We start from the raw sequence: 72,089 nt of genomic DNA, 5'->3' as shown, positions 1-72,089 counted from the left end.
AACTTTGTCTAACTTTACCTGTTGTGGGTCATAAGTAGTTACATGTTAATCCTTGACTCATTTAACTAAAAATCATTTCCTGACTTTTACATGGAAATCGTTTACAAACTTAAAATTTAGGATTTGATAAAGCAATTTGTTCTTTGAAGTTTTTACAAACGGCTCTTTTTTCCCAATCAGTAAGTTCTTTACTGTAATCATACAGTTCTGAAGACTGCCGGTAGCCTAAAATTCATGCTCAAATTGGAACTACTGGGAATCTGAGATCATGCTGTGTTGGATATTACTTGAACTATTGTAGTTGGAATTTACTTGAACTATTGCTCTTTACTTGTTTTTGCGTTTGACTGCTGTGCTTAATTCTAGGATTTATTTTCAACTGAGTCATTGAGTGCTAAGGGTGGATCTAGCTAATAACGTTCAGGAGAAATTTCGAATCTCAGAACACTATTACGACTTCCCTCTTTTGAAAGAGATAAAATATATATTATATTAGAAGTCTGTTGTAATAAAACAAAAACGTCACGTATGGACAACATCTCATGGACCTTGCAAATATATGGTCAACAAAGTTACGTTTGTGTTTGGAAAGCGATCACTCTCGTTTGGATCAGCTAGCTAGAACTTGATGCTTAATTCAAGGCTTGTGTCAATATGTCCGAGATTTCTGCTTTGTAATCCTAGGTTATTACAAATGTTGCAATTGTCCCGTCCAGTCACTTTAAGACAACCGCTTAGCGTAATGTAAGCTATTTTGACTTGATTGGAAGTGTGAATACGACAGAGATAACATGGATGAGCTACGCGCATGCGCATCTGCCCAGCGCATCCAAAGTGTTCAATTGTCGCTAAGTTTGCAGATTTGAGATAATCAACGCTTCAATCCATTGCAATGTAATCCGTGTTTTCCTTTAAACATGATTCTTATCAATCATTTGGCTAATATTAGCTGATATTACAATTTCCAATATTTACTGCCAACGTCTACAGGTTCAGGTCACCTGCTGTTTTCGTTGTTTTTGTGTTCACTTGAATTTAATATCAGAGTTAAGCTTGTACCTGGCTGTGTTCCGAAATTTTTTACGCTCTCCAATCTATTTTCATAAGAACCTTTGGTGTGTCATTTTGGAAATACAGTATTTGCCTAGCTTTGGTACATAAGGATAGTTTTACCTTGTGTAACAAATGGAGTTTATGTGTAGCGACATGTCTGTTCTATTGACTTTATACCAATGGAATTTATTTCGATAATTGACCCTTGCATTCTAATTGCTAAATCTGATTGCAGTGTTGACTCAACTGGGGGAAAAGTTAAAATTATTAACACGGTACAAAGATGGAAGACGTTTTCCCTATTTTGATGTTAATTTTACGTGTGTTTGATCAATGTAAAACATATAGATTGCTATCTTGCCTTTCACTTCGCATCGCTTTGTATCGTGATGTGACCGTATGACAAAGTTGTAAAATTTGTTGATTTAAAATCATCTAATCGCTGCTCTATAGCAATTCTTATCGCCAATGTTGACTTGGTAATTTTTTAGCCTCCGGCGGTTATTCGCTATTCAGCATGGGCTCTGTAAATGCATGGTCTTTTTATGGTTGTAATGATGTAAAACAGCGATGGTTTGTTAAAGTTGTTTGCAGTTTGCCTGAACAATATCATGCTGATCCACATTGCTGAAGGACGTTTAAACTTGCGCAGAGAAATTGCTGTAGCCAAAGCTGTTCGAAATTTCGTTTTGACACAATTTTTTTGTCGGAATTGCGTTTCGTTGGACGATTAGGCTAACGTTACTTTGTAAAGAAGGTGGTTTCTTTTTCTTTTCTAAATAAAGTTTATTTGGAGCATGTCTAGCTAAACTCTAAGGCTACCATGAAATAAAATTTATTCAAGTCATATTTTACTTTCTGATGTTTTGGACCTTTTATAGTGCTTCATCTTCATGGCTAAAAGCTGAAATTCACTGACTCTAACTTTTTATGCAATCCTTTTTCATCTTAGAGGTCTTAAAGATTGTGCCCTCCTAAATCCCTCAGTTTACCATTTACCAAGAAAAAAATTGCATAGTAATCATTTGGGTTAAATTGAGCACAGCAGTTTATTTTTTTGTTTTTGAAAGTTGATGCTGGTATTGACAGAGTAGCATTGTTTGATCTCATTCTCGGTGATGTCTACCGAAGATAGCTGTAACAAACGAGTTTTCCTAACCTACACAATTGGATAAAAAGGAGGGCGTTTTTTCTGGTGGGGCATGAACCTGCGTAAAATTGTATTCTGAAAACTGCTCCCAGAATTTGTTGCTATTCGCTTGATTGCGAAAATCAACTTCCTGGGCTCACCATGAGAAGATTAACCACATGCCATCATCAAACAGAACTGCACGTTTTTTATCGCTTCACCCTTCGTGGACCTGCTGGATATGGGATTGCTGAGATGCAATATTGGCTGCAAAAGATGGCGGTTTGAATTGTTGCTTCCCAACCACAATCCACATCCTTTTCAAAAGATTTCGTAATAAAAACTATACCAAACTGTGGAATTCCAACCTAGTAAAGCTTCCAGTTGAAAAAACTGTTGTAACTGCCACAAACATAAACATTTTATAAGAAGTTCCAATAATCTTTGTGTTGCTCGAGCAAATGTGACTTTATTCTATCTGGATTTCCTTTTTAGCTTTTCTAAAGCTCAAACTGGTTTTGTAGTTACATCATAGATTGATCCGAAAAGTGAACAATAAAAGCGACATTTACTTAGTATTATTGACCTTATTATATGTGTAAAGTGATTGACAGCGTTAAAACATTTAGAATTCAGAGTTGGAAACGAAGTATTATGATCATCACAATAGCGTATATTTTTTTATTATTTTAATTACAACTAAATTTATGCTACGAAACCGTTTATTAAGTAACTTCAAAACATACGCCGACCGAGAAGAGTTTATGGTTGACACTGCTAAATTATTAATTGATACAATTTTATAAGTACATGGGTGTTAACTCTGATCTGCCTAACCAGCATTGAGAAGTGTTAGACGTGATGTCATGTTATATTTTGATGTAAAGTTTAATAAAGCCTGGGGTGATGCGTCGAGGATTATGAGAATATAAAAATACATGCAAGATACCGTATGTGTGAAAAGTGTAGTGATAAAACTAATTGAACGCCATCTTTCCGTTTTCTTTGTCTTTGACTAATCTGTTTAGCTTAACTTCCATACAACGTAAATATGAAAACCTTGTGACATCACTTAGGTGTTGCGTATCATTGTAGATACCGGGTCACTGATTGTTGGGCGCCATTGTTAGTGCTTAGCTCACCACAGTTGTGATGCTGTCATATAAATATGACAACAAAACAATACAAACTTATCAACAATGTCAAGGTCTCAAGTGGCCGTGGTGTCTTACATTTTTGTGACGTTAAAAGTCGATTTGTTTACGTTTTGTGTTTGTTAACGTGAAACAGTACGTTTATACCGTTTGTGCTGCACGCAAACGCCACACTCTGGTTCATTCCCAGAAATTTCTCAGTTTCTAAATGCAACTAACCATGTAACTAATTCGCTCGTATGAATCATTATAACTCCACGCAATCTTTTTATGGATGTTTTATCACACCAATAACACTTTCCAAACAAAAGCGATAAAACAACAAAAGTAAAAATTATATAAATACCAGATTATGCTAACACTTAAATTGTAGACTCGTGAAAGACCTCTAACGTATGTGTCAATTCTACTTGATGCAAAACGAAGACCCCACTTTGCGCTTACATGACGTCTTCACCCACAACTCTGAATGACGGAATAATAAATCACAAATCTTCATAATAAAGAATCGTCTTACCTGCTGGCAAACTCAATATAATTCCTACTATGTTTGGGGCGTTGATTTTGGAAACATGCATCAGTATGAAAATATATTTGATTCCTGGTATTGCTAAGTATTGCATTTCACCTATGGCTCGTTGAAAAATTGTCCAGGCAAGAAATATTATTTTGTCGTAAGGAGTTCCTTAAGTTAAATGATAATTCTGCATTAGACCCGGAAAGTCAGAAAGGTCTTCCGATTAGTTTACAATATGAGTTTAAAACATTATTGTGATTGTGAAAAGAAATCTACAATTTTTGTTTATTGTTGGGATTTGCTTTTTAAACTGCAAACGAGTTCCGCTTGGCTTTGTGAGATTAATCTGTGGTTGTATCCGCTCTAACGTGATTATTTGTTTTTGTCTTTCGAGATTGCCGTTGTGGAACATTAAAGAAACAAGAATACATAGAAAAAAAAGTAGATTGCTATCTTTTGCCAAACTGCTCCATCGTTGCAAAATCTGCTCTTGCTACGGCAGTAGTTTGGCCACTCTCTCTGTATCTGGTAACTTGAGCTAACCGAGAAGGATTTTTTTTTAGCCATGGCGTCATTTTCTATTATTTTCATTGGGCGATAAGAATTGGCGACGAAACATCTGTTTGAAGAAAAAGTGGAAATATTTCATCCGTGGCAGTGAGATTGAGCTCAACTTACTCTCTTTTTAATAGCTTTTTTTTGTCCAATGACGTTACACAGAAAAAGCAACCGCAAATTTGACACGCTTCACATAAGCTTAATTTTAGTTGCAAGCCTGGTTTATGCCTTTGTGGCAAAGCAAACTTTTTGTTTAAACACAAAGCACAGAATATTTGGCGACAACTTCTTGAGCATGTCAGATTTTATCAATACTTTGATATTGCTAAGCTTTTCAATTTGATTCGTTCTTATTTTGATTTGGCTAAACAATTTAAATTGACTGTGCTTGAAAATCTAACTTTTTTCTTTGCCAAAAACGCACTGGTTGATAATTTCCAACTGAAGCACTAACGCACCGGTTTTATCAATGACAATATCAACAAACAATTTAAACAATTTGGTTTTTCCTTTTGTCGTCCTTCGCTTTACAATCGAGATTGTCACGTTTTTTTAGCTGTATAAACTCCACATTATTTTGAAATCAGCACCTTGCCAGATCAGATTAATAATTGCGCTATTTGATAGCAAGTAGATCGTATAATCCTTCATAATTTGACTCGACCGAAGAATTAAAACTATACCTTGTGGATTTTATTTCGTTGTTTCTGATGTGGCAATTATGATGCGAATTAAAGCCGCAAAATCCGGCCGATGCACACCTCGAACAATGCTGAAGACAGCAATTAACCTTGTGCCTGACAATTAATTTGTCGGTGGTGCAGCTCGTGAGACGTTATCGCGGTCACAAGATGTGAAGATTGTTCGTGCATCCGCTTTGGTTTGTGCGTTGGTGGATGAGTTTTTAAATTGACTAGCTGCTGTTAGAACATGTCAGCCGTCAGTTTCAGGTGCATCATGCATTTGTAAAGTAGGCATTCCACCGATTGGTTTTGCATAACACCTTGGCCAATAAAAAGTTAAATTTCGGTTAGCTGATGATTTCAATAATTTGCGTTTTCTCAAACTTAAAAATCCTTGGCATCATTTTGCTTGTTTCAGTTTGCTAGAGCAGACCTGTCTTGCGCTGGAAAAGCTAGACATGTGACCTGTTGAGGCACTTCGTTAGTTTTCTTGCTCCTAAGAAGGCCAATTCTCAAAATTACAACGATCTAACGTATATAATTACAACGTTTCTAAGTGCGTTGTTGTGGTTATTGATAAAGTTGAAACGTTGTTTCGCATCTTTGCCCCATTTCTACGGCAAAAAGCGGAGTCTGGAACTACACAAGCCTATTCCATACCGATCACAACTTCCTTGCGTTTGTTGCAAACATTGGTCTCGAAGTACTTTGAATGATTTTTTTGGCGCTAACTTTATGCGATACGTGTAAATAGGACGATTCCTCTACCTTTTTTCTAACTGCTCGGCTTTCTGACTTGCAACTTATCTAGAGACGTAGACGTCGCTATTACATTGCGATTATAGAGAGACGTCCACGCTAGAGACTACAGACATCAGCTGCTGCTTGCACCAAAATGAAGCTGACGTAATTGTTTGTTATTAACAAAACCACAATTTAGTAAACACTCACGAACATACAAGTAAAACATTCGTTTTCCAAAGAAATATTGTAAAGCGCAAGTTATTCGGCTTTGATCAAAATTACACACAAACAAATGAAATCGCACAAGGTGTGGATGAAGACCAGCACAAAAGAATCACTTGAAAAATCGGAAATAAATTTTTTTTCTTGCACAAAACATAATAACGCGAACCCGGTTAACAAAATCAATAAATTCTGAACTTAACATTTGTAAAAAGTTTATTGTTTTTGTTAGCTAAGGGTAATAATTTAGAACAGCACGCAGGCCTACTAAATGCATTTTTACCAACGACAAAACTATAAAGTAGGCAGCTTTTCAAGCTACAGTACACGCGAAACAAACAAGTTGAAGCTTAATTTTTAAAGCACTTGTTCAAAACGAGACTACGCTTAATTAAAAATCCTTTAAATGATTTGGAAATAAATAGTTTTTATAATAAAACAAAACATTTATAAAAATTGTATCATTTTCCAACTTCCGTTAACACAAACAATAGGAAAATGTTGTTGGCACTCACGATTAGAAACGGATATACTCTGATAAAAACATGCTTTAATTCAGCTTGTTCGCAGCTATCAACACTTGCTATAAAATGCAGGGGAAGTACTCCCAATATCATTGGCACTGGGTCAACTCAACTGTCTATGCATCATACGCCAGGAACCACATGATAGACTGCAGCGACTACAAATCAACTGAATAAGTTTAAAATTGTTCAACGCTCATTAATCACACAACAAAGGGGTTTTAAAACATACAGTGCGTTATTGCTGGGAAGAAAACATATCATCTGACAACGTGATGTGAGGCCAGCTTGATTTTTGGAGACTTGTTACTGCATATTGAGTGTTTAAAGGCGTCTGTGATGTGGAAGTGGGAAAGGGGTATTGGTTAGAATATGAATACTGGGGTAAATCGGCAGATTTGCTAAAATAATGAGCCTGTGCCCCGTGGTTATGTTGATATTGTTTGTAAGGGTGGTGGCGAGAATGCTGATTGGTGGGGAAAAACGGGAGGGAAAATCGCCTTTCCGCTGTATTGTGACTATTGGAACTGTCACTGATTTGATCAAAAGATCTTACGGAGTCAGAACAGTGTTGTCGGAAAGAAGAATCACTCTCTAACAAAGGATGGGGAAGTGATTCTTTGACTAAGCAGCCATCAAACCGTCCGTGCACATTTGAAAATGCTTGTTCATGTGCAATGTCTTGAGCTGGTGGTTGAGATCCTTCTGTGATGGTGCCACTTCCAACCTTTCGTATTCTGGCATCGAAAAATCCCTGACAATGTTGAGGTGTTTGGTTTGGTGGAGAACCGACTTCTGTTGGTCTCGGTGAAGCCAAACACGGAAACGGCTGCTCTGAGTTCAGTTTTTCATAAAACTGCTGATGTACAGGTGATTTTTGTTCAGTTTTTACTGGCACCTGCATTGATTGTGAAGTTTGATGATAGCCGCTTGAAAATGAAGCAAAATTTGTCGTTGCCGATGGCAAAGGATCGGATTGTGACGTAAATTTTGACGCCTCGTTTCTATATCTAAACTGGTTGGCTTGATTAAATTGGCTCCGTTGATCCAACTGGGCATTCGGAGAAGAACTACTTCCATGCATATTAGGATTGGCGGAAGATGCATCACGTTGTTCAAAACAAGGTGCATTTGAATATGAAACTCTTGGCTCGTTAGGAGAAGAATACACCTGGCCATGAATTGAAAAACTTGATGGACTCCTAGAAACTTCTGATTGATTTTTATAAGAATTGACATCAATTTGAGATGTAGTTGGCATGGCGCCCATACATGAGTACGAGTAAGCGTCTGAATCAACAGTGTTTCTTTCTGCAGAAGCATTTCCGTTTGGGCTGATTGAAGCTGAAGAGTGAGGAAGGTACTGCACAAACCCATTGACATCAAAACTTTTGTTTAGCATCTCAGCATCTGGAATCTTCATACAGTCGTATGAAAGTGTGCTGTGGGATGGTGCTTCTGCCATATTCATTGAATGAGTCTCTGGATGAGACGTGTTTGGTTCACTTTGTGTGGAAGCTTTGGATATGGCGTCGGTTCTCATTGCTTGAGGCGATGAAGGAACAATAGCATCAGTGGAGGTTTGATATCCGTCCATTCTTTGGTCATGCATTGGGTCAAATAGCATTGGTATTGCTTCTTGGTGCTGTATATGTCGTGAAGAGGCATTTATCGGCGAATGACAAACACCATCAGGAGAGATTCGGTGCAAGGATTGATTGTTAAGTTGTTGGTGATGATTTAACATTTGATTGACCATTACAGCTTGCGGTGGTCCGTTGGATTCTGTGGGCCTCGTGCTCATTTCTTCTTGCTTTCGACTCTTTCCGTTTTGTGGCTTTTGATTAATGCTTGCCTGACTGGATTCTGATGTACTGCTTGTAGTTTTACTCGCTTTTCTTCGACGTGGTTGGTATTTATAGTCTGGGTAGTCTTTCTTATGTTTAATTCTCAACCGCTCTGCTTCATCAATAAATGGCTTCTTCTCCCCTTCATTTAGCAACCTAAATAATATTGTTTTGACTTATTACATGGCTCACGCTGTATTGATATCAATTATTAATATTTTTTTAACGTTGCAATCACAAAAGCTGCATTCAAAGTGGTCACAAGCGAAAACTAAGCAATGTTTAATAAGTTATGTTAAAGCATCGATATTAACAACTCACTTCATTCAATCATTCAATCATTTTACTTCCATGTTTGAAAGCAATCATTCTTACCTCCACAGTTTTCCTAACGTTTTGCTCAATTCAGCATTGTGAAGATGAGGATATTGGTCTGCAAGTTTTCTTCTAGCAGCCTGTAAAGTAAACGTTGATTAGAGCAACTTGGCATACAGAAAATGCGTCGCTGTTATGTACACTTCAGCAATATGATGAAGTAGTAAATGTAAAAACAAGAGAATTATCTTTTGGGAATTGTTGCGCCAGACGAAACTACCAACAATTTGTACAGTAAACCCACCTGTGCCCAAACCATGAAAGCATTCATTGGACGTTTGACATGAGGTTTGCATTTTTGTGATCCGTTCATGCGGACTGGCATTGGTACTAAAGTCCAATCATATCCCTTAAGCACTTGGCTCACGGCATCTTTTATATCCTTTGACATATCTTCTGATTCTTTTTCTGAATTAGAATCTCTATCCGACAGACAATCATCATTTGAATTGGACGTTAAACTCGAGAGTTCACATCTCGAAGTGTTAGATTCGCTTAATAAGTCATCAAATGATGCTTCCTTATTATTTAATTGCTTATGTTCAAGCAAAGATGCCGCTGCTCTTGCTACAGCTACTGCTGACTTGACATTGCAAAAGCTGCTGAGATCACTAGGTGAGGATATAGACAAAATATCGGTTTCAGTAGATGAATTTTCGTCCGACATTTTGTCGAATATTTCACAGCTGGAAAATCCCTCATCTACTGGAATAATTTCATTTTCCTGTTTGTACGTGTTGCTGGGAATGCCGCAATGTAATTCTTCCGTTTGTGGTGGTAGCTTCAATGACCAGTTGTTTGCGCATACTGATGTAGCTGTTTGAGATGCCAAAATATTGACGACGCTTTGTTCACCGACCAAAGTCATTTCTTTGCTCATTACAATAAGAAACAAATGTGATACAAAATTCAAGCAAATGTAACCAAAACAGTTGATATCATTTACTTGCTCTTATCTCTAAACACAGAAGTTTACAATCAATGCTTTGGACAACTGACATTAGAAAGCTGTGTGACACACGGTTATCATCCATCGCCATTTCAGCTCAGGTGTTTAGTAGATTGCTATTACTGATCTGACTTTCTGGGATAACGTTCTGGCGGTATTTAAACTCCAGGCGGTTCAGTTCATGCGCAAAGGCGGGTCTTTTGGATGAGCGTGCACGTGTGCGGTGTGTGTGTGCGTTGTAACTTTCTATTTTGGCTCTCCAAGGTCCAACGCACGTACCATCAACTTCAAGGGACGGTTTCTAACACTCAAAAAAGTCGAAAAAAGGTTTATTTGTGAAAAAATAGCAAGTTGGCTGATGTCTGTTTTTAACTGTAACGTCATTCTCAATTGCATTACGTTGCTACTCTCACATCCGGCAGTGACCTTGACAGTTTTTTTGTGCTGCATAATCAAATGATCTTATCGCAATATTTGTCTTAATTTCAGAGTTGAAAAATCAAAATGCATGGGTGGTAAATATTTTTTATTTCTGTAAACATAAACAACTTTATTTGTCAAATCATTGCTGCATTACAAAAATGTGTTGCATGACTCCCTCGATGAGATCACGAAACTTTTCTTTCGCAGGGGTGCAGAAATCACAATCAATTTTTAAGTTATTTGGGTTAAAACTTTGTGCTTTCTTACTAGAAATACAGTCCGTAATCTAATCTAAAGCGATCATTATCGCTTGAAGTTATACACCAGTGCGACTGGTACAGACAATGATGTCACTACCAATACAAACTAACTTTTAACCGCATGCAACGGATTCAACGGATTCAGTAAACGCTGCAACGGATTCAACACAAGTATTGAGGTATTTTTCAAGTTATCAATCTTAAATAGTTGCTAGTTCCCTGATCATAAAAAAAACATTCTGCTTTCTGCAGGCTGTATTTATTTCCAATGTCCTAGGTTCAAAAGCGGTTCAACTTGTTAACGGAATTGCGTTCTTTTCACAGATGAATTGGAGCGCAGTAGAAGCAAAGATGTACCGGAAATTTTGTGTGACGTCTGAGGAAAGAATAAAATGATTTACGTCAGTAATGCCTATTGGATGCGGATTTTTTTTTATTGTTGCTACTTTTCCGTTGTCCGATTCGTTTCTTCAAAAAGTGAGCCCCTCTTGCGTTTGACACTTTGTTTTGTTTTAATGATTGTTTTGTTTACTAAATCCATTTGAGTTTTGTATTTTAGTCCGCTTTGCTGGTTTGCACTTGTAAAACTTTTACAATTTAACCTCTTACGAGAGCAAACTATTTTATGAAGCCCTGACATAAAACTGTTTTAGATGTGTTAAACTATCACTATTTTAAAAGGTGGTGAAATAAATAGCTATGCAAATATCTAATGTCTTAACCTAAGCATGGTTTGCACTGTGGATGTGAATCATGTGATGCTATGAATCCCTGGGTGCTATGTAATGTAGTTCAGCTTGGCTTTCAAAGAACGCAAAAAAAAATCAGCCAAAGAAGTTTTGTTTATTCGCATGAGCATTTGCTAAACTAAACAGAAGTTTTTCAGGGATCAATCGACAAAATCTAGAAGGTGTTTAAGTTTGAAAATGTTTTCTTTTTGTAAGTAAGCTGACTAGCTCCTGCCAATGAATAACCAAAGCTTTTGGGTTTAAAACGAAAAATTGTATTCTTTGGACTGCACTACAGTAGGCCTACACATTGCATTCAGAAAGTGTAAAATACACAGTCAATTAAAGAATGTCAAGTAGGCCTGAAATACGTATAAACCACGTGGCTCCTCTGCAGAAGTTTTGTGCATCTTTCGTTTTGTGTGTTGCCATGGACGCTTATTTGATATTACATATCGTTTCTTTGGTGCAAATGCGGTAAAGACATCGTTGTATGGTCTCAGCCTTATGATATCTCCAAGTAACCCCTAGTTGAAAATTAACACGAGTTCAATATATGTTGAAATTTGATGTCATGGAAAAATTTTGGCTAGTGGCGTGAAAGTTGCGTGGTCAAAGACTGCAACGTTTCGTGCCGCACTTCAACTATGAACGAGAGATAATTCGAGCAAATAAACTTTCGTCTAGTATCCAGCGGTAATTGGTATGTTGTGTGCATTGCGTATATGTTGTAAGCTCCGCACTCCCATTTCATTGGCATCGCTTTGCAAACAAAGCAGGGAAATCCGAAACGAGTGAAACCCTTCACTAAGAGTTTCCATTGAAAGGAAGCGATACTAAGACAAAGAATTGTGTCTCTTTCAAACAACTTCAGAGCAAACTTTTTTCTATCCAGAAACTTGCTCTGATTTTGTGTCATACGAATTGTGTTGCATCACATTAGCAATGAACACTTATGCAGAAAAACGGTTTTCCGACTGACTATCATCGGTGTGTACTCATATCGTGCCACAGTGAACCGGATCAAATCAGTGCCGCAATGAGATTGTTGTGGAATATGGTTAATGCGTCCACATTGGCACCGGTAGTTTCGTATGCGGTAAACGGTGGTGGCAATCAGTAGCAGATCTTGAAAAGACGTTGGTGTGGGTACCAGGGTTTTGTTGAAGTAAACATTGTAGGAGAAACTAAGCGATACTTAAAGTGAGCCATAAAGAAAAGAATAATTTTGGTAATAGAGTCTGTAGACGTGCGGGATTATGACAATTTGAGCTCACCTTTCTTGGTCGCTTTTTGAGTATGTTTCTGCTTTGAAATGCATCTATTTGAAGGCCAGTAGGCTACATCATCCGTGTGATGATAAAATGTTGGCAAAATTCTTATAAGCTGATTCTAATTCTTATTTTGTTAACGGAAGTTAAATTTAACACCAGCTTTTTTTTCTCCAATTCACTTTGGTATTGCATGGATCTTGGCTCAAATCTGGACCAGATCACTCGAAAGATTAAGAATCTTACCGATTTATAATGCTTCCTAATGTCTTTTTGTGTATGGTGTGGATGGTGTTTCAATATGAAATAGGTTTTTATGGTAGGAAAGTTGGGGTGTTTGCAACAGAACCTGCATTGTTGGGGAATTTGTTTCAGCTTCTCAAACAAACTAGAAGAAAAAATTTCCACCTGGTAGTACTTTGGTCAAATTAACACACACATGATGGACGGATGGTATGTGTTGTGTAGTGTTAAATGCATATTCCATTTAAGCATCGTGTTGTCATACACGTTCAAAAGGTGATTGTGACCCCCAAAACCCCATAACTACGCTGCTGAATTACTTGTATTTCTTACAATACAACAGCATGAATTTGCATAGTTGCGTGTAGGATATCCACCTTAGAACACCGTTTCGTTTATGATGAGTCATTATTTGAACACACTAAAACACAATATATCCCAATATGAAATCCAAAGTAGATGTAGCCTATCATGCGGGATTTTTGTAATGGAGAATGGTTTGTCAGACTTCATCTTAAGCAATTCACATTTACTGAGCGATTGATTGTATTTAACGTGGATGCATTAACCGAATACTGACTATTATGCTATGTGCTAACAATAGCGTCACAAAAGGTTTTGTTGACTTCGCAAGTTTCAAACTGGTGTACTTTCTTTAGTCCGAAAAGGAAAATCCAAGTTAGTTGAAATAAAACCTTAGCTTCTAACTGCAAGTTGCACCGGACATGTCAAAAGTTCTGGTTGGAAAGTAGGCTATAGGCTGGGTGCTTTAGGTTTTGCAATTCATCAGCAAATTTGTACTTTCCATTTGGCTGAGTTTGGTAAGATAATTAGATAACGTCTCTAGTTTATGTGATTAAATTCTGTGTTTTGTATGATGCAAATATCAATGCTGTATCATACTGATATCATTCGTCAAGCAAGTTTAATTGTCAAGCGTGTGTCGAAGATAGTAACCACAATAATGAATGGTCATTGTTTTACTCAGTTGCATTGAATTCAAAAAGATGAAAAACTAAACCATTGTAACGCTTGTTGCTACTCATAGATTAGACCTATAGTCTATATTTTGTTGTATGGCAAGTTATGAAATAATGATAAGAGCCAACCAACTAGTGTAACAGCCTCAGGGAACAATGCGCTGTACTTTATCTGAAGATTATTTAAACTGCTCGGTGGCGTTGGCGTATCTCTGATTGTATACCGATAAGTTTTTCATCGTTGTTCGTTACCAACTTGCTCCTGCACTGAAAATATCATACATGTTGAAGGTGATAGCGTATGCTTGTTTTTAATGCTCATTATTAATAAAATACTTTTGTTGATAACTTGATATCAACATTTGTAGAGTGGAATTTGTTTTGTAGTACCGTAATGTAAGCTTTGTTTTCAACTGCTTAGCCAAGTTAAGTCTTTTCTTGGTAAATCTGGTTGAAGATTAACTTACATTTTCTCCTCTCAGATCTAGAAAACATTGCTCGCACGACCGCAGCCGTAAATTTTTGGCATGAAAAAGTAATTTTCTGAAAGCCTTGCTATAGCAGCACAATTGCTTTATATCGCCGACTAATATTCCTTTGTTCAAGAGCTGTACATGTAAGCAGTAATCTTATAATCCCACCTAAACGGTGGAACAAGCTTTTTTTGAACGATTACGTTTTTGTGTAGAATTATGATGCTAAGCTGGTCTTATTATCTGCCGAGCAATCTCAGAGCGTTTGTGTCATGATGATAGTGACTTCACAATCACAATAACCGCATGCTCGACTTTCTTTGTTTTCTTACTCTAACTACCTCATTGCTTTCAAGTTGTGATTTCTTCACACTTTATTTTTAATTTCTTAGTCGCACTAATTAATCTGCCGCATGATGTGGAACGTGAGTAAGCTATGACGTAGTAGGCTTATTAGCTTTGCTTGTGTATGTTTTTCTTGTTTTGTATGTTCTTTAACCTTTTGTTACCGAATGCCGCTCAAAATAGGAAAAAAGTCATTGCATTTGTTTTAAATTTGTAGCTTAAATGATATCATACAGATTTCTGTATTGTGTCTGTAATTAGACATCATTGCATTGATAAATCGCAGTGATCGGCCAGTTCGAGATCTTCAGATCATTTGTCTGATCTTGTCTGTGGTCATGTCGATGGTTGTTTGATTCCGGTGTCGATTGCATCGAGATGACTGTTTGAGGTGAATCTTATGTCACGAATCTTTTTTTAGATACAGATCGAGTGACCGTGAATTTGCAATTTTGTCATTTTGTGACAGGAAGCTGCTACATCGAGGTGTTATTACTGTTTTACTTGTAAAATCCTGAAGCGTTTTGCCCTGGCTTAACGTTCTTTGCAGTTGAAACAACGTAGTCGAGACCGATTTGTTACTTTATTACTTCGAAAGCTGGATTTGGGGGATTAAACTTTTCAATATCTCACTCGTAGAGAGGAGGTAACAATGTGCCATTGGCTCCGCACGGTTTAATTTTCTGGTTCATTTCATGTGTGCTTTGTATTCTACAGTGTCTACCTTGCTGATGTAATAGACCTGATTTGGTTGGCTGAGCTGCCCAGGATCAAAAAAGGCATTTGCTCTCACGTTCCAAAACTGGAAACCTTAGCACGTGTAGTTTGTAATTTGTATTGAATTATAGCATTTGTGCAGATATAAATAGAACGGTGGAACATGACACGAGTTAGGGTTGTACTTTATTTTCAATGTATTGAGTATAATTTAGCATTTTTCGTGGTATTTAGTTCTTCAAATAAGCATCGTTTTGTTCAACTTGTTGTGGTTTCAACATTATGTTATTTTCACTACAAAATAGTTTTGTTTTCATTTATATAAATAACATTAATGATTGATTATTTAATTTTATTTTCAATGTCTGTTTCCTAGTTTAGTCCAAGACTTGTCATTAAAAGGCTTATTGAGGATGTTGTCCAAAATAAATAAGTTTAAACATAAACTTATTTTTTTAAATACTTATCCGGTCAAAATTCGCAAGCCAAATAATTCGCACATTCTAATTGCTATTCTCAGTAGAAATTCTACTAATGTAACTTATCGAGGCAGTCCTTGTGTCTTTTATTGCATTTTTTATGACTGCGAGCCACCCCACAAAAACGTATCGTGTTTCGTAAATTTACAAAAATCTTCGGAACGTAATTACAGTTTTCGTAAACAATTTTTGTAGTTCCAATGATAACACAGCACCACGGTAATTTTGTGCGTTTCAATATGATGTTTGAAAATATTATATATATTTTGTTTAAAGTAATTTGGTTTTTCTTTTATACTCGAAAAAATGATAAAATCATATAATAGCAAATGCAACAATAATCGGCAATAATGTCCATCTACAAGAGTATAATGCTTCAAGTTATCATTTTTTTATCAAACGTTTATTAGAGTGCTACGTAGTTTCTTTGTTTTATCATAAATGATGCTTATCTGGTGTGGAAGTCTCTGTCAATTTCTTAAAGAAACAGTGCTACCCTTTGACTTTTATGAAGATATGTGGTTACAGTAAAAGTAGCAGGAGCGGTATTATTTCAAGCTTATCTTAGTTTTTAAACTAACTACGTTTTTTTTTTTCTTTTCTTATAGGCCTACCCTTTTTGAGAAATTCTCTGAAAAATAAGTAAATATTTTAAAAAACAAAACAAATACTAGCTTATATCATTAGATTGTTATTTTTTGCTCACAATTTTTATTCATAAAGACTTGGTATTAACATCTACATAAATAAGTAATTACATCAAATGCAGCTACTATTCGCTAAAGACTTTTCAGGCTGTTTTACCTTTATTGGGTTCATCAAAAATTTCTCATTCAAATAGAAATCCTAATTAGAATGAAAAGATTGAAATAATGCTCATTCTACTTGAATAAGAAACTTCTTAAGATCCCAATAAGAATGAAACAGCCTGTTAATGTTTTTAATGAGTAGTAGTAGCATTTGATGTAATTCGCTCAGTTTGACTAGTATTTATTGTTGAATAAATAATTAGATCGCAAAAAGCAATTAGTTCTGTTGGGGTTTTTGGTACTAAACCAAGTGCTTTGTTCCATGGAGACCAACATCAGGCCTATACATCTTCAGCAATTTCAGTTAAAAAGATTGCAACATGTTAAGAAAAAAACTTTTTCACATTACAAAGCACATTATGATCTTCAGTTTTTTCAAGCTTGCAACACTTCACCGAACCTTCCATACTATCCTATGTATAGCCTATACCTGCCAAACGTAGCAATAGGCTCGTAAGTGTCGTAGTTATCCTTGCACTATGCAGTTGTGGTACTTGTTGCTTTTGCTTCTTTTGTACCTCTTTTGATGAGTGTAAATTTGTCAGTCATCGTAGTTTCCTAGCGTACTATTGCGTGTGATGGGATCAAATCCATTTCCATTCCCTTGCAACGCAAGTCAACCATGACAGTCGATTGTATAAAGCTTTTATAAATGCATTTATTTATTAGCTAAACATATTACTTGTCTAGCCTGCTGCATAAACGACCTTCTTTCCGGAAGCAAACTTCAAAGTCACCCTTCGTGTCCAGTCATGAATGAAGGCTATAAATAGCTAATATAGTTAACTCTTCGATTTAGTTGTAGTAAATTCGATTAAGCAGTTTGGGTGTCCCGACAAAACCGCATCTTCTCGTTCCAATAATTGACGTCATATTTGCTCTTTGGTTAGATAAAAATACACTTGAGGCAAAACTCAGTCACGCTCTACGCTTTCGCTTGTAGGCTACGTTGGCACTTAACTTATCCTTGATGGTTACACAATAAACAAGTAAAATCTTTGCTAAAATATTGATTTCAGCATGAAATCGTGCTCTGAATCGCCGAGGTCCCAAAAATTCATTTTCCTAAATCATTTTAAATTTGAAGCTTTGTACTAAAATCTACACGTTCTTGGAGCAGTAGGCTTTCTACTTCAAACTAATATTAAGGTGTCTACCTTATCATTAGCGTATGCATCAGAAACATGGCCACTCACACAGCAATAAAATAGACGACTGGAAGCAGTTTCAACAAACAAACAATCAGAGACGTATATTGAACATTAAGGCAAAACAGGTCATATAGCAAGATATCAGGACAATAGATGGACTAAAAAATTAACAACATGGACACCACGAGAAACCAAAAGAAAGAAAGGAAAACCAAAAGTAAGATGGAGGGACGACATTGACAAACAATGCAATACAACCAATTGGTACCAACTATAGCACATAATCATGTAAATTGGCACGAAAGGGGGAAGGCTTACGCTCTACAGTGGGCTCTCACAGGCTGAAAATGATGATGAAGGCAAATCGCAAGATGATAAATGAAATGTTATTCAAGCAACAGAGCATTTGAAGTTGCAAAGTAATGACCATTTAACAAGAACAAAGGGCAACAGGTGGGCCAACATAACCACAGAGTGGATACGTTTACTCTACAAGTTTAGTTTTGTACATGAATGCACAAACGCGCAGGTTACAATTGAAACTATGTGTGTAGTTCTCATCAGGGTAAAAGTTCCACAACAAAACAGAACAAGAAAAGTAAATTTTTTTATATTTGCCGGCTTTAACAATGCGTAATTTCCCTGACAATATCGGTTTCGTGACCTTTGGCTTATCTGGTTGAAATTTAGCCCAGTTTTTATACTCCAAATAAATTCCTAAAGCCGGTGATGTGATTTCATTTCAGTGTGCACTAGCCACAAAATGTTTTTACATTGTATACACACACTTTCAGGTGTATTGTGTAGGCTATGTGTAACGAGAGATACGATCTTTGCTAAGTACAAATTGTCATTCCTGTATTTATACCAGTTTAAATAGTAAAGCTTGCAATAATAACTGGTAGTGGTAAAGTCTTGCAATATTAGTGGCTTAGAAAATTTCAAGAACGTTCTTGCGAAAAGGCGTTAAAAACGATAAAACTGTTAAATATTGTAAAGAAGCATTCCACACAAATAGTTTTCCGAGGAACGATCGTAGCGTTCACCTTCGATTCTTCTGTTTACGTCACTGAGCCTGGGTGATAAATTGAAACCTTCCGACATCAAATAAAAGTATAGAATAGCAAAGGAAAGCACGAAGATTGACAACCAGTGAAACTTATTTGTGAATAAGGTGATTGAATAACCACAATGGTCTTAGTTACACAAAAAAAGCTTCGTTTGTTTAGCCAGCCAAACTATTTAACATACATGTCAATTCAAGAATTATTGCATCTACAATCCTCGGTAAAAATATCACAAGGTTTTTCTACAAAGGCAATTTACAAACTTGAGCAGGCGGAAAACTACAGAAGTGTCACTGGCTTGTCGTATGTTTGAGTTTAAACAAACGTCCTTATAATCGGACACCTCAAGACTTGACGGCTTGCGTCTGCAAATACTTCTTTGTGTACATTATACTTAATGATATTCAACAAAGTTTATCGAAACGTTCGTAAGAGAATCTTTGCTATGTTCACAGTATGAAGTAATGAAGTGCGTCCTGAGAAAAAGAATGGAGGTTAATAATGAATTTGAAAAATTATTGATATAACTTTTGTTTCACTTTAAATACGGTGCTTTAAAGTTTAAACTAGATATAATGTGATGTTTGAAATATTCCACACAAATAGTTTAGTTTGAAGGTTCAGCAAGTCTGAGAGCCAAGTCTGACGCGCTTAAAAATAAATTGAAAATATGCCATCGTTTCACATGAAATACAAAAAGTATTTGAACAATCAGCATGTCGTTATTGCTTTGACGTCATCGCAGCACGACCGCCGCAACCAACGGATCCTTGTTTACTGCTGCAATTAATGCAGCAACACTTGTAATCATTGTAGAATTTTTGCTTTAGGAATTTGCAGTACATAGCAAGTAACCAACCGAAACTTACTTGAGCAAATCAGACCTCTTGGAAGATATATAATTGATGTTAAACTATGTTATAATTGAGCATGTAATGTCTTTTTTTGATCAAACAAAAAAAAATACGTGAAATTTTAGTGAAGAAAGAATGCTCAACAGTGTGTTTTGCTTTCCAATTGAAGCTTACTTGATATATTTTGAAGAATTGTCGCATTTTGACAATCGAAATTTAATCCATTTCAAAATTATGCCTCTCTAAACTCAAGAGACTTGATTGGTTATCAGATCTTTACAACAACTTCTACTTTCGGTTGCCATACACACTCCAATGCTACCAGATGGTTGGCTTGCCTTCAGATTGAAATCTTTGTTAACATAAAAAAAAACACACCCTAACAAGGTTTTCAGTTTTCACCGACAATTTATCTGCAATATTACTTAATGTAGTATTTTCATCGGATACAACAACTACTTTGCTGCCTGTGGTATGTTGGGCAAGCCTTTAGGTTAATTTTGTTTATTTTCTTCTCTGTTAATAAAGTTAGAGGCATGTTTAATGCTCTTGAGGTATTAAAAAACTATCCTATCTAACATTCCGTTTCTCTTAACATCTCTGCTAATATCATCAAAGCAAGATGTTTTTTCCACGGTGATAACCCAGACAGCAAGTCAGTCATTTTTTAATTTGATTCAAAGTCTGCAGACATTGAATCGATGTAAAAAACGACTGATATGCTGTCTAGGAACTGTGGTAGCCCAACTGACCTACAGGCAAGCCCAGACTAAAACATAGTTGCAACCACTTTGCAATTACAAACTGGAATCGAGGATGATTATTTTTCCAACGCATATGCTTTACAGGCTAACATTGTTTGCAGTTTCGTTACATAAAAAAAATCAAGAACAACTAATAATAAAAATCTATTTTGCATCAGTTGGGTGCAGCAAAATACGAAAACCTTAGCAACTGATGACAAAAATGCACTTTGTATTGATTTAACCACCAGAGAAGATTTGTTGTTTGTCCACAAGCCATACCCAAACAAAAACACATCCAGTAAAATGTACATATTTAAATGTATTCCTTCCTGTCATTTCTTAAGTAGTGTAATATTTAAGAGCAAGAATTTGGTTGCAGGAAATGGGGGTTAAACCCGTAAGAAGAAACATGTGAAAGCACGGCCCCATTTTGCTTATGGTTTAGTTTAAAAATTCAAAGTTGTGATAGAAATGTGACCGATGAACACATTTTGTCACAACTTTGAATTTTTAAGCCTGTCTACCAGCCTGAAGCTGTGCCACTTTTTTTGTCGTATCCAGGCTTACGCCCAGTGGGTGAAGATTTAGATTAAGCAAGGAAGCCAATCTTTATGTTCACCTTCAGGCATGTATTGAGTGTCCTGTCAGAGGCAGAGCCCCATGCTCTCGGGCGATGTCGAACCCGCGATCTTTCAAGCGTCGAACCAGAGTTCTCACCATTCAGGTATCCAGCCGACCGTTACTGATTACATTATCAAGAAATGAAACAACTGGCATTTTAGTAGATTGATTTGTATTTTAATCACAACTTTAGTTGATACTATTGATCCGCTATAAATAAAATAAATCACAGATATTTTAAATGTTTATTTACTATATTTTGTTGCCGTACAGATCGCGATTGAACGGAAACAAGTGACCACAAGGTAGAAAAAGAATTCTTTGAAAGAAAGAGCAAAATAAACAGGGTAAATGATAATTAAGAGCAAAATAAACAGGGTAAATGATAATTAAGTTTATTTTCATGGCAGCGAGTCTTGTTTTAGCGAGTTGAACTTTCACTTGACCTACAAGTTGTAACTATTTTATATGAATTTGTTTGTGTTAATTATGCGGTTTGTTTATCCGATGTTTGTGCATAGGTTAATGAAAACAGCTATTATCTCGTGTGGTGTTGACTGGATGTGTGTTACCAGTTTTAAATGCTGTCGCACCTTATTTTACCTCCTTTTAAATCTGACTAAACTTCCTTTCAACAATAGATAGTGAAACGCAATAATCTATAAGCGTACCCTGCATTCACAGCACTCAGGTCAAAAACAAAAATATGTACTGTACATTAAGTAATGTAAGTTTGAAATAGTTACGCTTAAAATAAAATTAAAGTAAGTTATTTAATTGCATCACCTTCACTTGTCTTACACAGAAAAATGTAACAATTAAACTGTATTGAGAATGGAAATAAAACGAATCTAACGACATTACTTTTGCTGCTGAACTATTTTTTAAAACTACTGTTTAAGTTTCAAACCATTAACTATCAATAAAACTTCTATGAAATGTTTGAATCTTAATTTATTTTTTTCTGAATTTAAAACAAACATCAATGTGGAATAACCATAAATTTCAACTGAATTCGAATGTTAAACGAATACTGTTTGTATGTATTCAACAAGCCTCCGTGGGGAACATCGAGAAGTGTATTTAAAGATTAGCTCATTCACCAAAACTCTTCAAAAGTCTGATGCTTAATGTCGCAAAAGTCAAACCCACAGTGTCAGACTTAAACATTTATAGAACCACATAATTACATAGTTGTCTAATCAACAAAATAAAGGAACATGCTAATTGCTTATATTTCATTCTGCAGTCATTGTCATCAATTTAAAACCATTTAAAAAAAAAGTAGCTGCTCTGCTGAATCAATCTTTATCTCTCAACAAAGTTTTATTGGCCCAAGTTTTATTGACAGATCACAATGCATTGTTTTGCTCGAAAACCTATTAAGAGTTAAATTCATTTTTATCATTTTTAATACCACGTAGTTTGCAGTAGAGTGTTTGTCATAAGGCAATATCCTGAATTCAGTAGTGACTCCAAGGGGCACTTGGTCACCTGTTCTCTAAAAATTGAAAAAAAAAACATGTTTTGTTTGAAACAAATTTCTGCCTCACTTTGCTCAGTCAAGCCAGTTTTTAATCTAACCGGTGGCGGCTCACGCAACTAATTGACCTATTTCAGTATGTTTTGAAGTGTGACATTAAATATGCCTTGTGTAAGCTACTTTAGGGGAATGTGGGAGCATCTCCGACGGACTTTCAAAATTTTACTGAAAACCCTCACCATACTAGGCTATACAACCACAAATAAATTATAGAAATCCTTCTTTGCTCTGAAGGAACACTGATTTAAAACGTAATTTCAATTTTGAAATTCAACCTTCTACGGAAATCAGATTTTAATTTGCTGAATTCCGTCAAACATAAAATGTACGTCTTGAACAGAAGGTTATTGCTGGACTTAAAATACTGTATGCACAAAGCGTCGAAAATAAGGTTTAATTTGTCAAAATGTTCTGGAAGTACGCTCCCCAGTCGCCATACAGAACTATTTTCTTTTTTGGACCTCAACTTTTATATTGTCCATTTAGTCTTACAAATTTGATTTCATTGAACTACAGGTGCTCCCAATCTTTTTTTCTAGATCTGCTACTGCCTAAATCGCGTATTTGCACAAAATCTTATTCTTGTGGCTTGTTTTTGCTTTTGCAGAATTCGGCTAAGCTGAAATCCATAACTTGTTCACTTCGGTTGCAACCTTCGCTTGTTCACTTCGGTTGCAACCTTCGCTTGTTCACTTCGGTTGCAACCTTCGCTTGTTCACTTCGGTTGATGTTTATGCAAGTGTCTTGTTGTTGTGAAAACGCCAAACATGGAATAAGGGTAACTAAGCTTTTGCTGTAAGTGTTCTGGAGCTAAAGTATTAATTGGTTGCTCATTAAACCTCTACAACCTACCAGTAGCCTATTTGCAATATCATAATTCAATACTACGCAATAAAGTGTGCAAGACGTTGTTACACTCGAACATAAAATGCATAATTTAGCATATTATGCATGGTATGAATAATTTAGCCAACAATGTTTGTAATTTGATGGTATATTTGTTCTTAACTTTTGAAATCATATAGCCCACCTACTCTTATTTGTAACAACCCAAAATTTTGTAGGGTTGCCATATGATTCAGAAGCTTTGCGGTGGTTAATTGTTAAAATATATTGTAGCCACCTCAGGGGCTTTCATAACTGGTTTAGATGTGAAACGGAATAAGAACTATATTAATAAAGAGACGCTTCTTTAATCGACCGATGCCTATGCGAAAGGGTGAAAATGTCTGCAGATTCTTGATTGAAATCAAATTTCATCTCCCAGCCCACGATGAACACAGTTTATAGTTGCTGTACCAAGTTTTGTATTCAAATCGTTTGAATGATTAACTTTGATCATATATGATTCTACTTTCACATTAGGTTTTTGCTGCACATTGTAATAAGAAAATCGCTTCGAAGAAAACATCCAAAAGTTCCTTTGAATGATCGAAGCGCGATAAATGATGCCTGGGAAGGTTTGAAGCAGTTTGATTGACCATTGTTTTATGTTGATTTTACGTCTGTTTGTGTCGATTGATTGAAAATAAAAACAGAACTTTTGATCCAGCAACTATTGAAAACGCAGACAAAGTGTCTTTCATCACTCCAAATGAACAATAGATTATGGTTTTGCTTATCTCATGTGAAAAGTACAAAAGGAACTAAGAGATGTAATGTAAATTGAAAGTGCAGTGAAAAGTTAAAAAAAGTGTTCGTTTTATTTGTTTTGTTGTGTTCTTGACGTTGAATTACCGACCAGTGTAAAACTAATATCCTGGAGTCCATTTATTTTCCAAAGTTTGTTACTTTGCTTGTTGATTCAACTAGAAACAATTACTGCATTAATTTAACATGCTACTCTAACAATTTCTATGCCATAGAAACACATCATCCGCAGTAACAAATCTTAGAAATCAAGACGTTGATTGACCAGCTGAACTATTTAACATTTATTAGTCAATGAGAGTGGACGATCGCTATAATACGTTCACGCATGAGCCCAGGTAGGGAGCCACTGTGGTAAAGATATTGCAGTGATTTGAGAACTAATTGAAAAGAAGAAAAATACAAAAGAGGACTCTCATATTTTAGTAATTGCACATTTTGCTCCCGTTTTTTATTGTTCTTAATTTTTTAAATAGTAATTCCTGTTTTTCAATCTACTAAATTAGGATTTATTTTTATTAACGCGACATCAGTAGACATATCAACGTAAAGGAAATGATTTATTTTTATGTGTTAGTTCTTTAAATTGAAAACATAAATTTCCCTTTATCATTGAACACCTTTTTGCACATTATTGCATATATATGAATGTGATTAAAAATAATTTTTTGCTCATGCGTTTTTTTCTTATTTTAAAGCCGTTTTGATAACGGGAGCATGTTTTTAAAAACGTTTATACTTTATAAGCATCTTCTTATTCATGACGTGCATTTTTACTGAAAACTGATTCCTCACTGATTAACCGAGTTTGATTTGCTTATGACTGACAAGTTGGTTTTGGTCGAGTTTTTGCAGAAAGTTTAAAACTTGTTAATGTTGCATGGAAGCTGTTGCCTGAATATGTGTGACAATACAACTTATGCAAACCAACCTGTTATTTTCTTTGAAATACATGCGATCAAAACTCGTATCTTGCATTTTTAACTAACTCGTGTATTTAGTGAACAAGGTAGTCCTCTAAGAAATATCTACAGAAAACTATAAGGAATATAGATCACAATATTTTCTATGCGAGCTCTACAACACATACAAGTAGCAATCGGTAATAAAGTGGCAGGTCCACATCTTTTGATTCGTATGAAGCACTTTGAAATAGGACAGTTATATATTACACTACTTATATCTCGAAATGAAACCAAACTCATATTACACATGCAAGTAAACTAAACTAAGTGAACGATTGTGTAAAAATAGGAATCCTGCATAAAGCAAAGGTCAGGCGAAATCAATCATTATTTTCAGTTCTTATAAAAAATTATTGTTTTTGTTTTTCTCATGAGAAAGCATCAATCCACATAGGCCACTACAGATTATAGAAGCTGTATGTTGCACGCTCCAACTTTTGCAGTCTGTTGTGATTGAGTGTGTGAAGAAGTTAACAACTCTACCGCCCTCTAGCACACTGAGTGTGTGAAGAAGTTAACAACTCTACCGCCCTTCTGTAGCAGTTGTAGCACATCAGTGAAATGCGGTGCTCTGTATGGCATTATCCAGCAACAAGCTTTTAAAATGTTCCGACTACTGTTTCTGGTAAACATGAGTTTTGTTTCAACTAAAAAGTTATGGAATCGAATTCAAGCTTTTCTGAAGCCATGATAGGAACACTGACCACTGGGCTAGTAATTTGGTCTAGGCCTAATTCTTGTTCATAATTAGATAAAGAATGCTAAATGATTGGTTTAAAAGGAGGTTAGCTTAAAATTTTACATGCAAACTGCAATATCAAAAGGTTTTCTGTACCATTGTGTCTTGTCTTGTTACAATTTTTAGTAAATCTAAGATTTCTCTTTCAATATTTGCACAAAGTTGCTGAAAATTTTATGTAATCTTGCCACATGACCAGTTGTTATAAATACAACTTTAAAATTTAAATAAGTTATGTTTACAGGAAAATATTAGCATTAATATATCAATGAGTCAGTTGTAACAAGTCACCCCAGTATCGGGGTGACTTGTTACACAGTATGGAGTGAAATGTTACAATTTCAAATAGGCTGTTCTATTAACTGATTTTTCTTACTGAAATACGTAAAACTGATGGAATACGTTGACACAGCATTTTTGAATTTATAGAACATCCAATTTCAATAGAAAAAAAATCATGAACAAACAAATAACATCATTATTGACAATGCATTGTCACCAGGATTGCCAACACATGATCTCCATCCAACCATTCATGGTATTTGGCCTCAAGAAAGCACCCTTTATTAGTTTTTGGCATGTTTAGGCACAGATACAGCAACAACAGATATTAGTAGAACTTAAAAATGTAATCAACTATTCTAAATAATACAAAATTTGATATCGGAGTAGGCTACCAAATTAAGTACTTTTTCCAGTTGGGATGAGCCAGCATTACACTGTGTAACAACTCACCCCAATAGCAGTTGGCTGAATAAGATCAACATATGGCAAACATGTGACATTCAGCTTTAAAATATTTATAATGAATCAAAGGTATTGCACTTCAAGTCTAATTTAACTTTGAAGCCAGTAAATATCACTCTTAGTTTTGCAGCAATAACATTTTCTTTGATAAAGCAAAAATTTACTTTTCATACCCTAAAACTGTTTTTCATCAATAATTTTCTACTGCAGCCTTCAAAATGGCTGAAGCTTCGTTCGCACATGGAAACTAAAAACCTGAAAGAAAAAAAAGTTAATTCCAGCGGTTGATGTGAACTAATTTAAAAGTTAAAAGGACTGTAACAACCCTCCCCGGTCTCCCCTAATTTAGCCCGGTTGGCCTGCCAATGAGATACCTGGCCCCTTGAAAAGGACGCCTCTTAACAAAAAAACAAGACAACTGGATAAATAATTATAAAAAAAAAAACTCTTAGAAGAAGTAGCTTACACCGATAGAATCATCCAAGGAGAAATGTAATTTACTCACCTGAGCAGAGGTCGATTCTCAATTTACTGGAAACTCTCTATATAGAAAAGAATATGTAGGCCTAACAGTGCTTCCTTCCTTTAACTTCCCAGCTCTCCCACACAGAGAAGTCGCAAAAGTCCTGTGTCCAGAACCAGAAGTAGCTTTCCCTTCAATGCTGCTATTACGTCATTCTTGATGCTTGCGTTTTGTTTCTTTCTCTCACACACTTTTTAATTACTTTCGACATTGATTCAATAAACTTTGCTTAAAATAGGCAATAAGTTATAACTTATTAGCTCAGCAGATGGCTGGCTAACGCTTCGCATCTGCAACAGGAAGATCTGGTCTTGTTTAAAATATATATATCTGGTCATACAGTCGTCGTGCCTACTTGAATTGACTCAAGAAGCAATTAATCTAGAATTTAATTTATTTAAAGTTTTTGTTATGATATTTGCATCATACCGTAGCCTACATTTGAAAATCCGTTGGCAATAACTTTGCAATGATAGAATTTCTACTGTGTCTTTTGTTAGTAGCCTATACCATACAATTCGACGCAAAAAAAGCATCGTAGACCCAAATTAAATTTAGAATTCTAAACGCCTAGTTGTCAAAAATACTAACTGTTGAAGAGTCCTAATAGATAAATCATCCGCTATCTATATTGTTATTAGACATAAACTTAGTCCGCTGTGGATGCGAATTAGGTAGACTACGAGTACGAATACAACATTGGAAACAAAAAATAGGCTAGTTTTTTTACGAAAAAAAAGAGTGACGGATCCAGTAGGAGGCGATCGCCCTTCCTCTTAGAACACAGAAAAGTAACTTTATTAACGGTATATTTGCAAGGTTGGATAAATGTAGACCTACATATCATTGTGGTTTGTTGAAACCGCCCCCCTAAGCTGATTGCTAGATCCACCCGTAAAAAGCAGGAGCTAACAAGACGGACTTGATCCGAATGCACTTGGCCTATAGAAAAAACGGAAAACGCGCTGTCAAATCCACGGTGTGTGACCTTGCCCTCTGTTCTTAGAAGCTTTACCAATTATACCGGTTCAGGCTTCCTCAAAAGAAAATACAACAAAATGTCGTTGCGAACCTATTCTCTTGTCTTGGTAGTAGAGAAAGAGCGGGAAAGTTGATGCGGTAGGTCAGTTGATACATGATACATCTCCTTCCAGAGAAATTATTTTTTCAGAAACAAAATAGACCATTGGCACTTGGCCATAGCCAACCCAACACCCTAACAAATTTATCTTCAGCAGAGTCATGACTGATCTTCATGGCTGTGTTACCCGCCTTCCAGCCAGAAGGAGAGCTAGGCCTACGTTAAAAACCAATTCATTTTAGTTTGTTTAGGCTAATGTTTTAGATTGCTTGAAAAAGAAAAAAAGCTTCTGCCATAAAGATCTTCGAAAACGAGCCATTTTTTACTTTGTCACAATCAATAGCCTATGCGTAGCACCACGACATGCTACATATTATGTTTTTGAACAAGAGTGCTATTTTAAATGTGTAGGTTAATTCTTGCAAGATGTTGTTGTCCTGAAACCACCTTTAATTATGCAATGTTTTATTGCGAAACTTATTGCTTCTAGAAGATTTTGCGTTTGTACGATTCTGGAAATGCCGTTGACTTGTTAACCAGAAGAGGGAGTTCATGTGATAGCCTATAGGCTAATATTATTATAGTTCCTGGAAGTTTCTGGTCAAAATAGACCTGTTATAAATTGAGTTTATGTAAACGCGCTGACTTACTAGACACTCTTCCAATGATTGTTATTTTGTCCCACGTTACGCCTCATCCCGACTCCAGCGCAGCATTAAATATGCCGGAGTGAAAGTCTGGAACTCCTTACCAACGAGCTTGCGTAAATTGTCATTTTATTCTTTTAAAAAACAACACAAATACTCACTCATCGCCAAATATTAGCACGATTAATTTTGTATTACCTTTATGCTACCGATAGACTACTAAATATATTTCTCTATGACCATCTTCTAACACCTTGTCTCAATTTTCGTTATTGAATTATTCTTATCGCAATTTTAGAACTTCTATTAGAATCTGGGGTATCTGCTTGACTCGAAGACCCATGGTCTCTTCGCAGATTCCCGTTGCTGGAAATTCCTTTTTTATTGCTGTATTTATTGTATTATATTTACCTACAACGAAATAAAATCAATCAATCAATCAATCAGTATGATTTATAGAGTTGTCACAATTCTATAAATCATGAATTTAGTCCTAGCACTCCGGCTTATTATTATTTTGCTTTCACCATTATTGCTGTACGATAATTAAAAACACTATTGTCTTTTTCGTCATTTTATCGCCCTAAGTAAGATCTCATGCAAACCGTTTTGCGTCCATTGTTATTCAAGTTTGTTTATTGTCTGGTAGGTCTATGGGCCACCAAAAATATCCAAAATAACTTTTATAGGGAATCTATTCAATATAATCAGTAATCACGCATGCCAAAAACGTACTACATTTATCGAAATTTAGGTGTATCAAAGCTTGAAATAGGTTAATAATATGATATGAAATTTCATGGGTACCGGTAAGGCTACGCTTGGAGAGAAACCAGAGTTGAAAGCAAAATTTCTTGAGAATCTTAATCAAAGTTTTCAATTGTCCATTGAATGATTTATTAGCTTTATATACTCTTAGTCTCTTACTGAGCGTGTTTTTTCAGCTACTTTAAACCTTGGTCAGACTATAGAGTAGCATAAGGCAACTCTTGATAAAAAAAAAAGTCAAATTATATCGAATGCCTCCCTCCCACGGAACAAAATCCTGCGTACGCCACTAAACGTACCCTCAATAGGCCTACGCGTAGTTCATTGGGTTTAGTAAGCCAACTACATCGTCTACGTAAAGGCATTAAATGCGACGTTAGTCTAAGATTGTAAGAATGTTATATCGTATCGTTTGTTTTCAGTACAACATCTATCCAAATGAGCAAACTAGCCGTTGCAAATTAAAATATTATCGTCAATGCAAGCTGAGTGGGCTACCTATGGCAGTAACCTATCGGCTATTATTAGCAAATGGGCGTTTTTTAGTTTTTTTCGTTTCGATATAAAAGCATTTTTAATTGCCTCCCCCTTGAGAGAATCCTGCGTACGCAACTGGAGTTGTGTATTATAGGGACCAGAAATTGAGAAATCCTAATGAAAAGTAGCCTATAGTTGAAGACAATTGTAGGCCTACAGTCCGCGATTTGTGAGTGTGGCAAGGAGGAACAAACCGTAGACGACACCATTTGTAATTGCGCCATCTACCATGCGCCAAATGGTGTGCGTGGTCTGCGTGAACTGGATGACAAATCAATTGAATGGCTGCTCGTCACCTGCCCAAACATCTAGAGTCTAGACCGCGTCACCGCCACTGCCCAAGGGTGGTAAAAGGCAGAGCCCCTCGACCCTTGGAGTGGCGAAGAAGGTTCAAACGAAGAAGAAGAAGTTTTAGCCGATATTGAATCGATGGTAAAAGTGGAAGTTATTGCCGATTGTAAAGTTACTGTATAGCAAGTTTGGCCTAGCGTAGCTTATGTAGCCTATATCTACTTTGAAATTAACGAAGAAGTTTGCTGTACTGTACTTTTAAAAGCAATCTACAATTTTAAAAGAAGAACTTTTCAACATTTAATTGACTGTTTAACGTTTGATATCTCAATAAACTACGTCATCAATCTTTGCAAAGTCTTTTTACGTGGTAGACTCTTTAACATAGGACAGTTTTCCGTGCGAATCAGCTGATTTCAGTCATGTGACTCAGCACGTGATATTTCGATGTTCTCCGATCTTCTCCAAACATTTTTGATACAAAGAAAGTTAAGTGAATGTATCGCCACAGCAGCGTGGCCTAATGGGTTAGGGTTAGGGCAAGGGAATAGTCATTTCGATTGCGTGGGTTCGATTTCCACCCTCTGCTAATGTTCATTTTTCTTCTGCAACTGAACTGAGTGCAAGAAGGATCTTAAAGACCAGTGTTGCCAGCTTTTTTTTTTTAAAAAAGAGCCCAAAAATGAGCCAAAGCAACTTAAAAGTAGCCCAATTTGCCGTCGCAACATCGACGGTTGAGCAACGAAGGCGCAGGCTTTCTAGGGGGGTTTTTGGGCATGCCCCCAAGAGTCATGGACAAAGCAACATCTTTGTCCATCATGGTGATTGTGTAGATACAAAATACATACATTAATACAACATACAATAAGTACAATGTTCAATATTGAATCAAGCATTGTTCAATAGAAAAAAAACTTAGACGAGCCAATGCTATACAAACTTCATACAAATTCCTATTTTCAAATTCAAGATACAAATGGTTCCATAGTAGATGCTAATGCATAGCATAAGCCCGTCAACTCAGATGAACTACTGTTCCAGACAATTGTTCACCAAATCAAATTAACGTCATATAAAAACCGTTCAGCTCTACTGAATATTACGTCATGGAAGTTGCTAGAAAATGTGCCAAAATTGTACATCGTTCATAAGACTTGTGTCAAACCTGTTTAGGCCTGTTTCAGTTTGAAACCTGTTTAAACAGGAAACATAGGATTACCAGCTTTGAACACCTGTTTTGAATTGCGTGACAATGTCTTTCTATTGCGTCACAGTAGCCTACTGCATACGTGAATTTGAGATATTGATTATTGATATCTATTCTGGTCATTCGTGAAATGGTTGCTTGAAAGTTGGCAGCACATTTAACTGTTGGCTTAGTGCTTGCTAGCTGGACAAAAGTTCCGTCTTTTATCCAATTAATCTGTTCTGTAGTGATAGTTTTTAGTGGTGTACGGCGTTGCACCCCCTCGTTTTCGGTAGCCGCGGGCTAATTTTACAGAAATACAATTTGAATAGACGTTTCAAAGGCGTGTTTCTTCTTCGGTCTTTGCATGCAGACGAACGGATTTGGGAATCTTATGTTACAATTTTCCCACGAAGAGATTATGGTTTACCGCTGTGACCAACTACCAAGAACCAACACCCAACAAAATTCTATCATCAAGTGCTGAAGCTTCATTTTCATATATAGAGCTGTCATGCTTCCGCATTGATGACCGGGGATCAGACAGCATTTTTCTAATTGTTGCAGCAAAGTTCTGATCCTCACAATCGCTGACAAAAGTTGAAGTCCGATACGATTTCGCAGTTTGGTTTTGATTGCAGAAACTCTCGAAAAGGCTCGCTCAACTACCGTAATGCATTGCTGATTGGTATAGGCTACATTGTTAGTGCCAATTGAGCAAGTTCTCTAAATTTATACATACTCCCCTGCAGCATTTCTAAAATCGTACACCTTGGTACAAAAAATACAAGAATCTATCATTGTTTTTCAATCATACAAGGAAGACCAGTTTACATTCAGTAAGTTTCTCCACTGACATTCAATTTTTCCCACTTTAATTTATAGCTTAGACACCAATAAAAGCTTCAAAAATTATGGTACGGTACCGTACTAAACCAAAATCATAACTACCCTATAATTTCCGATATTCGATACAAGTGCAATTTCGCTTTCGCCACTCGCCAGTCAGTCCTTCCATTCTCCCGGATGAAAATGAATACAGCATTGCTGTAACAACAGTCAAAGCTGCTAATGGTCAGCAGTAAATTTTAACAGTAGGGTAGACTGGGGTAAGAAGCCCCCCTTAAGCAAGAACACGCACCAATCTTCACCTTCACTATTTACTGAATCATTCACCATGTTAACATAAAGGCACAATGCAACTAAACAAATTGGCCATAAAAGCAAAGATGACATTTTTGAACGAAGCTCAAAATAAGACAAAAATTAAAATTACTGAAAGGGGCGTTTTACCCCTGCGCTGGGGCAAAAAGCCTATGGGGTGGGCGTTTTACCCCACAAAGCTTTATGAGCCAGAGATGATCTCAAACAGAGAAATAGTTTGTTAACTTTGTTGTGACGTTGCCAGTTTAAGTAAATTTAAGATACAGTAACAATGTTGACATTATGCTCCCTACCAAAACCTAACATTTGCTGACTTTAACTCATGTTTCATTATTTCCAGGCTAAAAAATAAGAAAATATTTTATTTCTATGCTGATATCTTCATGATTTAAATGCATTCAGAATTTGAAATATCTAGGCATTTTGCAGAAAGTTATTTGTACTGAAAAGATATAATCTAACAAGCATCAGCCCTGTATAACATAATATGCTAGGTTATGTAGCATAGCCTACAATAGATTTAAAAAATATTGTCCAACTAGAGTTCATCATCTGAGCTGCAGTTTTGGCAGACATAAACACATTCACCAGGGGTGCATTCTTCATGTGCCCAATGCTTACACATGCTGCATTGCATCCACTTTTCTCCTGGCCTACTGTTAGAAAACGGCTCCCCACATACTAAGCAAGGCCATCTCTCATCATCTGAATCATCAGCAACAACGTTCTTCTTAATTATCTTTTGCTTTCTTTTAGCTGCCCTATGCATGGACACAGTCTTCTTTTGGTTTCTTGAAAGTTTGCTAGTAGCAAGTTTCTTTTCCTGTAACATCTTTTTATAAGGAGAAGATGTGATTAATTGTGCTTGCTCTGACAAACGTTTTCGTTTGGGTTTAGCACTCGATGTGGCAAGCTTAGGTGTGCACAGCTCAAACAGAACTCGTTTTGCTCTTACAATGTCTTCTCTCATAGAATCAGCTGATGAAGTTGACGGCATATTATGATGAAAGGTTACATCAGTAGGCCTACCATGTTGGCTTTCCAAGGACCCTTCATTTGGCTGCTTTGTCAAGGACTCACCACTTGCTTGCTTTTCTTGAGACTCGTCTATTTGTTGCTTTTCGGAGGATTCATCACTTTGCTGGTTTCCCAGAGACCCATCACTGTGCTGTTTTTCCTGGGACCCATCACTGTGCTGTTTTTCCTGGGATCCATCACTTTCCTGGTTTCCCTGAGTCCAATAAATTTGCTGCTTTTCCACGGATCCATCATTTTGTTGGTTTCCCAAAGACCCATCACTTTCCTGAAACTTTTGAACTTCTGGATCAGATTGGTGAGAAACTTCATTCTCACCAACTTCTACAAAATCTTCATCTGTAAAAATACAGTCATTGAAAGGCCAGAGCCCACACACTCTAAAACCATTGACAGATTTTTCAATGGTTGCCGATTTGTTATAAGCTACTGCAAAAATTCCAGCTATGTCATAAAAATTGATCCTTTTTCCTCGATGAGCAACCATCCAGGTGTCAGAAGCAGCATTGTAAGCAGATTTTAGTGCTTTAAAAAATGTCCTGTCTAATGGCTGCATTTTGTGTGTGCAGTGTGGTGGTAGGGTAACGATATCAATGCCATTTGCTTGTGAAAACTTCACAGCTTGAAGCGTTTTGTGGCTGTGATGTCCATCCAGAATAATAATGTGTCTTTCTTCTTTTGAAGGTTTAGCAATAGTACAAAAGTGATTCAACCATATCATGAAGCTATCTTCGTCAGTCCATCCACTCTTAGTGCAATGTCCAATTGCTCCAGGAGGTTTGTTATTCATAAGCGAATCTGCCATGCGCTTTCGCGGAAATATGAACATAGGTGGTATGTAAGAGCCAGCGGCATTAGTTGCACAAATGACTGTGACAGTTCTTCCTCTTTCTCCACTCGTTATTTTCCCCACTCCTCTTGATCCTTTCGTCGCGATTATTTTGGTTGGCTTATGAACATTTGATATGCCAGTCTCATCCATGTTCCACACCCTCATGGGATTATACTCGTGGCTAGTTAAGACGTTCCGATAGATCTCAAAGAAAGTTTCTACCTGAGCCTTATTAAATCCAGTAATTCTTGCAATATTCGTACCTTCTGGCTTGCGGATAGACAACTCAGGATGGCGTAATAGATACCCGCTAAGCCAATCAGGGCCAGCCATTTTCGTTTCTGTGTTGAAACGGTGCTTCACTTTCATCTGCGTAGCAAAGTCAAATGCAAGACGGCGTACATCTTTTGTGGTGAGACCAAACATTGACCTTTCCATAGACTGGATTTGAATTGCAAGTTCAGATTCATATTCTGTATTTAGGTCTGGCCTGTATCTACCAAGTTTAACATGCCCAGGACATGCAACTTTTTCATCCCTATGTCTTCGCAATGTTCGTGCTGAAATTCCATAAGCCGTTGCAGTGGTTTTTAAAGGAGCACCAGCTTTTACTTCAGCAATTGCTGTTTTTAGATTTTCTTCTGTATAAGATGCTCGGGTTGTCTTCCGTTTGTAGGTGCGTGCCATTATTATGAGTCCAAGCTCGTATAATACAAAAGCCTAGGATATAATGAAGATTTATGACGTTTTTGTGAAAAACAAATCTGCAGCATAGGCTAGATAAATCTAAAAAAGAGAAATCTGGTCTTATATTCTACGAGTCGCTCTACGTCTACATAGCCTAGGCTACACAGTTTTATTAATGACATAACCTCCCTGATAAAAAAAAAATTAATCATTTTAACGTTAAGTTAACGTCTGGCGATGTTAGTTTAACGTTAAAACGTCTGATTGTTCTGTTAGTGCTATGATATTAAGAGAAAACAGAATAAGGGGTAAAAAGCCTACCATAGGCTTTTTACCCCAATGGCATATTCTCCATGGTAGGCTTTTTACCCCAATGGCTTATGCTTTAAATTTTCAATATTCTTCCACTACCTTAAAAACTTGGATAAAACTATCGTTAGCTATCCCTAGAATTAGCAACTGACTACTCTGTAACAAAATATCAAGGAGTGTTCTTCTTTCTGAGAAGAGTAATAGTTCATTGTCTCATTTAAATTTTTATAAGAAATCAAGCAAAATCAACCATTTTGTTCTATACTTTTTCTGTGTCAAATCGGCTTCCATTAACACATGTTTAATGATTACCCACAATGCAGTCATACACATGGTGGCAGTATTTATTTATTTACACAACTCTGTAAGGAGAAATTTAGGTAGGCTTTTTACCCCGGGTGGGCTTTTTACCCCAGTCTACCCTAAAGGTCATTTTTTCCGTAATAAACCGAAACTTTACCCACATTTTCAGGTAGGCACTTTAACAAGCAGATTTCTAATAATCCACACGCGTATCCAATCCAACCACGAACCAATGAGATGCTACGTTATCTACGTTATCTGCTATTGTGACCAATCCAGCATTCAGCCAGAGAATTAATAATTACTTTGAACTTTGTTTGGTAATTACAGAAGAAAAAAGAGCTATAGCAGAGGTGGGAATCAAACCCACGTCATTGTAATGACTACTACCGCCCTAACCCCTAACCCAATGCGCCAAGCCAACCGATGGCAAAGCGATGATTTAATTTAGCTAGAATTTGCGTTTTTCCTTCATTCTTCCCAAACGCAATCTTGATGACGTCATGAAAAGCGTAGCTTCTGATTGGTTCGTGCTGGATTGGATATCTGCATGTTAAAGTGGCTACCACATTTTCAAAGGCTGGTCGGATTCTACCAATTATTCAGTACTGCCAACTCAAAATTCATTGTCAAACAACTTAAAATTCTGCCAAATTTAGGCGCCGTCTCGCGCCAAATCAGAGACTAAAAGTAGCCCAAAAAAGCGCAAGTCGCAAACCAACATTTTTTGGCGCCAAGCCCAACTAAAAGTAGCCCAATTGCAGATAAATCGCCAAATCTGACAACACTGTTAAAGACTGTAATCAATTGAGTTTATAAGGTTACAATCATAATGGCGTGAGGCATATGACTGCAAACAGCTGATTCACGAGGAAACCTGTCCTGCGTTAAAGTGCCTACCGTACCTTTTTACGTAGCCTACAAAGGATAGAGAATTGTGACACACCTTAAATTGGAAAGTAGAGAGTAGCGTGAATGCGACCGAAAGCAATGTAGCGCCTCTCCGCTATTGCTGCGTTGACAAAAAGTATCGCCGTTACTGCAGTCGCTACTCCAACAATAACGCAACGCAGCCAGCAAAAAATCATCACGCTAGTGCCCACCTCTGGAAGTGTATCAACTCACCAGCCCTTTCCGTGGAGTAAAATTTAATTCAGACTTAACTGAAAAATTTATGCAAGATAAAATATTTTATTTGTAGCCAACTATATGCTTCAACCACGAGTAAAAGACTGTATCTGAATGCTGAGAGGAGCTGTTAAAAACAAAAATTGAAATATCTTTTCAAAATACACACTGTGATATAGGTTCTGTATCCTCACCATTGAAAAGCATTTTCGAGTTGTAGTAAACTGAAAAACAAAAATATTAACACAAACTTATTGAAGCTTTGGTCGACAAGTGTCATAGTAGACATTTCGAAAATGCTTCATTTTTTTGACAATTTTTTTTGCCACATTCCTTTTTGTCAAAAACCAGTCTTGAACAACTAACCTGTTGGCTAGCAATTTTTTGAACTTTATACCTTGTTGCAAACTTTAAACTTAGTTTAATTTTCAATAATTGGGCTGCAATGGTAGACTTTGATTGAATCTTGGTTGTAACTTTGAAAAACTTCTGGCAATACTGGGATATTTACCTGGTAGTCAACAAAACAAAAGAGTGAAAAATGAATGACAGATGAAACAGATGTTGCCAAATGAAAAAGTTTTGTTCGCCAATTTGAAGAAATTTTAAGACTATTTGGAAAAACTGTGATTAGGAAATTTGGAAGATCTGAGTAACACAGCATCGAAAAACAAATATTGACTAGAAACACGGACAACACCAGGTGCTGAGAAGACAAAATTATATTTTTGCTTCGAGATTCTAATTTTCATGCGGACAAACATTGTCTAAAAGAAGACTTTTTTGACAATCAAAAAAAAAAATGCAAGAGATTTGAAAACTTTTTTTCTTATTTATTTTTGCAGAGATTGATATGATTGAGAATGGGACTGGAGAAATGCGATATCAATTAGGAAATTTTTGAGTTGGCATTGGAAAGTGTCATTTGTTCATACGGACAACACTGCGTGAAAGTGATAGGGCTTCCACTTATTTCTTTGATAAATTCTGATCTAATTGAAAAAATATATAGAAAACAGGAGGAAATATATATAACAATTGCAAAAAGTTTTGCTTGTTGTGTTAAAACAAAAGTTTGAAATGTGAAATACTTACAGCTTTCCATGCAGTCTTCAAATAGAAAAAGTTTTACCAGCCTAGTTTGACATAAAATAATTGTTTTTCTTGCCCAATGTTGACCGAAGCAGCTTTTTTGACAGTTTAGGATTCTTGGCTTGAAAGGTACGGTATAGCTTAATAGAGGCAAGCGAAACTAATCATGGAATAGCTTATTGGTTTTATATTTTTTTCTGCTCTAACAGCTCAGTTGGTTAAGCAGAATGCAACCTATTCCGTCCCCTGAACACTTTGTCACCTAATTTTGTCCCCTGAAAAGATCAAGAGAAAAATTATAACAAAGCCAAAGTCGCTAGCCTAATCGGAGTTTATGCAAACATTTTAAAATATATGCAAGAAAAATCGGTGAACTGTTAGGTATGGTAGCCTATACCTTAGCTATAAAACACTGTCGTTAGCCTACGTTGTGTTAGCTTGTTACCAATGCTACTACAGCTAGAAAATTCCAATGCAATTGCTCTGCACTGTCTTGCTTCTTGCTAGCACTTACTGTGTGAACAAGGAATGACAGGTTGAAGCGATAGGCTGGATACTGGTTTGACAATTGCGGTATATGCTTCAGCAACACATTTCAAGGACAACTCATCATTCAATGGCCCCTATTGGATTGATTAATTACATACCGTAAACAACAACAAATACGGTAATAACTTCACTGGAGCTGTTAATCTTTGTGGCCAGGCATTTTTCAGTGGTTTAAGTCTTTACAATCATGCAAAACTACCAGGATTAAGCACATTAAGCCGAGTAACATAACTTATTTATGTTTATTTTTAGCAGTCACAGAAAAAAACACTACGGTATTAAAAATAATCCACAAGACAAAATAATCCATTCGAAACCTGCTAACAATTGAAGATAAAGCCTAATCAGGAATCACTTCATAGTCATCATGGTGTCATTTTAACCAAACACAGCAATTTGTATCTAAGTGACCTGTATATAACTGTAGTCAATTTCATGGGTAATTAATCTTTTGTATCGTGGCATTGTAGAAATCCAAAAAAACACTTGGTACGTACCTATAACAATGATTTTAAATGAGTACCGGTAGGCCTATGTAAGATTGATAATGGTATCAAGAAGTTAATCATATATCTTGGAATAATTTACCGTACCACATGCTGTAGTCAATAGTATGTCTATTGCGATATTTAAGCGATGTGTCGAAAACTATTTATGATTGTGTCTTACCTTTTCTCTTCCTTGTGATTTTTGTTTTCTCTTCAAAAATTTCTTATTTTTATTTATTTTTGTTTACTTATCAATTGTTATTTGCGAGTATGTTAATGTTTTTTCTCTGTAGTACCATGTGTACTGGACCAGAATATAATAATAATCTCTTCTGTATTTTGAAAACAACACTAATTGGGTGGATAGAAAACATAGCCAAACTTAAAATCTACTCAAAAAATTTACTCCTAAATGGATCCTTTCAAATAGGACCCTACGTGCATTGCCATACAGCACCTTTTTTATTGTGCATTTCCACTTCACTGCTTAGTGAGTGCCATGCGTTATGTGTGGTTGTCATTTTGATTACGGTATATATATTAAGTAGGTATTACCAAGGCCGTAGTTACACTTCTCACAGCCAGAACATCTCGTGAAAACCTGCCTTCTTCACTGTATCACTATCTTGAACACAGTGTCTTATGTCTATTTTGATGCTTTCAAGATATGAGATTACAAGTTTTAATTGCTTATAATTTGTAAAAAAAAACGATTTATGTAACATATAAGCTGTAAATTATGATTTCTACAAGGTTAGAAAAAATTTCAAAAACAAAATGATTTCCATTGTCTGCAGCACGTATATTAGGTACATTATGTAATACACAAACATATATTACATTTGCGAAATGTTGGTTAGCCTACTTTATTGCATCCTAGATATATATAGTAGTGTATTTCACAATAAATATTATATGTACCGTACTATTAATACTAAAAAAGTGCTCAATGGCAAGCAAACAGCCAAGCAGAATTGGGGTGAAACAGGCTGTAGAGGTTTTAGAGACTAAGCCTAGTAACTATATTTGATGTAGCAGTGTATTTCAATTACAAATTTTTGTTAAACATCTTTCAAAATACCGTACAGCAGTTTGGCTTGACAAGCTTATTTTATATAGAAAGATGTATATATATGTTTTCTTCAGACATCATGCGGTTTTCATAAAAAGTTTACTTTCAATACAGTGATTAAAAAGGTGCTATGGCTGAATACTTGTTCACAAGCAGACTACATTGATTTCTTTGTTTCTACTTCGTTATGAGTACAAAACAAGTTTATCAACAATGCAGTCTGAACCACAAGAGTTTCCATTGATAGATGATGCCACAAGCAGCTCTAGTGGTTTTGCCTTGAAGAATAATGAAGAGAAAGAACTAAAGTCGGACAGGTAAGAGTTCACTCATCACACTACCATCTTTCAATGCACAGTTGCACACTTGTTTGAAAATTCGCATTGTTTTGTATATTTTTAGTACGGTATGCTTTTTACTTACCTATGTTGTGACTAGGGGTGTTCAATTTCGATTATTTCAATATTCGAAATTCAATTTATTTTCGATTTCCGAATTTCGATTTCGAATATCACAACTATTCACCAAACTGCAAAATGTGATTTTATTGAAAGAAACGACATGAAAATTCGCTAGAAAACGCGAAAAAAACCCATGAAAATTTGCGAAAAAAGAACACAAAATAACGTCTACAGCTCCAGGCCCAAGTGGGTGTTTATGAACACAAGCTGATCGACATGGCCACCCGTCAGTCGGGATCTCAGCTTCGTTAAATGCACGCTCCGTCTACGTAAGCAAATTATGTTGTTTTTGGGTGCATGCAACATCTGATGACATTAAATCGACACAAAATGGTAGATTTTTGCTATGTCCCAGGAAGCAAAATCAGTCATTTTTACATTGATTTAATGTCTGCAGACGTTGAATCAATGTAAAAAGGACAGATTTTGTTGTCTGGTGTTGGATTGTAGCATCGCAACTCGTTCTAGTGATTATTTATCGCGAAGCTGTTGCGGTTTGCATTCAAAAAGTGTTTTCCTGCTGTCGATCGCTGGTTCATCTATTGTTTTATGTATCAATACAGCATAAAACTTTGCCCCCACACAGAAATATGCGCAGGCCCGTAGCCAGCCAGGGGTCAAGGGGGGCCTCTCCCCCCTGAAAAAAATTTTGCCCCTCCTTGGCAAAACCTCAACATTCTCGGGCAACAGCTGCAATGATAATGATTTTGCCCATTTAAATTTTTTCGGCCCCCCCCTAAAAAAGTTGCCCCCCCTTGCTCTGCGGTCTTGCTACCCCTTGCTCTGCGGTCTGGCTACGGCCCTGCCCCCACGGCTTGGCGCCTATAGATTCGGTAAAAAATGGATAAAGCTGCGACAAAGCTCAGCCTACACTTTCTGCTATTGCACAACCTGGCTATCTTCATTCTTGAGAGAAATTTGGCATTTAAATGCCGTGACATGCCACTACTACATCCCAGCTGGCGATGCCTGTCGTTCTTGCATTAATTCAACGTTTGCTAACGTTGGATCAGTGTGGAAGTGACGAGTTTAGCTGACTGGGGTTTAAAATTATCGCTTTATCAACGCAACTTTTATCAAAGCACGCTTGATATCTTCAAGACATAACTTCCCTGGGTACAATTGAATTTCCGAAAGATGATGATGTTGTTTTTGCTAGTTTGTTTTATTTGTTTTCGTCATTGTTTTCAGTGTCGTCAAGTTATAGCCTATCTATTTTGTGAGTCGTGCAAGGCCTATGGTGCGTTGCGCTTGAAATGGCTTTGCCCGTGGTAGGATTTCTTTGTGGGGTTTTCTTTGCCTGCCTTGCTCTTCTTGCTATGAGCTAAACGCATCAAGACGTGTTCCCCTTAAGACCATCAGCACTCTTGATAACGCACCATGGCCGATCTTCATAGCAACTGTCCATACAAATCTTAAATATATCAGCTAAAGCTATGCGGGCTAATAAAGCTATAGCCTAAATTTATTTGTTTTTGTTTTTTACCATTTTCTTTTTTTTCTTTTCCTTTTATATCTTAAATTTTTCTGAAGGTGTTGCGACCGTGCCAAATTTTTTTCAACTCAATAACTTACTTCGGTCACAAGCACGTTTTAACGTTCGCGTTTTGTCGCTTCTACCTTTTTCTCGACCTTTGCTATGTTGACGTGTATTGTTTTGATATGATGGTCAGAAATAAAAAACAACTGAACTGAACTAAAATGCCAACCTGGCATCCCTGGTGCAGGACTGGCCGTTGGACCCGCGAGAGCGTGTGATAGTCACGTGATCGACGATGCGCATGCGTCGAAGTCTTTTTTCGCTTGCAAAATGCGACAAGACAGACTTCGCGCCACTCGCGTTACTTTCAACCGCGTTCAGCCGAAAGGGCGGCTACAATTTCGAATATGTCCGATACGAAAAACGAATTTCGAATATCACCTTAATCGAATCGAAAATCGAAATTGAACACCCTAGTTGTGACTACAAATATTTAGTGGTTTGATAAACATTTGTAATTGTACACAATAATTGTTTACTTTCTTTTGAGTGCCTCAAGTTCAGATGCTGTATGTCAATGTCGAAATTGTTGTATATATATATATACATCGGTTTGTCCACCAGACATATGACCACAAGAGCATAGGAGCATCTGAACTTTGTGGACTTAAAGAAAGGTGCCAGCAAAGACCGTATCATGGAGTGTTCTTTTTTCACAGATCGAAAATTCTTCACTGACTCATTTAAAATTTTATGCAAAAGTAAATTCCAATTTGACATAAAAATTCAGGAAGTGCTGTTAATCAAGTGCTACAACCCAAATTTAAACAAACAATTATTTGCAGGAGGCTATTTTCTAGTGCAAATTCTTTTTGTAGTTACGGTATGTAGTTGCCTTTTCGAAATGTAATTTGTTTTCCTTCTGTTTGTTTGTTTTCCACACTATTGCTTTAAATCTCTGCATATTATTTGATGCTCATAGTCAGCTAGCTAGTTACCGTATCTCCAAGAAGTTAAAATTTATTGCATTTTAACAAATATTTTCAGATTCCTGATGAAGGCTTAAGTTAAGCCGAAAACGTTCGACTGTTAAAACTATTTGTAAATACGTAAAATATATTGTTATAATTCTCAACCCTTTTGTATTGTTTTATCTTGCCTGTCAATGGTTTATTTGTTCATCAATTTATTTTTATTGTAGAATGTCCCATTTGAAGAAAGAAAAGTCTCGTGATGCTGCTCGCTGCAGGAGAGGAAAGGAAAATTATGAGTTCTATGAACTTGCTAAGTTGTTGCCAATCCCAGAAGAAACATCCAGTTTATTAGACAAAGCATCAATCGTGCGTTTGACAATGAGCTTTCTTCAACTGCATAATTTTTTTCGTATTGGAAGCTGCTTCCCCATAGAACTTCAACGGTTTTGTCAATCAGACTCAGGTAGTTTTTTTTACATGGCTGTTCTGCAAAAGAATGTTTGAAGCATTGTGTAAAGAATTTCAATAATTTTCTTGTAATGTCTTTCAGAACCAGCAAGAGGCTTCCGAAATCATCACTTGTTGCTGTTGTCACAGGTCAGCTTTTGTCTTGTACGTTTGTGTACTAAAGTTAAATAACATATTTAGTGAACATTCTAAACAAAGAACATCTTGTATTATATATACTACTTTATGTATCTTGCGCAAAATTTTATCTGAGAGCCATTTAAAATTAGGTTAATTAGTCCCATACCGATTACCGATAGGCTATATAATTTGTAAACAATTGTTTTTTTAATTTTTATTTTGAAACAAAATAGGCGTAACAATTATAATATATATAATTATATACAGTAAACCATTATTTCTTCAACTACAAAAAGTTTGCGCTGCCATTTTCGGATAATTATAATATATACAGTATATACATTACATAGTTTAATTTTATTTCAAGGTAGTTCTTTTTGCATAAAGAATAAAGATGTACAATTTAGCAAGAATGTTCGTGAAAGTTAGTTGTCTTGCGTGTTTCTTAATTCTGACACAACCTATTTGAGCCTGTGGTCAAGTCCATTTTAACTCTTGAAAATAAGTTTGTCTACTTTCACTTGTTTTTGTATTGATCAGCTAGAATGTATGCAGTGTTTATCTTGCACTTTACCACAACCACGGTCGTCGACCAGGTCAACCATGCTGTTGTTTCGATTATGTTGTTTCGATTATAATAGGTAATCAAGTTGCTCATTTAAAGTTATTTATATTGTTGTCTTCAGTGCTTGGATGGATTTTTGATCGTCATCAGCAAGGATGGTCGGTGCTTGTATGTGTCTGATGCTGTGAATTCATATCTGGGCATTCCTCAGGTAATTTGTAACATTCCATCAAAAATACATATGTAGCTTTTTTTGCCCTTACACCGTTTTTTTGTTATTGCAAGTTGATCAGGAAAAATATGGTTACATGATCGACAAAGTTGTTTTGAACTTTCATATTTTGATCAATGTCTTGTTTAGGCTGATCTCTTGGGAGCCAACATCAGCAACTTTGTTCATCCTGAGGATTACTCGGACTTCCAAGAGCACTTACGAAATCCTTCCACTGAAGACTTGAGTCATTCATCACCTCGCCACTCGAATGGCAATCATGAAGGTATTCCTTTATATGTTTGTGCTAGTCAACACCACAAACATGCAACACTGATTTTGTCAAACGTTTCAAAAGTTTTTGTATTTGTTTTGTAACTAACTGTTTTTGTTTTGTAACTAACAAACTAATGTTCTATTGAACCTGTATTACCGGTAGGTAATTTTGGCAGTACAGTATTATATATCAAAAGTCGGAATGGCCTGTTTGGATGAATCCGATTCGGTGAGTCCGATCCCTTAACGAGGGATTTTTCAAATTTTTTTTTAAGTTATCGGGTACCGTAGCCTAATTATCATTGCCGTTTTATTGTTAGGAGTTAGAGGTTAGGAACTCACCGAATAGTAGCAGACCCATCAAAAGTACAGGGTCCCGCAGCTAAATTGGGACTTATGCATTTATTTGTAATTTCCTGATTTCAAACATGAAAAATCTAAAATTATCATTTTGACTTTAATATTAATGTGATTACAATCTATTTAACACAATTATTTAATATGATGGCCCTTTGCTTCTATAATTTTGTATATTCTCTGACGAAATCGTAAACAACTTCACTTCATCGGTATCGAGATTCTAGAATGCTCTTCGAATGGCTGCTTTAAGAGAGTTGAGGTTAGGGTGTGGAATTAAGTTAAACTGTCCTGCAATCACGCTGAATAGCCAATAGTCGCAAACGTTCAGATCTGGACAGCTACTAGGCCAAATTTCTTTCGGGAAAAACATGGGAAGATTCTCCTTCAGATAAGTCTGGACTTTTTGCTCCATGCGCTGTAGCAGAGTCTTGAACAAGCATGACTTTGGTAGCATTGTAGTTTCTTCGAATCCAGGTCAGCAAAATGTCATTCAGAATCTTCAGATACTCCGTTGTGTTGATTCTAAGTCCAGCTAAGATGAAATGAGGAAGCATCACCTTACCATCACTTGCCACGGCTGCAAAAGCCATCACAGAAGCAGGATTTTTGCTTTGCATCGGATGAGGAACCTCTGAAGGGTCACGGGCAATAACTCATTTTGCAACTGACGGTTTGCAACCTTGTTCACAAAGAACTTTTTCTTATTGACAAAAATGCAAACATGTCCTCCTTTGTTCTTAAAATGATTAAGAAGCTTTAGATATCTTTCCTGGTTGATCTTGAGCGGGCAGTGAGGAGGTTGCGGCGTGTTTTCACGTAAGATTTCATCCCAAGGTCTTCATTGACTGCTCTACTGATGGTTCTTTTTTATACGTGGCGTTTTATACAGGTTTGTTACTGACTGTGTCGGGTCTGCCTTTATTGATCTTTTTAGCCCTGCCAGAAAAGTTTTTGTTCGCTTTCGAGTGCTGTGGAGGTTTCACTTAACTTTCCCTCGGCATCAAACTTGGCCACGACTCGATAAACTGTCGTCATTGAGTAGCCAGTACTCGTAATAATATCCGAAAGAGTGTTCCCAGTACATTTCAATTCTCATATGGGTATTCGCTCATTAATTCTGCCACGTTTAAAGAAGTTTATCTAAATATTACTTTACTATCTTTAAAAATACCTTTATAAAATTATCTGCAGAAAGTTTCATCTTAATTAGAGACATAAAAAAGGAAATTATGCGAAAATGAAAAAGTCTCGATTTAGCTGTGGGACCCTGTATGTATATCTGTAATTTTCAATTGAACTTGGTTCTCCTGCAAAACACCTTTTGATCGATCATGATCGGAAAGTTTTAAGTCTCCCTTATTTGATAAAGTATAAATAAATACAGTAGGCCTAGTCGTTTTTACTTGCCTGAACCATGCATCGACGGCCTCAGATGAATATTAAAGTCCAAGTATTTCTTTTAGATGATGTTTAGGTGATCTGTTAATTGTTTCTGCCTTGTCATTAAATTGTATTAGTTAAGTTTGATTTGTGTTTAACTGAAAAGAACTGTGGGAAATTGGGCACCTGGCAAACAAAGACAAACTTATCTGAGACAAATACAATAGTGGCTGTAATAAACCATTTTTTTAACAATGCTGTTTATTTCTACTTGCAAGTTCAATATTTGAAGAGGAAATACATAATACTTTACTAAAAGATTGTTTCCGGTAAACATTCTATAATTCCCCTCCTCACGTTTTGCTGTTACTGTCCAGTGTCCACTTCAAGACAGCACTGTATGCGTTTATTTTACAGAACCGGATTATTCTAGTTATTCAATCTTCATTCGAATGAAATCCACTCTTGCTCGGCGCGGCTCTAACGTTAAATCTACCGGCTTCAAGGTAATCTTTTTCGATTTTGTTATGGTGATTTATTACAGTTTGCTTCATACTGGTCATCAAAGCAACGTGCCGACCTTTAGTTGTTGTTGAAAAAGTTATCATAAAAATGTGATTGTACATTGTCTACCTCAAATTAAGCATGAGAAATTAGCTGTCGCAAAAAAGTAGTTTTCATAAAAAATGTTTTTGTAAACGTTGTTTTCTATCTGTGGCAAGCAATGCATGGAATGAGCCTTGTTTTTAAAGCAAACAATACGAATTGTTTACATGCATTCAGGTGGTTCATCTTCATGGCCGTGTTTGCCATAAAACTGCTGGAAGCCAAAAAGACGACGATGGTTCTTCGGATGAGGAGAACGATAGCGAAAGCTTTGATCCGATGTTGGGTTTTGTTGGCGTTGTACAGATCCTTCCTCCTCCGCTTGTTGATGTTCGACTGGATGAGCCGATGTTCATCACCAGACTCGATCTTTCATTGCGTGTCCTCTATTGTGAAGAAAAGTATGTTATTGCCATTACACGAGCAAAGGCCGTGGTTACATAGACAGCAAAATCCGGCAGTGACAGATTTTGCCTTCTGGGTATACCTAGAAGGCAAAATCCAAAAGCTATAGCTACCGTGCAAAGTTTCGTTTGCTTGTAAATTGTATCAGTTTTCTCGTAGTATTATTGCACTTTGTTTTCTTTTCCTTAGCTTTTCAACCAAATTACTTTAAACCAAAGAAAGCTCAAAGAGCTGTACATCGCTCGATAGTTTCAGTGTTATCCAACTTCACTTTTCGGTAGAGTTACCATTTATTCCATCTCTGATAGTTAATTTAAGATCAGTGTTTAAGTGTTATTCGATAAGTGTTAAAGGGATATCCCCACTCCTTTTTTCCTGAATGTTATGTTAATTTTATTTCAGGATAAAGGATTTAGCAAACTATGACCCAGAAGAAGTAAAAGGATGTACAATTTACCAGTTCGTCCATACCTCAGATTTGGAAAAAATTTCTAAATCCCACACGGAAAGTAAGCTTATTTAGCAGCGAAACTGTTACCAATTTACGTAGTTACAATGCTAAAGCATTGGCGACATGTTTTCTCGTCAGTACTTGGCTACTTTTTTATCGACTCTGGTTTTTATTTTCAGGGGCAATAACCTTAGATTTCTTAATTTGCAAAACAGTTTTGACCAATGTTGGTTTTGTTATAGTTTAATGCGAACAAGAATTGCTTGCGTGGCATGTACTGTAGTGCCGTTTATGTAACCAAGCCAGGCGTAACCGTGTCAATGTAAATGGTCAATCAATTGCGCTATGAAACCATAGAATCAGCATTTGATAGCCATCATTGCTGGAATGCCTGTCATGCGGATTCTCTGCTTATTGCTTACTTGAGCTACGTTTTATTTGGTCAGCAGAAACAACTTGTGAGATGTGTCAGTTTGTACCTCAGCTGAACTTCAGCGTACTGACCAAAGGGTCATTTCATTATAATTCATCCAGAAAATTGAAATTTTGGAACCATAGAATTTATAATTGTCCCATTTTTTCACAGTTTAAAATGCTTGAAATTCTGAGTTATTTGGCACAAATTTTGTCAAAATTGGTCAAGCGGTTTTTGTTTCATCGCTATTTTAATCTTTGACCACCAGGTGGCGATTTTTTTAGTGAGCCGCATAAAAATGCTCATATCTTGGGACCTAGTTGCCCAATCTTCATAAAATTGGTATCTATCCCCCCATTTTCAGGGGTGAGCTTTCCAAAAATGAAGGTTAAAATAAGCTAGGAGTTACACTTTTTGTGATATAAACATTTGTAGTGCTTCGATATCATGGCCGATTTCGCCATGCGGCCACACATTTTTTTCAAAATTTTTTTGATCATTATTATTAGCATAGATGTTATATTCCAAAAATATCTTTTAAATCACTTACAATTCACAACCTCATAATAAAAATTGTGCACAAAAATGCAGAATTTTTAAAATCGTCAAAAACATTGGATTTTACTTTTTTTTTGAATTTTGAGATAAGACTTTAGATTCCATTACCACTACTTGTATTACAACTATTTTATGAGCAAAACTGTAGCCAAGCCTTTTTCTCAATACTAATATTGACGTAGATAACTGACTCCTATTCCAATAATTTCACTTTAATCACTAACAATTCATCAGTGCATACTGGGTGGTCCACCCCTCCCCCCCCTTACTACGTCACTGTATGTCAAGCAAAGAATAGTACAGTAGTATAATACACTATTACACAAGGTGAAGGAGTCAAGACATAAAGATGAAGGAGTTTAATACATCGAAAGGATGTAATGAGCTTGTCCGATGTGGGACATAATTATATCATTTTCTAAACATGTCTCGCTGCTACTAGTAGGACAGTGTGCACAGTACAATTGTGTTACTTTAATTTGTCAGAAGTTACATTAAAGAACAGCGTATGCAGCAATCTAAGAAATACATAACAATCTGAGAAAGAAAGCATATACATTGCAATTTCTGAATTGGAATATATGGGCTTTGTCTGCACTGATCAATGTAAAATTACATATATACATACATCATTGTCAGATTATTAGTGCCAAGAAGTGTACGAAACATTAAAGATAGTTTTAAGTAACTTTCTGTGCCAATAAAATACAATTAAAAAGGATTCAATAAAATAAACCTATAGTTTTGTATGCATAACTAGTGCATCCCATTTTGCATTCAACATCATGTGACACTGGACAAAATATGCTCACTGCAGAGCCATTACAACATTTGAGGGCAACAATCGGAATGAATAAAAACGCAATTGAACAAGGGCCGCCATGCATGTAAATAAACCGACAACCACGGTTTCTACCATGTAGCTAAACATGTGAGAGGCAGCATAAATTACTATATAATTGAACACGGATTGTCATGCATGCGAATAAACTGCAAACCACAGTTTCTAGCACGTACAGTAACTAAGCTCTGTGAGAGGAAGCAAAAATATAAATACAATATAACATAAATGAACAAAGGTTGTTGCACACTTGGACACATAGAACAGCATGCCATTATTGTAACATTAGTAAAGACCTAGACAGCAATTTCAGGCAATCAAACCCAACATAATAGAAGCCAATCAATGCTCATCTTGAATGCAATGAAGCGACGATTCACAGTTTCCATGTTTGGAGCCGAAAATGTGTATATTCTGCCAGTTGTAGTGGAAGGACTGTCCAAAATCATCATGATTGAAGAAATTCAGGACCAGGCACAGTGCTTCCACGCTGGAATCTTTGTTGAGTATTTCTTACTTACACTTGTTACAGCTTCAGAGCAGTATTGATAGGCAGCTGCAGCAGTCAAAATTTGGTTAGCAGTTGGTCTGCCTAGACTTTCGTTACCCAGCTTCCTTTTTACTACTCCATCAATCCCGTCACATGGAGATTAACCATGACTTGTGGCAAAAATGACCACTCTTGAACAAATATTCCAGCGTGGAAGCACTCTGCCTGGTACTCATGGACAGTTGGACACCATTACTTCAGTTCAAGTTGTATTGGTTCTTTCAGTTTTAAGCGCGTATCAGATGATTCACAGTTTGCTGGCACATATTGTTTCTTCGATGCAGCCCCAATGATAAACATCCAAGATGTAAGTGTCATGTCTTATGTAGCATGTGTTTATGACGGACAGTGGTGGGTTGGGCTTGTTGAAATTGTGGACAAAGAAAAGAATGATGTTCTGGTCAATTTTATGCATTTTTGTGGCCCCTCTCCATCTTTCAATTGGCCTGGCCATGAAGATAAGTGTTACATGCACATTTCTTCAATCATGATGATTTTGGACAGTCCTTCCACTACAACTGGCAGAATATACACATTTTCGGCTCCAAACATGGAAACTGTGAATCGTCGCTTCATTTGCATTCAAGATGAGCATTGATTGGCTTCTATTATGTTGGGTTTGATTGCCTGAAATTGCTGTCTAGGTCTTGACTAATGTTACAATAATGGCATGCTGTTCTATGTGTCCAAGTGTGCAACAACCTTTGTTCATTCATGTTAATTTATATTTTTGCTTCCTCTCACAATGCTTAGTTACTGTACATGCTAGAAACTGTGGTTTGCAGTTTATTCGCATGCATGACAATCCGTGTTCAATTGTCTAGTAATATGTGCACAAAATGCTGCCCCGAGCCTTTGCTGGCTGCTTCATTTTTGTAAACGAAATTCACCATCATAAAACCCGTCAGAACCAAAAGAATGATTTATATTTGCCTTCTACAACGTCAAACTCTGGTAAGAAGATGCTATGTTTTAATGGAGTGAAACTATGGAATCAAGTACCAAAAGAAATGAAAGAAAAGTCTTTTAATGTTTTTAAATTTAAATATAAATGTTTATTAAAGAATTTGTACAATGATCACTCCTGAAACGTATCATCCGCTTATTTCTCTACACAGTTTTTTTATGTTGCCCTGTGCTATTCCATTAATGTATTATGTAAAGTGCTGGTATTGTGCTATACAGTATATTACATGTATGTGTTAATGTTCTTAATTTTGTGCCTTTTATTTAAATGTTTGGGTGGCAGCTGACTTTGGTGACCTTTCGGTCTTTTGGTGCCATCCCTGCTGTGCGAATTATTTTGTGTTTTTGCTTTTTGTGTCTTTCTTTTTCGCCAACAAAATAAAAAATAAACTGAACTCTCACATGTTCAGCTACATGGTAGAAACCGTGGTTGTCGGTTTATTTACATGCATGGCGGCCCTTGTTCTTGCGCTTTTATTCATTCCGATTGTTGCCCCTCACATGTTGTAATGGCTCTGCAGTGAGCATATTTTGTCCAGTGTCACATAATGTTAAATGCAAAATGGGATGCACTAGTTATACATGCAAAACTATAGGTTTACTTTATTGAATACTTTTTAATTGTATTTTATTGCAGAAAGTCACTTAAAACTATCTTTAATGTTTCGTACACTTCTTGGCACTAATAATCTTACAATGATGTATGTATATATATAATTTTACAATGATCAGTGCAGACAAAGCCCATATATTCCAATTCAGAAATGATAGCAGAAATGCATAGACTTGTAGTTATATCCTCAGAATAGTGTGACTTTATTTTGCAATGTATATACTTTCTTTCTCAGATTGTTATGTATTTCTTAGATTGTTGCATATGCTGTTCTTTAATGTAACTTCTGACAAATTAAAGTAACACAATTGTACTGTGCACACTGTCCTACTAGTAGCAGCGAGACATGTTAAGAAAATGATATAATTAATTAATTATGTCCCACATCGGACAAGCTCATTACATCCTTTCGATGTATTAAACTCCTTCATCTTTATGTCTTGACTCCTTCACTTTGTGTAATAGTGTATTATACTACAGTACTGTACTATTCTTTGCTTGACATACAGTGGCGTAGTAAGGGGGGGGACCACCCAGTATGGACTGATGAATTGTTAGTGATTAAAGTGGAATTATTGGAATAGGAGTCAGTTATCTACGTCAATATTAGTATTGAGAAAAAGGCTTGACTACAGTTTTGCTCATAAAATAGTTGTAATACAAGTAGTGGTAATGGAATCTAAAGTCTTATCTCAAAATTCAAAAAAAAAATAAAATCCAATGTTTTTGACTATTTTAAAAATTCTGCATTTTTGTGCACACTTTTTATTATGAGGTTGTGAATTGTAAGTGATTTAAAAGATATTTTTGGAATATAACATCTATGCTAATAATAATGATCAAAAAAATTTTGAAAAAAATGTGTGGCCGCATGGCGAAATCGGCCATGATATCGAAGCACTACAAATGTTTATATCACAAAAAGTGTAACTCCTAGCTCATTTTAACCTTCATTTTTGGAAAGCCCACCCCTGAAAATGGGGGGATAGATACCAATTTTATGAAGATTGGGCAACTAGGTCCCAAGATATGAGCATTTTTATGCGGCTCACTAAAAAAATCGCCACCTGGTGGTCAAAGATTAAAATAGCGATAAAACAAAAACCGCTTGACCAATTTTGACAAAATTTGTGCCAAATAACTCAGAATTTCAAGCATTTTAAACTGGGAAAAAATGGGACAATTATAAATTTTATGGTTCCATGGCCTGGATGAATTATAATGAAATGACCCCAAACCCAGACCCAACAGTTGTCAGCCATTGCGATTCCAGATCTCTACTAGCTCTTTATAAATGCCTTTAATATTGCGTTACTTGACCGATTTCTTTCAATGTTTTAGTTTTAAACAAAGGCCAAGTTGTTACACCTTATTATCGATGGCTGCTGAAGAACGGCAGCTATATCTGGGTACAGTCATCTGTGGCACTTCTTCAAGATAAGCATCAATGTACTGAAGAAGACGGTTTTGTTTGGATAACTCACATCGTTTGGTAAGTGTTTACACCCAGCATATTCATCAAGTCGATCATGCCACGCGATATCGTCAAGTTGTTTTTTTTTTTCTTACAGCCACGGAAGGGACGAACTCCCAGCATCAGAAGCTGTGTTGGATCGTGCTTCTACGAACCGACTCGGACTGGCTTCGTGCTCAGGTATCGCTATTCGCTTTTCCGTCTTCGCTATTTTTTGGTTGGTGCAAACGCTCAGCTTTGCAGAACTCAGTCATGCTTACATGTCACGTATCACCGGCGAAGCTGAAGATGAATTGAAAATAGGAACGATTTCTCGCTCAAAAAATGTCAACACTAAAACAACCTCAAAGATATACCGTACCACAATATCAACAACGGCTGTTCATTGCAATTTAAATGCATCGGAGCTAAGTGTTTTCTTCATCCAACCAAATTGGGAAAGCATGGCTGCTCTTTGGAATGAGTAAAATCTAACTAACTATCTTAGCCCAAGTAAAAATCTAGCGTCTTGATTTTAGTTTTGTATTCACCTTTGCCCAAGAAAAGAATAAATCGACAAATTATGTTTGCTCATTGGGGTTAAGAAGTAACTATGAATTTTTTCAACCTTATTATGTTTTGTGTAGAGCAACACCTTGCACATGAAGCCCCTGGCAGCACTTCAGCAAAGCCAGTGGTTGCAAAAAGAATTCCTGATGAAGAAGAAACTGAACTTTTAATGGTGATCTAAAGCTACCATTATCTAATTGTCTATTCTAGACTTATGATCTACTGTATGATTGTTAGTTTTTTCTGTGCATTTTTACTTCATTTACGTTATGGTTAGGGTTGCGTGAATTTATGCTCTGAAAAAGCTTTACCACGATCGCGTGGTAGTGTCTTGTTTACTGCTGAGACTCCTTTTGAGAACAATCTGTTGGCCGAGAAACGTGCAACTGATTTTGAAATATTGTTGGTACCAAACTCATTTGGCATTGCACATCTTTTGACATTTTTTATGGTGCTAGCTATGGATTATGAAAACGAATTTTTATTTAGTCCAAATGGAATCTTTCACCGAGGAGTTCAATGTGAAATATAACTGAAACAAAACTAACGAGTTATCGTCGGAGATTAGTTTCTTTTCAAAGTGTTATTCTATTGATTCCTATGAGTCAGTACTCAGTAGAACGATTAGACGTAAATTTTGGAAGAACATTGCGCACCGCCATGGCGTTTTACGATCCGATTTTTTCGTCAGTTTCGTTTCGAATGGATATCGAAATCGTTTCGTTTGGATCTGAAATGAAGCTGACAGATATTGAAATGAAATTTCGTTTCAAACAACCTTAATGCTTGATTTTCCTGTGACCTTGTAGTCATCCAATATTATTTTGTGGTTCAGCGGATTACGGTTGGTGCGTAAGAAAATACTAGTCGACTTGCTTAATTTTCCATCGTTTGTGCATCCGACCTTAAATGGTTATTAGATTGAGATGTTGCTGGAAGTGCAGGATTTATTAAAATGATACTTCTTTATCTTTTCCAGGGCTCTGTAGAACCTCCAAACGAGCCGAAGCCAGCCATTGTGAAGTATGTTGCCGAGTCAATGACGAAGCAGTCTCCTGAAAAGCTTTCTAAGCTGAAAAGAGTTTACAGCGCTGACGTAGTTCGTGATGGAACCCAAACAGGTGAAGAACATCAACAGTGTTCAGGTGACATAAGTAACATTCATTGTGTTCAACCATAAAATCAACAAAAATTCTAGAACTTTTTGTTCACTCTGTAGGTGCTGGACATAACAATATCAAACAAAACCTTTCGATTGTTTATCCTGCAGATGTTGATGACGCGTCAATTACAAGCATGAAGAGGGAGCGCCGTGATCGATGCTTCAGCGACACCGGAACGAAGGCGCCATTCCCGGCCGCTGGTCCATCAACAGACCCTGGCAGAAGCAATGCTGGCGATGTGCTCGATGTGGATTCGACGATGTGGGGAAATCCCCCGAACAGGGAAGTGTCAAATCAAAGCGACCTGAACACCACGGTGATGCATCATCACTACCCGTACGGAATAGACCCCAGCCTTCTCAACTCAAATCCAATCTTTGCTAAAATGTTAACGACCAACTATGTCACGTACGAACCTTTACTGACGCACAGAGACGCGTTTTTATTGGCTCCTCCTACTTTCTTTACTCCCATGCTCAATACTTTGCCCCACTTAGTGCCTGCTCCTCCCGGTAAAGTAGCTTATTGTCCCCCCGCCGTGGCAACGATCATCGACGAATTGCGCCAGGATCCGATGCGTAAAAAGAACCCGCCTAACAAAGTGGTGTTGTCTTGCGCGCGCATTCCACAGACCGAAGAAGTTGATGCCAACAGCAGTGGCCCAACACCGTCAACACCGAGTGCATCTCGAGACCGCCATGTTGCGACAATGCCTCCCCCGTTGTTGTCGCTCTCGGACAGCGGCGGATTGTTCTTAGCGCCGCTCGGGAGCTACCAAACGCAAGGTGCAAACAATCCGATCATTTTGCAGCCGTTCAAACTTGCACATGGTGTCGGCGCGTTTAATTCGCTTCCCATTTAATCAAAATTCGATTGTTGATCACCTCATACTCAGGCTTAGTTGTTTCTCGTTTCTTTACGCCACTAGCATAATTGTTCCATACCTCAGTATTAAAGTGCAAGGGGTGCCATTGTTTTTTCTTAAGACGACAAAAGCTCAATATTTTCAGCCCTTGTACAGCAGTTATAGCAGCACCATTGGTAAGTTTCCTCAATGAAATTCATTTGAACAAGTTAAAAATATTTCATCAAAGTTTTCACACAGTTTCTGAACCAGGTGCCCTTTGAAGCCATTCGTGCAATTCCTTTTTTATTCTGTGTAAAGTTCATTTGTGTTGTGGATAGTTCACAGACAGATTTTGCGACTACTAATAATATAAAGCTGTAAATACTTTTAAACGTTGTAATTTCATTCTCGAGTGCTATGTATGCATTGGGTCTTTTATAACACATCATCACCAGTGTCAATCTAAGGATTTTAACTTTTTTCCCAGACAGCAAAATCCGTCATTTTCACATTGGTTCAACGTCTGCACACGTTGAATCAACCTTAAAATGATGGATTTTGCTGTTTGGGGGGGTATTAACTATTGTTAAGTTCTCACTGTTTTTACAACAATTGTCAACCAACACGTTTACTATTGTAGGCATGTGTATTATCACCCACCATTCGGTGTGCATGTTATTTGTGTTGCTTATTGGTGCGATATTGCACAATTGTAACGAAACTTGTCGCTGTTGGCGTCACGGAGCTGCCAGGTAATCTGGAAGAAGCTAGGACCACATTTATCTAAATTTCTGACTTTGCAGGACAAATTAAAAACATTTTCTCTTTACGGTCCAGCACTTCGATGATATCACAAAAAAATTAAACATTGACACGAATGAATGTCCGTATGATTTACTAGCCGTCGAACATAGTATATCAAAGTAGTATAATTTATCGCTTTCTGGCCTAATTTAGGCCACCTGGCAACCCTGGCTTGCGTCAAGCTCTTTTCAAAAGTAAATGCCTGCAGGCTGCAAGGTATGCTACACGATCTGGAATTGTTTTCACGTCATTTTTGAATAGAGGCACACTAATTTCTTGAATCCACCGAAGGCCTCACGTTCTTTTCAGTAGTGGTATAAATCATAGAGCTAAATGGTAAAAGATTTGGAAATAGATTCGTTTGTTCGTCACAACGACAACACTACACCTTTACTGGTCTTCCATGATTGTTATGTCATCGCTCCCGTTTGACCATTTTTGAATTCTCTGCTGTCCCAAAATAATCCTGAGTAACTGTATGGTGGTAAAGATTGACATTTGTTCTTTAAGCATTTGGTCGCTATGGTACAGCCGGTAGCTTTTGTGCGAGAAAATGTTTATTTGGCGTGCTTGATTTCTATGCTCTCATCATGTCTTGACTTTGTAAGTTCATATTTTTATTCTACCTTATGATAAACCATAATTTTTCTTTTGCTACTTGTGTTAAGAATTGTGATGCCATTTAGGCTACATATTTTATTGTTGACGATTGTGTGACATGAACCACAGGCAACACGTGTTTATCGCTTTTAAAGTAAATTCTTACATTTCATCGTCGTATGATAAATAGGTCAGACTTAGTTGCACAATGATCATGTAACTTCAATGCTAGTTGCTATTTAACAGTATTTTTTAAGATTTGAAATATTCTCAGAACCTGCAAAGAATGTTAAGGATACAAAGAGCTTGATAAACTTTCTGAAAAATTCTTTTCCAGCTAATTCTGTTTTTGAATGGCAACACACCTCCGCCAGCAAATCAGTCATTTTTGCATCGATTCATCTGCAGATGTTTCAATGTAGAAAAGGTCTTTAGCTGGCTTGGATGTGGTTTTTGTTCGTCTGCCGGTTTTGTTTTAATGTCTGTTGTGCTTTTTCACTTGTGCTTCAGTGATTAAAACCACATCGAAATGTCAACTCGCGATTAAAATTGAGAAAGTCAAGAGGTAAGTAGTTTTAATGAAGTTTTAGAAGATTGTTTGGCAAACATTAAACCTCACGAAGAAACCTGAAAATCAAGCGACGTTGGTTCGACCCTCGGGGTGTTCGCTTGAACAATGCATTTGAGGACATCTCTCCATTTAGCGGCACCTAGTAGGTGGAATAATTTACAGACAACAACACTTTGACGAACGAAAATTTCACTCTCTCAATCTCAGTAATCTTGCCTGCGTCAATACTTCTGAAGCCTCCACACTACAAGCATACGAAACTGCCGGAGATAACCTATAAGAGGCTTTCTTAGTCAGAGGATAAAGATTTGAATCAACCAACATGTTTGAAGCGTGGAAACATAGATTGCCTTCTCGTTCACTTGACTCTCAACCTCTAAGCACAAATCTGGATATAAAAAAAGAAAACACATAGATTACCCAACGTTGAAATACAATTTGAATAGTTTGAAAAAAGTATAGCCAACAGTAGGCTATTCAATTTACTTATATTTGAGTATTCTACGATAAATTATTGAAAGATAAACGTACTAGCCTATTTTGTGTCAGAACTTCTTTAATTCATCCTTTTTGTTGTGAAAGGTCACGTTTTCGTCTGATACGATAAATTTCTTATCTTTTATGCAGACTGTATTTTAATTTGCAAATGCCAAATATTCTGATTGCTCTCAATATGAGTCAAACTTTCGTCAAATTAACAAAAGCATGCCTAGCACAGAGTTTTCCTATTTCTGCAAGGCATTCAATATTCTAGTGCAGTGGTCCCCAACCTTTTTTCTCCTGCGGACCGGTTTTAAAATGACAATAGCCTCGTGGACCGGCAATGTAAAAAAAAAGTTTGATAGGTTATCTAAGCTATTTGCCGCTCAATTTTTTGTACTGGTTTGAAGCAAGGGATCTGATAAGATTGCTTCCCAGAAAATTCTGACTAATTTAACGTTGGCTTGATCGCTTCTTGAGCACTTTTTAGGCCTAGTTATGATTTTTTTTCATCATGATGCTTGCTTTGTGCTTGACCAATATCATCAAATTAGATTTCTTTGAAAGCTTGGGGGACAAGTTTTGATTTGAAATTAAAGTTGCTTTTATTTTTATTTTTTCACGACTAGCCTACAGAAGGATTTCAATAATATAATTCATTAGTTGAAGGCAGGTTGAAGGTTTGCACGACATTGTTTGGGCTACAAGTTGTTCCAGACGGTTGTTCGCCTGGTCAAACATCATGTAGAAACCGTTCGGGTCTACTGAATATTACGTCATGGAAATTCCTAAAACATGAGCCAAAATTGCACCATCGTCCGTAAGACTCGTGTCAATCCTGTTGAAACCGGTTTAAACATGAAATGTTGCGTCGCCTTTGAGTTATCACAAATTTTTCTGATTCATTCTCGAAGTTGTTTGTTGGAAGTCGGTCGCACATTTAACTGGTTTATTTGGTGCTTGCTAGCTGGACAAATTCTCCGTCTTTTATCCAAGTAATCTGTATCGTAGTGACAGTTTTGAGGTGTAAGGCGTTGCACCAGCCATTTTGATAGCCGCAGGCTAATTTTACAGAAATACACTGTTTGAAAAGAAGTTCAAGTGTGTGTTTCTTCGGTCATTATATACAGACGAACGGATTCGGGAACTTTATGTTAAAATTTTCCCACGAAGAGATTATGGTTTACCGCTGTGACCATAAAAAATAAAAGACGATTTTTGTCAGTTGGTAGGTCAAGAAGAAATTAAAGCAAAAAATAAAAGACGAGTTCTTGTTAACTGGTAGGCCAAGAAGCACTTGAAGGCATAAAAATAAACGACGTGTTTGTTGCAGCTAGTGCAGAAGAACTAATTAGAAGTACAAGAAATAATAAAAGAAGATTTGTTGGTTGGTAGTCTACACTCTTACAGAAGCAAAGAAAAGTAAAGACATTTCTTCTCAGTTTGGTACAGAAGAAAAATAACTTTGACAATCATTGGCAAGAAAGAAGATTAAAAGACAATCCATCTGTGCTTGTAGATTCAAGTGGAAGAATCCAAGCAAGTTTGTGGACTTTAGGACTTCATACTCGTACAGCTACGGTATCGTGCATTTAAATTCTTTTTTGTATTTTTACGGTCTTTGCAGTTAAGTTTTTTATAATTACTGTAGCCTAATAATTTTGTGTGTTTGTGTAACTTAATTTTTTTAATTGTTAATTTAGCCCCAACATTTAATATGTCTACACTCGGTGGCGACAAGGACTCGACCGCCGTAGACTCGACTGAGTTTAAGCCTGATGATGTTCTTTGCGGTCGGGCAGGCCATTCTGGGGAGGGACCCATTAACGATGAGGCTAAGTCAGTTCGAGAGGCCCGGCATCTTAGACGGGATATTTTGACTCAAATTGGGAAACTTTCTGTAGCCCTAGGTTCTTTGAGTGATAAGCAGGAACTGTTAATTTTTCGATCTAAGTTATCTACTTTAGAAGAGGAATTACGGCATTTCCATGCTCTTTTGACTAAAATCTTTAACTCTGCAATCTTGGCAGAACTTCGTGATAGGGTAGACCCCGAATTTAACTCGTTAAAAAATAACTTTGAACAAAAAGAAAGTGAGTTCTCAGATATGTTGGATGCTGACATACATCCTGAGGATAGCGCCTCAAATGTAAGCACTAAGATGTCTAGGACTTCGTCTCGGATAGTTGCACAAATTAACCTGCAGCTAAGACGAGAGGAGCTCCAGATACAAGCTGAGGCCGAAGCGAGAGCTGCTGAGGCTGCCGCGAGAGCTGAGGCCATTCGAGCTGAGGCTGCCGCGAGAGCTGAGGCCGAAGCGAGAGCTGCTGAGGCTGCCGCGAGAGCTGAGGCCATTCGAGCTGAGGCTGCCGCGAGAGCTGAGGCCGAAGCGAGAGCTGCTGAGGCTGCCGCGAGAGCTGAGGCCATACGAACTGAGGCTGCCGCGAGAGCTGAGGCCATTCGAGCTGAGGCTGCCGCGAGAGCTGAGGCCGAAGCGAGAGCAGCTGAGGCCGCCGCGAGAGCTGCTGAGTTCGCACTCAAAGACGCTCAGTTGAGGGCTGAACAACGTAAAGAGGTAGTTTTAGCTGAATATCGATCAGAGGTGGGCTCTCGGCGTAGCTCTAAGAAGGGCTCTTCTAGGCATTCCAGAAATGAACATCAATCGCAGTTTAATTTACATAACCTTTTCCAAACGCCCGTTCAACCTGTGAGTGGACCAGGGCAATCCACACGTTTTCCAGCTGTTTCAGGAGGTCTCGGGGCCGCCATTAGTAGTAATGCTTTGCCCCCTTCACAATTTTCTGCGCCGCTAGGTTTTGATCGCCCAGCTACACGTAATTTGGGTGGTTGTGAGAGGCGTATCGCGTCTCCTGATTTTAACGTGTGTGAGGATCGTGATCAGGCTGTGCATGTGACTGAGCCCACTCAGCCCCTTAAGGGATATAGCTTGTCTTCTCCCGCTAAATCGAGTTCTCAACAGCAGGATTGCTTTTTTGAATACCAAAATAGTAGGACGTTTTTCGATAAGGCGGCCTTGATTGGTTACGATGGTAATAATATGCCATTTATCTTCTTTAAAAATCGTGTTACGGCCTTAATGGCAGCTTCGCCCTTTAAGGGGACTTGTTTGACTTTGTTACAAGCAGCTTGTGTTAGAACAGCTGCGCAAACGATTGCTAATTTGGTTTCTGACACCCCTGGCTTGTCAGAGGAAGACAGGATAGAAATGTCGTTAGCTCGCTTGTCCCAGCGTTTTGCGGTTCGTGGAGGTCTTTTTGCAGAACCGGAAATTAGAAAGTATCGCTATGGTAGCAAATTGACTTCGACCTCTTCCAGTGATCTGAAAGAGTTTAAAGATGAATTATCGCAGTGTTTGCTTTACGCGCAAGCTTATGGTCAGCGTGACAAATTGGAAGGACGTTTTGTTTTGGATTTGGCTAAGCGACTCCCGTTTGACGCTAAGCAGCGTTATCTTGACTTTTTAGGTGATCAGTATGGTGGCACTAATGAGCCTACTTTTCAGAGTTTGTTCGAATTTGTTGTACGAGAGGAAACGCGTAAGTCGACTGATTTTAGCATTATGCTAATGGGCGATTCTGGTGAGTCGCAGCATTTTAAAAAGTTTGGCAAAGGAAAATTGCCTTCATGTCCGGTTAGGCAGACGTCCGTAAAACCCCACGATGATGTGATGTCAGGGAGTTCGCAGTACTCGACTGTTGTTGGCGCACCGCGCGGTGGTGAAGCCAGACGTAAAAACCTACCGGCATGCATTTGTTGTTCGTCACGTGGTCAAGTTGAATATCATTTTTTGTCTAATTGTAAAGAATTTTTGCGCTTGACACCTAAAGATCGGAGAGATGTCATTGTAAAAGCTGGCAAATGCTTGAATTGTTTGCGCCAGCATATGGTTAGGGATTGCGTTCATGCAAATAACTGTCGTAAGTGTGGGCCTAACAACGATAGGAAACACTATTTTCTTCTGCATGATTTTTATGTGACGTCACGTGATTCTCTGGATTCGGTTGGGAAAGATGATGCTCGTGCCAGAGTTCCTGTGCGTAATGTTAAGATTGGAAATGTTAAAGCAGCCTTTAACCGCGTTACTGCTGCTCGTGTTTTGAATCCAATGACTGGCAAATCGAAGTTGGTGTATTGTCAGCATGATCCTGGTTCGCAGTTGACGTTTGTTTCGAGTGACTTGGTGTGTGAACTTGATCTTAAACCGTACGATAAAGCGTCGTTTAAAATGGATACCCTGGCTGGTCAGAAAGCTACTTGTGCTGACCTTGTCAAACTCAACATCCAGTCGTTAGAGACAGATGAACTGTTTTGTGATATAACTTCGGTGGTTAACCCAGCTTGGGCTGATGATGTTAAAACTTTACCGCATAAACAAGATTTAAACGGTTTCCGTCATTTTCATGACGTGAATATGTTTCATTTGAATGATTGTAGTACTGTAGATGTACTGATTGGCAACGACAACGCTTATTTGATGTGTGCAAAAAAAGAGCGTGTTGGTGAAAATCGTAGTGAACCACATGCTTTGCTCACTCCTCTCGGTTGGTTGGCTTGTGGTGGTAAGTCACCCTTAGATGAAAGCGTTGCTAAAGTGTGCAGAGTGCAGACGTCTTCAGAGTCGGATGTCATCTCTGGCTTTCAGCGTAAAATTGAGTCTCGTGATATGGAAATAGCAGACCTGAATAAAGTCATTCAGGATTTGACGTTGCAAAATGAAACCTGTGAATTGTCTCGCAATGATAAGTTGGCTAGAGAACTTGTGGAACCGAATATTGAGTTGAAAGATGGTCGATTTTAGATACCTGTTCCGTTGAAGGAAGATATTGATCTACCTAACAATTTTGTGTTGGCGTCAGATAGAGTTGCTGCTTTAAGGAAGAAAGCTTTAAAACAACCTGAACTTCGTGATTTCCTTACTGACACCATGAAAGATCTTAAATCAAATGGCTATATTGAGCGTACTGGTGAAGCAGGAAATGTCAAGGGATTTGAATGGTATTTACCGTACTTTGTTACGTCACAATTAAAAAAGCGCATTGTTTACGATGGCAAGTCTGAATTCCGAGGAACTTGTGTTAATGATGTAATGTTTTCGGGTCCTGACTTGTTAAACCCTCTGGTAGATGTCTTGGCTAGATTTCGGCTTGGTAGATTTGGTCTCATGGCTGATGTGACTAAATGCTTCTTTCAAATAAAGTTACCTGAGTCGCAAAGGGATTTGTTTCGTATATTGTGGTTTGAAGATGATGACCTTGAAAATGGTAGGATGGTATCATTTCGTTTTTGTGTACACCCTTGGGGAATAAAGAGTAGCCCGTATATCGCTTGCTTGGCTATAAAGAAAATGATCGAGCAGAATCCCAGCAGTGCTGGTGAATTGACTCTCTGCAATATTGCAAATAATATGTACATGGATGATTTTATATTTTCGGCTGATAGCTTAGAGGAAGCTCAGCAAATCACTCATGAATCAATTGCTTTGTTTGATAGCCGTGGGTTTAAACTTGGTAAGTGGAGTGCTAACAAGGAGGCTATGACTGTCTTGTCAAATTTGGATAATGAGATGCTTTCACCTTTGATTCGTGACATTGACTTTCAGACTGAAAATATGACTTTGCCATCAGCGAAGACATTGGGTTGTGCAGTGCCGGTCTTTGGGGTGTGCAAACCGTGCGATCGCACAGGGCCCGCAAATTAGGGGGCCCGCAATTTACTCAGAAAATGCAGTAATTTTTGTCATTTCCAATGGAAAAATTTCAATTCAATTCGAAAAATGCCAAAGAAAACATGATCTTGTCCTTTTGCTATGTCACCGGACAGCACCATTTTACAATAATATTCATACCTAAATTTTTGTTGAACATGCTTTCAGAATGCACCAAATTCAAAGTAGTTTTTCAAAATTTTCTGAGGAGGCCCCCCAGACCTCCGCCACTGAGTGTCGCCTTCGGCGAACAAGCCTTCATGTTTCGTCCGCCGGCCGTCAAACGTCCCTCCCCTTTCAAAATACCTAGCTACGCTACTGAATTGGATCATTTTCATAGGGGCCAGCAAAGCATATTCCGCACAGGGCCCGAAATACCCTAAGACCGGCACTGGCAGTGCCGGTCTTTGAGGTGTGCAAACCGTGCGATCGCACAGGGCCCGCAAATTAGGGGGCCCGTAATTTGCTCAGAAAATGCAGTAATTTTGTCATTTCCAATGGAAAAATTCAACAAGTGAACTCAACAAAGGAATTAGCAACAAAAAAGACTCGACGGGTGCAACCTATTTCGTTCCCTGAAAAGATCGAGAAAAAAAAACAACATAGCCGAAGTTGCTGATCGGAGTTGCCGCAAACATTTCAAATTTCTCTCGATCTTTTCAGGGGACGAAATTTGATTTTGTTACTCCGATTTCAGGGTACAAAATCGGGTACGAATTTTGCAGGGGACGAAATAGGTTGCATCTGGACTCAACATAGCTTTATTTCCGAAAAATGCCCAAGAATGCATGATCTTATCCTTTTGCCATGCCACCGAACAGCACCATTTTACAATAATATTCATACCCAAATTTTGAACATGCTCTCAAAATGCCCCAAATTCAAAGTAATTTTTCAAAATTTTCTGGGAGAGGCCCCCCGCCGCTGGGTGCCGTCTTCGGCGATCACGCCGTCAGGCTTCGCCGCTGACCGTGAAACCACCCCCCTCCCCTTTCAAAATTCCTAGCTACGCTACTGAATTGGATCATTGTCATTGGGGCCCGCAAATCATATTCCGCACAGGGCCCGAAATTCCCTAAGACCGGCACTGGGTTGTGTGTGGCAAACCGAGTCTGACGAGATGCGTATCGCATGTTCCTTAAAGCCCTTAGCTAAACACACGCGCCGAAGTATGCTCAGTCAGCTTGGACAAAATTTTGATCCGCTAGGCTTTGGAGCGCCATTTTTTCTAAAAGCACGCCTTATACTTCAGCAATTGGCGATAGACAAGTTTGATTGGGACACCGAGGTCCCTGATAGCTTTGTTAAAGAATGGGAGTCGTGGCTTCGCTCTTTGGACCTGCTTAAGGATTTTTTGTTACCGAGATGGTATTTTGGAAACTCTGGCAGTGCCGTTCGGATCGTGAACGAACGCCCTTTGGTACCTTTGAGTGACGACCCTAGGGATTTTACTGTCATCACCCCTGCCTCACTTTTGACCCCATACTTAGACCCATACTGTGCTGTTGGGCAACCACATGATCGTGACCAATTAAGAAGGGATTATCGGTTCAATTTGTCACTTTCTCAGCAGTTTTGGAGTAAATGGATCGATTTTTACTTGCCAGGTCATCAGGGCCGGAAAAAATGGCTAAAAATGGCCGAGAATTTGGAGCCTGGTCAACTTGTAGTGGTAGGTTCTTTCCAGGACATTGGTAAACGTGGGAAGTATCAACTTGGGAGGGTGCATGAGGTAGTTCCACAAATTAAGAAAAGGGAAGCCTGTGGTTCGTAGAGCTAAAGTTGCCGTCTGCAACTATGATGAGAGTACGGGGAAAGTGAAAGTAGACTATGTGTTGAGGGATATTTCGTGCCTCGCCCCCGTAAAGAACACCTAAGTGTTTGGGTTTGAGCCTGGTTTTGTCTGCGGTGGCCGACACTTGTCTGAGCCCAGAACAGTCGGTTATTATCGCAATCATTGTATATAGCATCATTTTTGCGTGTACCTAATACCTATGGTACCAATTTCATGTATCGTCGTGTTTTTATTGCTGTTCATTCTTTGCATGCCCTTTGTATTTGCGTATTAACTTAAACGTGAGTGATTCAAACAATTTGTGTATCATGTGTTTTTATTCATTGGCTCACAATTGTCGTCAATTCTTTTTTAGTTATGCCATGTTAGACTGTCATAACTAGGGGCCGCTATGTTCCAGACGGTTGTTCGCCTGGTCAAACGTCATGTAGAAACCGTTCGGGTCTACTGAATATTACGTCATGGAAATTCTTAAAACATGAGCCAAAATTGCACCATCGTCCGTAAGACTCGTGTCAATCCTGTTGAAACCGGTTTAAACATGAAATGTTGCGTCGCCTTTGAGTTATCACAAATTTTTCTGATTCATTCTCGAAGTTGTTTGTTGGAAGTCGGTCGCACATTTAACTGGTTTATTTGGTGCTTGCTAGCTGGACAAATTCTCCGTCTTTTATCCAAGTAATCTGTATCGTAGTGACAGTTTTGAGGTGTAAGGCGTTGCACCAGCCATTTCGATAGCCGCAGGCTAATTTTACAGAAATACACTGTTTGAAAAGAAGTTCAAGTGTGTGTTTCTTCGGTCATTATAATATACAGACGAACGGATTCGGGAACTTTATGTTAAAATTTTCCCACGAAGAGATTATGGTTTACCGCTGTGACCACAAGTAAAATTTCTAAAGTCCATCTTAGATGCCTTCACTTTTCGTATAAGCCTATTTCTTGTAGAAGACAGATTTCAACTCATAGCCTGAAAAGGATAATTATTGAATTGTTAGGTAGCCTACGGTATAGTTATAGTGAACGAGGTGTTTTAGACTGCTTCTGAATATTTCATTAGTAGGCTATTTTTGGGAGGGTCCTTAGAACTTTACCAGTGTTATTTTTAAGTTCACTGATGAACCATAAATCCTACCCAATGCCACCCTTCAGGTTAATGGCTTGGGATAGAGCCTGCGGGAAAATGTTACAAAAATGTAGAAACTTTACGTGTTTTTTCGACTTTGTGGGGAGGTAGGCTACGTGACCGAGTGACTCCACTTAGATTCATTATCGCTTTAATACAGTGGTTCTTAACCTTTTTTCTATCAAGCCCCCTTTAATAATGGTCATGTGCCTCGCGCCCCCTTAGCCTACACATCAGTGAGATACTTGACACCGCTTCTGAGCGACTAGATTTTTAATGCGAGGTTTAACTCTAGAGAGTGAACAACGTAAATCTCCTTTAACTCTCAGCCTGTTTCTTTAGCCCAGGCGCGGATTTATGGGGGGGGCCCAGGGGGCCCGGGCCCCCCCCGAAATGTTGCGAGGAATTATTGTTGAAATTCTATGTATCCGCATCAAATCGTTTGATATGCGTCTTCACAACTGATATTAGTCCCACGGCAGACTTAACTTATCTGGGAGGGGGGGGGGGTAATTTTTTGTTATTATTATGGTTAAAATCATCCATCGATCAGACTCCTTTATTCCGTTATACAACTGTAAATGCATTTTAATAGCAACATTTGTTGGAGCTGACTCAGCTGAAACCAATGCTGAACCAAATGACGTCAGTTGAAACAATCTGAAACCTTGAATGGCTGTTTTATAGTTTTTAGCCTTCATTATAATTTCAATCAATTGCCGTCTATGCTTGCAAACATACAAACATCCAATTGGTCATGGACACTGCATACAGGGTTTTAAACCAGATTTCAAGTTTACTTTGCATGCTTAGCAATTTTTATTCAAGCAAAATGTATTTTTCAAACATTCACAATTGATGAAATGGCTGTTTCTTTTAATGTATATTTTATTTTATGGCATATCGTATATGTCGTAGTATAGTGGCGTAGCCAAGGGGAGGGGGGGGGGTTACAACCCCCTCCCCCTTTGGCACGCGTGTGACATCACGATATTGAGAATAATGCTTTCAGTCTCTGTTTCTCTAAAATAAAGTTTTCCTAATTTTAAACGAAACTGCATTAAAAGAGCGAGTTTTGCCAATACCAAACATTTAAATATCTCAGCCAGGAATTAGCAACAAGAAAACATAGAGACTTAGGTTTATTACCGAAAAATCCGAAGAAAACATGATCTTATCACCATTTTACAGGAATATTTATACCCACATTTTTGTTGAAAATGCTCCCAGAATGCACCAAATTCAAAGCAATTTTTCAAAATTTTCTGGGGGCTGCTCCCCAGACCCCCGCCGCTGGGTGTTGCATTTGGCGAAGACGCCGACGGGCTTCGCCCGCCGGCCGTAAAAACCCCCCCTTTCAAAATTCCTGGCTACGCTACTGTCGTAGTATCATTGTTAATATCTGTTTTATCTTTTTCTTTCTGTTTAATTGATTTTCAAATTTTCTGGCCCCCCCCGAAAAAAACTCCTAGATCCGCGCCTGCTTTAGCCTACTTGATTTTGATAGCAACGAGAGTAGAAAATGCAGCTTCACAAAGATAGCCTACGTGGATCCAAACATTGTTAGAATTTGAAAAGCCCGAGTTGCGATAAGAGGGTAAACAAGAAGGTAATTGCCCCAGAACGTCCCAAGCTCCAGTTCGTTGAAGTCTTCTTTAGCTGTGGAATTGAACTTCATCTCAAGAAACTCCTCTTGTCTTTATTCGAAAATATCAACTATCGTGGTATAGCCTACTTCGCATTGAAACAGGTTTCTGATGAACTTCCAGGTTTCAAATTTCAGGTAAATAAAACAGGCCATTAGTATACGGTACCGAGAAAAATTAGAAAATTTAGATATTTACCGAAAAAATTAGTACGAGAAAATTTGATCAATCTGAAAGGACTGAAGGAGTTCAGCGTAAAATAGTTTTGTAAAGTTCTGGTCTATAAGTAATAAAGCAAAAATTACTGAATACAATATAAAATAAGATAAAATACAAAATATGACGAACAGCATAGGTCCTAGGGCATTAAAGTAATTAAAAAAATTGCAATTGTTGTAGAGCTGGCGCCTCCCTGAAAGATGCTTCACCCCCCCGGTTAAGAACCATTGCTTTAATAGATCTAATATGTAATTGCCTATTCATTTGTAGCTTAGCCTATGTATTTAACGCTTGGTTGCAATATATTGTTTCCATCGTAATCAAGGACATACTTTTAAACAACTCGAACTCTTAACGGCCTTTTTGGACTTGTGTTTTCGCCACCCGGTAGGCTACTGGGTCGAGACCCGGTGGTTGGGGACCCCTGTTCTAGTGTTACCAGACACAAATTTCTACATGCATAAAAAGATGGAGTGAAAGCCCGCGTTTGAGACTGCCGGGATCTGCCCGCCATGTCCGCCCCTATAGCTCAGTTGGTTAGTGCGTGACTTCGTGAACGAAGAAGCTTCAAGATCAAGCGGCACTGGTTCGACTTTCGGAGTGTGCGCATGAGCAATGTACGTGAAGAATGCCCTCTCTGTTCCAGCCAATTGTTCACCAAATCAAACGTCATATAATAACCGTTCAGGTCTACTGAATCTTAGCGAATTACGTCATGGAATTTTTCCTAAAAAATGAGCCAATATTGCACCATCGTTCGTAAGACCTGATGAAACATTGCATCATCACTTTTGAACACCTGTTTGAATTGCTTCACAATTCCTTTCATTATTACGTCACATAGCTGCTTACGTGAGTTTGAGATATTGCAAATTATTCTGATCATTCGTAAAATTGTTGCTTGAAAGTTAGTCGCAAATTTAACTGTTTTGCTTAGTGCTGCTAGCTGGACAAAATTTCCGTCTTTTATCTAAGTAGTTTGTTGTAGTGACAAGTTTTTAGTGGTGTATCGCTGTTCACGAAATTATGGCCAAGTTATCTGTCTCCGTATTGTGACATGGATTGTCGCGCAATCGTGACGTCATCATTGCGATGCACTGTCACGCTTGAGCGACAATCTCTCGTCATTCTTTTTCTAATTTTCTAACTTGTGTTTTCCAAACGTGCTTCGTCTTCCTTTTACGATGTGTTACATCGCCATCAGGTTATATTGGTAATTGATTTTTATATTTAAAAGTGGAAACACCGATTTTGTACAATGACTGATTTTGTTTTAAAATGTGTTTATTACTGATTGAAGACTGAAGTCAACTAATAAGAAGCTTACTGTTACCTAACGTGTCAATATACTTTCTAAATCATATATATGCTTGTGCTGAGTATTCTTAGACAGTCTACAAACACAACATATAAACTGGCGACGAGGATGGGATTTTAAAGTTGTTTTCAGCAAGAAACCACTTCACAATGAGTAACAAAGAACTTGTTGAGCTACTGAAAACACAGTTACAACAGCAAAAGCTTCAAATTGAAGAACAGAATAAGCAAAGTAAAGAACAAATGGATATATTTCTTAAAACTATTCAGAAAATGGGAGAAAGTACCAGTGGAACTTCTACACACACTGAAAATGTAAGTTCTGTTTCCAATATAATGCCTAACTTTAGTGCATTTGATCCATCAATGGAGCTATGGACTGACTACTACTCTCGATTTGAAACATTTGTTAATGCCCATTCTGTTCCAGAAGTTAAAATTCCTCAAGTCTTTCTTACAAACCAGTCTCCTATGGTATACAAATTACTTCAAAATTTAGCCTTGCAACAACAACCATCAGTTGATGTCAACAAGCTAAACATAAATAACATTGTTACTTTCATGTCAGAACAATATGACCCTAAAAGATTTGTAATTCGTGAAAGATATAAATTCTGGAGTGATATGAAACGTCGACCAAATGAATCTATCAATGATCTAGTTGCTCGGATCAGACAAGATGCAATTACTTGTGACTTTTCCTCTATTGCAAACCCTCAAGATGAGGCTATGTGTACCAAATTTCTTTGCTCTATCAAAAATGAAGCTGTTTTGAAAGCAATTTTCAAAGAAAAAAGTGATCAATTGACTTTTGCAAAGGCAATTCAAATTGCTATTGAGATTGAAGAAGCCGCTCAGGTTGCAAAAGAAACTGTATATGGCTCAAATGTTTTTCAACAAAGCCAAACCAATGTTGTTAAGCATCGCCAAGAGTATAAAGGCCCAGAAAAGAATCGCCTTTCTAGTAAATATTCAGGTGCTGCTAAAAACCAAAGTGAAATGGGTTTTGGCCTAACTTGCATTCGCTGTGGCAAGAAAGGACATCTGCCAAAAGTTTGTCGCTATAAAAATGCTAAATGTCACTACTGTGATAAAATAGGTCACATTGAATCAGCCTGTTTGTCCAAACGAAAAGATCAATCTGTAAAGACAATTACTTCAGCTAAACTACAAACTGTGAAAGCTATTAATGCTGTTCCTCAATTAGAACAAACCATTCAAATTGATGGGAAAAACATTTCGTTTGAAGTTGATACTGGAGCAGGTGAAAACTTTTTGTCAAAAACAAATTGGTTGAAGTTAGGAAAACCATGTCTGCAGAACATTGACACAAATTTTGAGTCAGCTTCTGGACACAAGCTTCCTATACTGGGATTGTACTGCCCACAGCAAGTCAACCTTATCAAAGATGGTAAGAAGCTGAATACTGACAACAACAAGGATGTGACATTCATCATTACTGAGGTACCACATTTAAATCTTTTAGGTAGAGATGCAATTAAAACATTGAAACTATCAATTGATTCCTTAATTTTTCCTCACAAATCAAGTACTTCTGTAAACCATGTTTTTGATTCATTGAGTCCTGATACATCATTGCAAAAGGCATGTCAACAATTATGTCAAGAATTCCCTGAATTGTTTGAACCAGGACTAGGGTGTTTAAAAGATTTTGAATTAAACATCAATTTCAAGAATGATGCAAAACCAATATTTTGTAAACCACGCCCTGTACCTTTTGCATTACAAGATGAGCTAACTCAAGCCTACGATGCAGGTATCGCCAAAGGTGTCTGGAAAATGACCCAATTT

At 37.4% G+C, this 72,089-nt stretch overlaps 2 protein-coding genes and 1 long non-coding RNA gene across 5 annotated transcripts; 2 read left to right on the top strand and 1 right to left on the bottom strand.

The window, feature by feature from the left end:
* Window positions 1-6,003: 6,003 nt before the first annotated feature.
* LOC145774114 (uncharacterized) lies at window positions 6,004-9,573 on the bottom strand. Its single transcript, XM_082585271.1, has 3 exons — window positions 9,051-9,573; window positions 8,807-8,886; window positions 6,004-8,587 (listed from the first exon to the last, which is right to left on the bottom strand). The coding sequence occupies exons 1-3, from the start codon at window positions 9,471-9,473 to the stop codon at window positions 6,823-6,825; spliced, it is 2,268 nt and encodes a 755-aa protein (XP_082441397.1). The 5' UTR covers window positions 9,474-9,573; the 3' UTR covers window positions 6,004-6,822.
* Window positions 9,574-10,844: 1,271 nt separating this feature from the next.
* On the top strand, window positions 10,845-25,077 carry LOC145777978 (uncharacterized). 2 transcript variants are annotated; one of them, XR_014290401.1, is made up of 4 exons: window positions 10,845-10,915; window positions 21,196-21,269; window positions 23,073-23,260; window positions 23,831-25,077. It is a non-coding gene; the product is annotated as an uncharacterized LOC145777978 (long non-coding RNA). The 2 variants fall into 2 exon arrangements; XR_014290400.1 differs by lacking the exon at window positions 10,845-10,915 and having other exon boundaries at window positions 20,873-21,269.
* Window positions 25,078-40,408: 15,331 nt separating this feature from the next.
* LOC145777412 (neuronal PAS domain-containing protein 1-like) lies at window positions 40,409-57,933 on the top strand. 2 transcript variants are annotated; one of them, XM_082588786.1, is made up of 13 exons: window positions 40,409-40,578; window positions 43,404-43,639; window positions 43,727-43,773; window positions 44,451-44,540; window positions 44,691-44,826; window positions 46,974-47,062; window positions 47,340-47,563; window positions 47,970-48,076; window positions 53,303-53,453; window positions 53,533-53,615; window positions 54,062-54,156; window positions 54,964-55,105; window positions 55,255-57,933. In XM_082588786.1, the coding sequence occupies exons 1-13, from the start codon at window positions 40,475-40,477 to the stop codon at window positions 56,007-56,009; spliced, it is 2,259 nt and encodes a 752-aa protein (XP_082444912.1). In that variant the 5' UTR covers window positions 40,409-40,474; the 3' UTR covers window positions 56,010-57,933. The 2 variants fall into 2 exon arrangements, with proteins under 2 accessions (XP_082444912.1, XP_082444908.1); XM_082588782.1 differs by having other exon boundaries at window positions 54,964-55,129.
* Window positions 57,934-72,089: the final 14,156 nt, after the last annotated feature.

Source organism: Aplidium turbinatum, chromosome 1 (assembly GCF_918807975.1).
Source record: "Aplidium turbinatum chromosome 1, kaAplTurb1.1, whole genome shotgun sequence".
NCBI classification, from domain to species: Eukaryota; Metazoa; Chordata; class Ascidiacea; order Aplousobranchia; family Polyclinidae; genus Aplidium; species Aplidium turbinatum.
Note: the sequence above shows the minus strand (reverse complement) of the source record. Positions and strands in the feature narration are given on the sequence as shown.

What these genes read in the sequence shown, in the direction of transcription:
- LOC145774114 (XM_082585271.1), bottom strand. Translation starts at nt 9,473, where the DNA reads ATGTCGGACGAAAATTCATCTACTGAAACCGATATTTTGTCTATATCC. An exon ending in CTTTCATGGTTTGGGCACAG is followed by an intron (nt 8,887 to 9,050) that starts GTGGGTTTACTG and finishes TTTACTTTACAG; the next exon opens with GCTGCTAGAAGAAAACTTGC. An exon ending in ACGTTAGGAAAACTGTGGAG is followed by an intron (nt 8,588 to 8,806) that starts GTAAGAATGATT and finishes AATATTATTTAG; the next exon opens with GTTGCTAAATGAAGGGGAGA.
- LOC145777412 (XM_082588782.1), top strand. Translation starts at nt 40,475, where the DNA reads ATGCAGTCTGAACCACAAGAGTTTCCATTGATAGATGATGCCACAAGC. An exon ending in AAAGAACTAAAGTCGGACAG is followed by an intron (nt 40,579 to 43,403) that starts GTAAGAGTTCAC and finishes TTTTTATTGTAG; the next exon opens with AATGTCCCATTTGAAGAAAG. An exon ending in TTAAATCTACCGGCTTCAAG is followed by an intron (nt 47,063 to 47,339) that starts GTAATCTTTTTC and finishes ACATGCATTCAG; the next exon opens with GTGGTTCATCTTCATGGCCG.